This window comes from Vanessa atalanta, chromosome 6, assembly GCF_905147765.1.
Source record: "Vanessa atalanta chromosome 6, ilVanAtal1.2, whole genome shotgun sequence".
Lineage (NCBI taxonomy): Eukaryota > Metazoa > Arthropoda > Insecta > Lepidoptera > Nymphalidae > Vanessa > Vanessa atalanta.
This window is the reverse complement of record NC_061876.1, coordinates 7815374-7883468: the sequence shown is the minus strand read 5'-3', so window position 1 is coordinate 7883468 and position 68095 is coordinate 7815374. Positions and strand designations below refer to the sequence as shown.

Sequence of the window (68095 nt, the reverse complement as noted above, 5' to 3'; positions counted from 1 at the left end):
AGAATTTAACTTTGAGCTTGATTTTATTACTACGATTTTAAGTAGCGGAGTAAAACTTGAAATCCACCCATGAAATGGCTGGCAAACTTTTTAATACTTTATCTTTGCAATTTCGTACAAGAGATAGCGGATATTTTCAAATGTTTTAACAATATTATCTAAAGCAGTTTCCTAAATAATTAGGTTTCGTCTATATGACGATCCGCAAACTTGACATTATTATGAATGCCTAAGCCGCATCGGCGCCTCACCACCTTCGCCATATGTGAGCCTGAAACTCCCTCATAGAGTAACATAAAATGAAATAAAATTAATTATATGTACAATGTACACACGTAACGTAGAAAATGATATTGGGGCAAATGGAACAAATTATGAAATTAATGAAATTGATACAGTAGCAATGTCGACGCGACTCGTATAAGACATTTATATGTGGCGATTATTCATAATTATGATTATATAATATTTAGCCCGGCGCCGATGCCTCTGCGGCTCCCTCTAAATTGCACACGAACGCTACATACGCACTTAAACTGTACGTGGTTTTTATTAATATGAAAACTTGCGGTTCGGAGCTGGTATTCCATGTACACGAAGCCTAAATGCTGAACTTTTGACGTAGCTCACTTGAGAACACCAGAGTGAACAGTCGTCATTCAACCGCCAAAAAGGGAATATTTTGTAAAATTACAATCGTCTATAAATTCAATTTGACTCTGCGTAATTACAGAAAAGGATTTCGTTATTGCATTGGCGACGCTTTAATAAAATTGGAAGTATATCTCGTAAAATGACAATATATTCATAATAGACGGAGAAAAAATATCATGAGATACAATCATACAAGTAAACTTCCTCGCCTAATAATTATTTATTATTAACGAAATATTATATAAAATTATCTGTTTTACGTACATATATCATATATTATAAACAATCGTTGATGGCTTGGAATTGAATACTCTAACATGTTGTTCGAAAACTGCTTTAAAATATAATGCTTAAAAAATATAAAGCAACAGCCGAACAAGAGCTGAATAATATATACAAACGCCCATGAAAATATTTTGGTGTTTGTCCTCTTTATACTTTGATTTAACTTTTGTTTGTACAATAATCTTGTATAGATAGCAACAGTAAATAGCGAGATAGAGCAACTGGTACAACGTCGACTGGCCGCATCTGACCCTCAAGAGGACAAGCTCGCGCCGTTTCGACAGCAAGCTGCAGTAATTAGACGCAATAAAGAGTTGAGCGCTACCCGTGTTCACGAGCTAACAACCTCGTTGAAAGAACAAGAAGCGACGCTCGCTGATCTACGGTCACAGGTTTGTTTAACAGCTGCTGAGCAAACGTCACAAGATACGTACAAAGTTTTTTTTTTGGTTTACTCTGCCAATGTGTAAAAGGGGCGTATCCCAAGCGTTAAATCAAGGTGTAAGCTATCTGTATTTCAAATTTTAATCAAATTAGTCTGGCCGTTTTTGCGGGAGGTTTAACAAATATATATATACTTATATATAAAAAAAAACATTAAGACCTTTTTTAATTCTAAATAATACACATAAATGGAAATTGATGGCGTATTTGGCTTTATTACAACCTGAAAGAATAAACTTTAACATTAAATTATTAAAAATAATTAAATTAAAATGATGGCTGTAGTTAGTCTATTTTGAAGGTCCAATTATAGATCACTGTTTTCAGCATTGCGACCGGTATCTGCCCAATTACGCAGAGAATGTTTGTTTCAAGTCCTGAATCGCAACTGACTTATCGACGAAGTCTTAACATACACGTAACCCCAAAGAGGAACGTCCAAAGGTTCAAAACACGTAATAATCTGCTTAGCAATATGGTTCTAAATTCTCGATAGAGCCTTGTTTTGAGCGCTGTGTGTTTCGGTGCTCCGTCATGCTGAAACCAAATATCTCCGAATTAACGGGCTTCAATCAGGTAGCAAAAAGGTGGTTGTAATGGTGTTACCAAGTACCGCTATTGACAGTTTCGTTCTGTCTGGCTTTATTTTTAAAGATATATGGACCAATAATCACACTAAATAGTGCATTTTGTACAACTTCGATTATTGATATATATTGAGCCAGAAATATACCTTATCACTAATAAAAAAATAAATGTGAAAACATCTTCATTGAGCTGTTCTACAGCCAGATTAGATTAATCTAAAGCTTAAAATTTAAGCGTAAATTGAAGTCTTTCGGCTTGAATTACTGAACGAGTTGGATTTCATAATTCTTCAAATCTTTAGGTAAGGATGTCAAATTGATAGATTACGGTGTTCCGTCACACACTCCCCTAATATAATAAGAATTGTACGACAATTGTACCTACCATGAGTAGTCTGTAAAAAAAAAACGCATGAAAAAAGGTGTAAATGAATAATACGTTAATATTAGTAAGATTTCTCGTATATCAAGTAGATTTAATGTAATAATTTAGGTATATTATTAATTAATTTTCCGCCATATTTTATTTTAATAAAGTTAAAAAATATAGTTAATACTAATAATATTTAATAATAATATTTACTATACTTTTTATCCTCTAAATCTAAAGTTCATTAAACTTATTTTTAATGTATTATAAATACCGTAAGTAAAAAGCTTTTACAGTTTCAAAATAAAGATGACTATTTTGTCACAACTAAATAATAAGCAATAAAATAGTATAATACATTTTAGTTTTAATGAATTAACTTTTCGAAAATTTAATAAACTTTATGTGAAAAACAACTTATTTTCAAATAAACCTAAATACACACATGTAATACTTATATTACCTTCATATTACTTTCATTACATAGTATAATACAAAGTCATTTTCCGCCGTCTGTACGTTTAAATCTTTTAAATTACATAAACATATTGATTCATGAGAAAGGTTTATATGTGTAATGCACATATAATATAGTAGACAAGAACCAAGTAGGTAATTTATTTATCCTAGACGAAAAAAAAATAGAATGTTTCTTTTTATGTTTGATCTTCAATCTAAAACTTGTGTATAAGAACTTATTGTAACCGAGCGAAGCCGGGACGGGTAGCTAGTAATAGTAATAATACTGCGTTCTATGAAATGATTTCCATTAAAACAGCAATCTTGAACATAAAGTCTTTTAAGAAATACTGTTTATATAGCGTTGTATAATTTATAGACATGCTTTTATTTTAGTCACAGCTTTGACTTTGAAACTTGACCCAGTTTTAGTCAAGTCGGTGGAACCATTTATGTGGTATTGTTATTTTCCCATTGATAGTTCGCTTGGTTTAGGTCGATAAATGAAGTCTGTATTAATATCAATTTAAGAATGAATTGAGGTAGACCTTTCAATTCGCATAAATTTCTCTTACGTTCACGTTTGTAATATTGCTCAATTTGAAAGTTCATGTAATAATTGATACATGAAATACAATAGATTTGTTCAGCAAACCTTAGAAATATTTATAATAGTAAAAAGAGTCGCTAAAATATATTGTAATAAGTTCAACAACATATATTTACTATTGTTTAGACATTTAATATAAATCAATGTAGTATAATTTAAACATTAACCATATTACTGTTCAATAAAAAACATTACATTAAAAATAAATACATAATACATGGAAGTGAAGAAATAGGTAAAAATTATTTTGATAAAAGAAATATACTTCTATTTTATTGCTTTATATATAATATCGTTAAAGTAATATTTATGTTCGTTTATTAGAGAAATAATCGGCTAAGCCACGTCGATCTGATACTGGGGTATTTTTCTCATTTCAAGTAATCGGTCATTATGTCGAAGCGTCGAAAGATTCGTCTCAGATAATTTCTGTGCTATTTCTTTTCTAAATGATGTTGGAAGAAGTCTTTGATCATGATTAGGTATTAAGATAACTCTGTATAAGTAATCCATCTTTTCCTATTTTTGGTTTTCTTATCGTTTGAAATGAACTTGATTGAATCGAATATTTTATAATGATAAAAGCAGTCTCAGGATGATAAACAGAAATTAAATTGTTTCGAATAATTAACTTCTTAGATGACAAAACACTTTGCGAATGAAACGATTTCCACCAGGCCGTTTCAAAAGTTTTTATTGATCAATTATTTATATTTATTGGTTAATGAAAAAAGTCATTTCGAAGCGATGGCAGATTATTTTTTTTACAAGCTATTAGTTAGAGTAATGCTTTTTTAGTGGATAAAGATTTTTTTTCTCTGGCTTTAAATATTTGTATTTACTTCTTAGGTGAAACAGCTTCTTGGGGATATGGTTCTTAGAGGCGAGGAGTTGAAGAAGTATGTCAATTCACTTCGTGTTAAAAGCAATCTCTATAAAAGACAGAGAGCTAATCTTTCAACTTTTAAGGTAAACTTCTAGTCGTTTATCTAATTATCATGTATTTTGTCTATAAAATGAAAGCTTTTATTTTAGGTAGAAGCAGGTATCCTCACAAGGACATTGCACATTTTGAGTACTAACGATCCTACTGTTGAAATGGCCCTTGTGAACCATAAGAAAATGAAAATTGATGACGATGATATTGTTGAAAAAGGCAACGAAAAATTGTCAGATTTGACGAAGAAGTCATTGCATGATTTATCTCAGGTAGGTTAAATTATTGGAAATAGTTTATATTGATTGGTTTTTTAAATATTTTTAAAATGTATATTATATTTTAGCTTGTAGCACAGACGGCTCAAAAATTATCGCAGGTGCGTCAAGAAATACAGCCGTTGGGTGATAAAGTGAAACCTATTAAACAAGAATTCCAAGAAGTTCAACAGCAGTACGAACAGAAAAAGAGAATTTACGAAGCAACGTCTATCAACATTTCTTCACAAATGGATCCTCTAAAGAATCAAGTCAAAGAGTTAACCGACCAACTGAATAATAAGGAGAATGAATGGAAAAATTTACGGCAGAAAATTACGAAGGCAGAAGGTTTGCAAGAAGTTGTTATGTTTGAAATGAAAAATTCCATGCAGTCTCCAAGGAAACCCTCAAAAATGGAAGCTTTGAAAAAAAATGTTGCTGATATGGAAGAGGCTGTCAAGATTTTAGAAGAGGTGATGTTGATTTTATAACACAAGACTTATTGCTATCTCCACATAGTATTAAGCTAAATATTCAACTATAGCATTAATCTACAAGACAAAAAGCAATTTATTTAGTGACGCTTAGAGCATGCAAATTTCGCAATCGTCGGGTTTAGTGACTCTCTTTACATAATTCCCGAGTGTGCTCTAGTTTCGAGCGACACGTGTGACGAGTGCATAGTAGATAATCTGAATTGTCCCACGCACTGCTCTTACTCACAAAATTCTTGTTATTATAAATGCGTCAGGACAGAGATAGATGACCTCTTTTCTAGCAAGTTTGTAAATTCGTAATGAAATAAATATTTAAACACGAAAGTTAAATTCTAAACTTACTAATTTTACCGATTGACAGTGTCATTATATAACTAAATTTAGTTTTGAATGGTTTAGGAACAAAGGGCAATAAGTTCTCGTCAAGGAACTGTGCAGGAGCAGACTCGACTGTGGCAGAATACATTACAGCTGCTACGTTGCAAGATTAAGGCACGGAACGAACCCGCTGCGCGACAAGGGCGCATGCACATCACACAACACTCACAAATGTTGACTCTTACATAAATGACGCGGTTTTTTTTTATTAAACACTTTGCATTCGTTGTTTAGATTACTTAAATATTCACTGTTATTATATTATTGCTAACAAAACAAGATTAATTTACTAGTAGGAAATAAATTTAATATTAAATTGTATTTAAAAAAATATGTATGTGTAGTTGTTTTTTCTGTTATGTTAACATTTACCTCACTCTTTGTTTTAATAATGCTAATAAGTACTTAAAGCTATTCAGTATCAATATCAATGCAAATTATATATATTTGATAGGTATCATGTCCATTTTAGAATAAATGATCACCATTGCCGATAGATAGACGACCATAGAAAGCCCATAGGCTAAGAAATACTAACCATTCTTTATATCGCCAATGGGCTAACAAACAACTAAGAGGTTATGTCCCTTGGGCCTGTTGTTACATTGGCTAACTCTCCTCTTCATTAAATTAATTATTATTGCTTTTGAATATCTGATCAGTGGATGATACCTACCCAGATCTTTACTTATTACTTAGTTTAGAGTCAGTCGATACAGAATAGTCAAAATTATATTGAATGTTTAGTCTTTTAATAAATGCTCTACTGCTAAAGTTAAATGTAAATGTTATCACCGACAGGTTTTTCACAGAATAAATAAAGTAAAACCCCACACAACAAGTACCACGGAACCCAATAGCTAACAGCCAAAAATGTCCCACTGTTAGTCTAAGGCCGTCTCTTCTTTTGAGGAGAAAAGAGCTTATTATTCCAATGTGGGTTGCTGAATATTTACGCAATTGATGCAGGTTTCCTCAGGATGTATTTTTCTTCACGGTCGAGCACTTTTTCTCAAACATGAAAATTCAATGGTGCTTACCCGCAATCTTCGATTAAGATTCACTATTTCTAACCACTGGACCATCTTGACTGAATAAACATGAACAAGTTATTTTTATTATTTCGATTTTGACTTAATTTTAGAATATCGTCTCTGATTATTTTATTAAAATCTTTACAAACCTTTTTATAGTGTATAAATAGATATTCTTCCATATAGAAGGCACAAGCAGGGTAGGTGACAAACTTACGTTAATTTGCAATGCAAATTAATTTTCCCAGCGACGCGTGAGTCACGTATCATTCCCGACTGTGCTCTATTTCGATCAAAGCAAAATTGGATTTCTCTATGGAAAAGAATGTATGAAAAATTTAACTTAACGTCGTCATGGATGGCAATAAAATACTCACGTTTTTTTTAAAATAAGTATCTATTGAATATATTTAACACTTTTTGACAAAGTGTTAATTCCTCACAATATAAAAATCACCTTACCTTATTTATAATTAAATAATATGTGTACATAAAAATGTCAACTTATCCTTAGTATTTGATATCCTTAAAATGTATAATAAAGTTTCATAGACAAGAAAATATTTAAAATATAACACATTTTTAAAAACATTTTTTAAGTTGGTTTAGTGTGGTCTAGTTTTTGTGAACATTATTTTATTACGTCATGTTAATGTTATAGCTCTCTCGGAGATTAAAATCGAACGTGAATGTTGCCGTATTTTTGTCGGCTAGTCATTATTCAGATTAAGTGGTTTCGTTTCCATGGGGTTCTCCAAGGTCATGCATGTATTTTAAAAGTATGTAATTTCCTTTTTTATATACCTAAGTATAAGTTGTTCAAATTGCCTTGTCGGTCTGGTTAGAAGCGTCATCTACGTGAGCTTATCATGTGGTAAATTATGTAATAAATAATTTCTTCCCCACTGAGCACATGGTGTGTTATAAACTAATCAATAGTATTAAGTTCAGTGATGCTGTTCCTCATTGCATAAAAATCTTCCATGCTTTCGTTAATATCAAAATATTCTTTATTTAAATAGACCTTTGAAGTTTTAATTTACAGGATTCAATCAAATGTTTTGCTACCAACGGTTCGGAATTTAGGTTATAATGTGAAGAACCAGCTAGAAATAAAAAAGTGATTAACCAATTACATTACGTACTTGCAAATACTAGCATTCTCTATTCCCACACTCTCATACCGTCGACTAACAAAACCCATTAATACAAGTATGCAATCATATGATAAGATATATTTTAATACAATACAAAAAGTAAATAAAATTTCTACGTGATACAATAAGTGTCAAGCCAAGCGATCTCTGAGCGCGTATTTAATGCTAATAAACCCTTACCGTAAGCCATTCGTATTTTTTCGTAAGTTTTCTTACATAATATGTGTACATAAAAATGGCAACTTATTGTTAGTATTTCAAATCCTTAATTTAGAACGTGGAATATAGTTTCATAGAAAAGAAAATATTTTTAAAAGATAATACGTGAAAATAGAGTAGGTCGTTAGGCGATGTATTGGGTCTTTAGCAAGCGTTTGTCAGCTACGTACAACGTGTTCTTAACGAACAGGAACCGATATTGCTTAGGTAGATTATTTGGTATTTGTGGTGGTTAAGTATGAATTTTTTGAGAAATGCTTTGGAAGACAGTTTAGATAATTGTATATCTAAAAGCACATCTCTTGGCAGTTGATTAATCTTTTACAAAAGGTTTTTTCTAATAATGGTTTAAAACGAATAATTAAATTGTTTGAATATTTTTTTACAGCGGTAGGTAGCGGTAGTAATGCTGTAGTAAATTATATTCTCTTTAAAAATATAACCTAATCTAAAGCAAGAAACAAATAATTAAAAGAAGTAAATAATAATATTGATTATTAACATAGAAGGAAAATTGGCATAGTAATTACGAGTTTTAGAAGTGGAGGTCAGAAGAAAAATGGGAATCCAACCGAGCAATGGGAGGGTCAATGTACGGTTAGGTTGGTCACGATTACTCTTAGTATGTCAATAATTTTTTGCCTTTTAAACAGTACATTTTCCTTTTATATTGTGAATAAAAAAATTCAAACAATTATTATTAAATCACTTTAAATGCCATTGTAAGAGTTACTTTTGAAATAGGAAGACTACCGATTGGGTAATTTGACAGTAATCGGTCACCACTGCCCATAAAAATTGGCACTAAATTGGCAAGAAATACGTACCGAGATATTACGTCCCTTATGCCAATGGCTCACTTCCCTTCAAGCCGGACCACAACAATATTGAATAGTATTGCTCTTTAGCGGTAGAGTATATGATGATGGGCTTGCACAAAGCCCTACGACAAAATACAAACTGAATATTATCAAAACCAGTATGTTAAGAAATCAAATTTGTGTTTTACGAAGTTTTTAATATACTTTTATTTATTTTAATGAAGAGTAAACATTCTGTGTAAAAATATAACGGTCAATACCGTTTATATTTGTTATTCTAAATCAATGCTCAACGTTTCTAAAGCTATTTTGGTAAAAGTACGTTCATCATGTTTGTAAATAGGTTTGTGAGGATTTATGTATCTTACCAGATTTATTTGAATAGTTTATTCATTGAATTATGTGAATAATTCTTAATTTATTCATACGTTATGTCTTTTCAACAATTTAATTTAATTAAAAAATATGATTTTCAAACTGAATTCATAATTTAGTTGCTAATTAATACTATATTATTTGGCAACTATATCATTCTTATAAGTCACTAAACTCTTCCATAACGGCTAAAAATTTTATGAAAAAAATATTATGTTTAAGTCTATCTTGGGTTTTATTAGATTCGGTAGGTGAAGCTACGATTGATTCCCAAGATTATATTTCAAAAGAATTTTCAGTATGGGATTGTAGTTCAATATACTTACACTTAAAATATAATACCTAAATTCGCTATAAATTAAAGTGTACTTGATAATAGAGTTATCGTATTTAAGTATTTCCATGAAATTTTATTTTAATATCTCACTCCTAAAAATATATATAAAAGTAAAATTCTTTTGTCACTTTGGAGTGCTTTTTTATTAACTTCTAAGTAGCAATGTATTATCCTTTATCACGATGAAGATTAAATATTACCATAGACCGTCATTCATGCAAGGCTTTTAAAGGTAACGTAGCTCGAAGCTACGAGAATCATAGCATAGTCGACCCATTCTTTATGTATTATGACAACAAACTACGGTGCAAATGCATGTACCTATTATACACGGCAATGTATTATTCATGAGTTATTGTTTTGTTAGTAGTATAATATCTGCATTCAGTTTAATTACTATACGTCCGCTAAGCCTACGATGCATATATTATATTATAATATAATTTGCACGGTGCTTGATTCTATTATAATAATTATTGAAAATTTCAGAAAACATTTGCATGTTTTGAACCTCTTTTTTTAAGTAGAAAAACAGAAGACGTTTTTTTAAGCTATCAAACAAAAATAATATATATTTGGTCGACAAACTGTGGAGCAAAAGGTACAAAACTGTTTCATCTTTGTATATTTATATATTCTTCTAGTTAGAGCTTTAGATGTGAAAAAAGATAAAAAAGCAAAGTTATGATGTCTGACGTGATAAAAGCACTGGAATAATAAACGAAAATTTCGGTTTCAATTCCGAAAAGTGATCACTGCACAAGCACAGTTTACTGTGCTTAAATAAAGCAATTTTGCTTATATTTATTATATCGGTTTCGACGATGAGATAAACTTGCGAAACTTAAACGTGAGGGATGAAATTCTGCAACATGTACATTCATCAACTCGCATTGTAGCAAAGTGGTGAAATCATCTCTAAAACTACTTCTCAACAGGAAAGAAGCCCATGATCCTAAAAGCGGGATATTTATAAACTGTTACTATTCTTTACGAAAGTGGATTGGTTTTACTATATTTCGATGATATATTCACTACTATGATAGGGATTGTAGTTTGTTTTCTACTCACTTTTTTTTCTAACCAAATGTAATATTGTAAATATAAGTAATTTTATAAGCAGTGTTTATTGATATCAACATTTTCTTTATATTCAAAACGAAGCCCTAAAAATACGTTCTCTAGTCAACTTGTAAAAACACATTTATATTTGTCGTAATCGTTCACATTCTTACCTTAGTCGTTGAGGTGATCTTTAACTAGTGTTCGGGTAGCGCCTATTTGTACTAATTAATTTAAGACGTGACTGCGGTTTCACTTTGTGAACTCATTAATGAACTTTTAGTAGTTCAGCGTCGCAGTTCGAATTAGTTATACCTAATGACTGACAGGCGGCGAAAGTTCCTGATTGCGTCGGTCGTTCACCACGTTGCAACATCGACTTGCGGTTAACCGCTGAATTTCATACTGTTCCATCAGTAAACATTACTCCTAGTAAGCTACATGTATGTATTGATGTACGTGTAAACTGTTGTTATACTTCACCAAAATGTTATATGACTTTATATTGATCATATGAATATGTTAATAATAAATTACGATATTAAGAAATAGCAACAACTTTGATATGATTATGTTTTATAGATATTCATTTGATTCAATTTCATTAGAAACATGTAGTTTTTTATTAAAAAGGTATAAATTTATTATAACAAATTTAAAAATATTTCTTTAAAAAAACCACAGTGTGTCATATTATTTAGTACGTATTTACTGTCTTATAGTTTGCTATCTAAATCTATCCGATGTCCCATTAGTACGGTAATAGCTTTTGGCAAAATTAGTCAGGACATCTGCCGTTTCTAATTACTTCAGTTGTCGGAGTAATAACCCAAGAAGCAACAGTTTGTATTGATTGATCCACAACCAACTGAAAAGGTCATCAATCACAGCGACGGACCTCTGACGCCATAAAAAGCCACTTGACATTTCTAAGACTATTTACATGATAAATGGAATATTCTCTTGGCTTCGTTCAACTTTTCTCCTATTTGGTTGTGCATTAGAAATTATTTTAAAAAATGGGGTTGAAATAATCACAATAAATGCAAATTATACAATTTTTACAGTTCTTGCAATATAACAACCAATATTACGAAGACTATAATATATTTAACCTGAAAATGTTTTAATTTTTTTTTCCTTGATACCTTTTCTATCCATCGTAGAAGTTTTTTATGTAAAATGTGAATAATATTGCAAATGCAGAATCTTTAGATTTAACTTTATAGAATTGATGTTCAGAAGTTTCTTTTCAGTCTTCAATTTCTCAGAGCATAGGAAAAGTTTCTCGAGTAGACTGTAAGAAGACACTCTGAGGTAGAAATTGAGACTACTTGCGAACAATTCAGAGCGCAATGAGAGAGACGACTAATTGCGATACGACTGAACATCCCTTTTCGAGTTTCCATTATTAGCGTTTATAAATATTACATGACAAGGTAACAACCGTTTTTATTATTCATGCAGTATTCCTTGTAACGTCAGAACCGCTTATCTTGCGTGAGATATTAATTCGAGAAAATGCTCTTACAATATTATTGTACAAAAAACAATCCTCTTTATATTTCAACGTTTTTAAAAATATTATAATGTTTAGAATTAGTTTTACTTGTACTTCTTTAAGATCTCTTTATTTAAAAACTATTGAGTTTTAACCCGTTAGTTTCAATAAAACTGTGTTTTAACCCGTGTTACCATTTTCTATATACATATAATATAATATATATGTCTACGCAGTAGTACACTTTTTGTCTGTTTGTCTGCCTGTTCCGGCTAATTTCGGAATGCCTGGACCAATTTTGACGGGAGTTTCACTGGCAGATAGCTGATCTAATAAGGATTGATTTAGGCTACAACAATAAATATTTTTTTGTTAAATTCAAACGCGCTCGAAGTCGTGGGCACAACTAGTATAATATAAGCAATATATAAAATATTATTTCGTGTAATAAAATGAATTAATTTTATTTTTAGTCAAGATAGTCAGATCACGTGTGAGCGACAACGCTTAATTTTCGCGAACTTGTTTACGATGGAATACGTCGCGAAAAGCCACAGCAACCAAGAGATAAAAAGGGTCAGTTTTACGTACCTACCCAGTATAGTGGAATAAGCTAAAAGAATATTCACCTTAAAAAAAACCCTAAGTCACTGCCCAGGGATAAGAACATTTGGAAGCTTTTGCTGTTAATTTTATTACTAGCATCATAATCATTTTTTTGTCCAGATAAAATTGAATTAAATATTTTTCATTGTAAAATGAAAGACGGAGAATTTTTAAAATTGCAGAAATATAACCGTTGTCAAAGTTAGCATGCAGACGGAGGGCTTTTTTGTATAATATGTAAGTTGAACTAAACAATAAGAAATGTAAATGCGCGTTATGTTAAGCCGAGCTGGAAAGGCAGCGTTTGCATAGCGCTATTACGGTCAGCCATTAGTTAATGGATACCTCGACGCGCTAATGGTGACTAAGGTAGCACTTAATTCGAATACCTGACTTAGCATTGACCCATTCCTTAAGATTGTTCCCAACTTGACATAGAAGTCAAATTCTGATTTACGTAACACATTTTTATATGGCATTTAACGGTAATATCGGTTTACAATTATAGTAAGAAGTAGTAAAATATCAAACGTACCCAGTAAATATATCAAAAAGATTTAATACTTTTCAGTGTTAAAATATTTTCATATTAAGCCAATATGTCTATTTAGAATCGATATATTCTTGAGAAATAAAAGATTTATCGAGTTTTCGAGTCGAGTCGAGTCTAATTCCTTCGTGGTTATTCAAAGATTTTAATAACATCTGACAAAACCACCTTCGTATTTTGTCAGTTAACCTTGACTTTAAGGTATAAGGGGCAATCATTCATTCCTGAACAAAGAATAAGTATTCAAATGAGGTCTGCTAAATTAACCCGCATCCGGGTGCGGACTGCATAATAACACCATTTCCATAGTATTTTTATGATGTTCAATTTGAAAAACTGTGATGAAATGGAAAGGAGAGGTGCCATAAGATTTTTTTACACTTTACACTTAAATACCGATTCGTTATAACAATACTTCTTATGTAATTTTTAAAATCAGTTAGATTTTTCGTTTCGACTTTTTTTATTTTTTGCCGTATCGTAGAAAACTAATTATAGTTTCCATTTGCATATTATTAGATGTGATGTTTTCATGGCCGATTAAGGGAATGATGGTCGTTTTCAGTGTAGAAGTTGTATTAAACTAAATATGTGTGAGCAAATACACGTTAACTCTTTATTCCTTCCCTCACTCATACACTGAGTTACGCGAGTATTAACAGTACTAACTCTCAGACTCGCCTAAGATAATTTATTGTCAGATAAACCTAACAATATTTTAATACGTCGATCCGGTTCGTGAACCCAGAACCATGGGAATTACGACCTTTCAAGCTTGCCACTAGAAAGAGGCAGTCATATGTATTATAAATAATTGATAACGTTAATAAATTAATAATGTTCTAACGAGCGAGAGTAAATAAAGTTGGCAGTCTCCCTTTTCTCGCCACCCAAAAAATATGTCAACGGTCCAATTCCTTTGGTCTAAGACTTGACCATCGTCAGCAAAACTCCCAACAGGCGCTGCCGGGTTTTTTGTTCCCCCTGCACTTTGGCTTAGGTCGAGCCTGATTTAATGGCTAATGGTAAATTTATGAATACACAAAAATTTACTTATTCTAATTTAGGATCTGCTGTATATGTAATATAAACAAATAAGAATTAGTGATTGAATATTTTTACGTTATATTTATCCTTATATCCGTAAAAGTCAACTTGCCACCAAAAATATGTGAAACATATTTTATAACGCTTTTGTACCGTTGTTACCGGTACATAATTGAATTTATTTTTCGGCGAAATTTATTTATGATCAGCTGGAAAATGTTATAATTTATAGCGTTACATCTGATGTGTCAAAAGCAATCATTGCTAGCATCGTGCGTCATGTAGTCATGGGTCATGCTTAAATAATAAATTTTATTTTATGTTTATTTATTCTCTTCATCTGTAATAATTAATAAAAAAGATCTTTTCAAGTTTTAATTAAAAAATATATATATTTTTCACTTGTAATGTGCAAAAAACATTAATAAATAAATTAAATTCGGGGTTTAATTAAAAATATATACTATTACTACGATCCTGCAACTATTGAAAAGAGCACCAATTTAAAAAAATACGTATGACCGCGGTTAATTCTTGTATAATACATAAAAAATATATAATTTATACAAAAGCTCTATGAAAACATTATAATTATAATATTAAGCATTACATTTTCTGCTAAAATTTCATTTACTTTAATTGCTGGAAGCTTTGGAGTTTTATCATATTGTCGCCTTTGTTAAACCAGTTCTAGACTTTTTTGCTTATATTTTATACGCGCTCTTCATTCCATTTTATAATATAATAACGCGATAATTTAAAATATTTAAATTACTAGAAAATTGTAATAAATATTAATTTTTCAACTATTTTTCTTTACAACTACCAATTTTCGAACAGATAACCTTCCAAGGTCTTATAAGTCTGTTGATATTTTAATATTTTAAAAAGATCGAGTGCTAACTTTTTGTCTTTTTACAATCCTGTCTATTCAGGCTATCCAGATACTTAAGAGACTCGAGGCCAACTAGACACACATATTTGTATAACCAATAGACGTTCCTTCCGAGGAATAATCGAACCAGCGATTACCGTTGGCATTTGTGTTTGGCATTGCCCTATTTCGTACTTAATATTTTGTACTCTAACTGTAATTAATAAAATTTATCAATCTTAAATTGTTATAGAGTAAAGAACATATTTCTTACATTGTAGAACTATGTGAGTATATATTTGATTAACTGTATAAAACTGTATAAAGTGAGGCGTACAGTATTTCCGAAGCTATACAAACTTCGAAAAGAAAGAAATAAGGTCGACAAACACAAAGACCAATTGCTTATGAACGTGACAAGTAAGTTAAGTTGTTTACCACAAATAAATCGGATCTTAGTAGTTAGAATATGTGAAAATAATAAAGGAGTAGTAAAAAATAAAACAAAAAAAAATCCGCAATAACATATTGTTGGTATAACGTTGGATTCAGTGAGGTATGGTGCTATTTACAATTTTGTATATCTGGTTCTTTTTTCATGTGCTGGTTTCAGACAAACTAGTTCGAGTTTATCCATTAATATTTTGATCCAGGCTATTGGGTTATTAAATCAATTTAATCGTTTTTATATGTATACACTTCATTATTAATAACGTTAATCGACCACTGACGCCATACTGGAAATAAGATCACTTGGAACTTTTGGTCAATATCACATCTTCAGTCTAGATTTGTGAACATTAACTATTTATATGTCTGTATTAATTTTATTCGACGATATTTAATTGTATCTATCATTAGATATTGGGACTGCTATAATATACGTACGGTGCCGTATTACTTATCCTAAATATATTATTATATACGCTTTTTTTTAATTTGTGTAAATATAGACGTGTATTTATGATCGAATAAGTTAAGTATTACACGTAACATATTCATGATCCTTAAATGTTACTCATAGTTCATACATACGCTTAGATAGCAAGTTTCAGCTGCGAGTTACAATTTAATATTCACCTCGCGAATATTCAAGTTAAAAGCGAGTTTGTATCCTGCATCCGGCATATAGAATTGGATGGACGTATGTGATTTAATACCATTAGTATACTTTTCATAAATTTTAAGAACATTTCTTAGTGAAAAAAAGGAGTAATTTGTAAATAATTATACGTTCAATAAGCTATGCACAGGGAAAATACGTGTAAGCCTCGGGACGCCCGACATAAGTAATAATTTAAATTAATCTAAGTTGTATATGCTTAAGAAAAAGGGAAGCCAGACAGTCTGGCGCCGTAACGCGTTACGTAACGAAGCAGTTGACTCTTCCATAAGAAGTTGTAATTTCAAAAATCCTTTGGTCAGATAGATGAATCTATTTTGAGAGCGATTATCTCAATTGTCGCTTCTCAGTTTCTGTCAGAAGTTTGTGTGCGTGTAACTGCGTATGCCTATATAAGCATAACTATTAAAGTCAAGCCAATCGATATGATCTTGATGTTGATGCATCATTTATTCCGTTTTTTTTTTCTATGGGTTTTATTTTCAAATAAAAAAATAAATAAAATAACAAACGAATCATAATAAATTATTGAAATAATTATAATGTATTGTATATACACAGTTAATAAATTTAAAATAAAAACTTTGTGTAAAATATTGAAATCGATTGTCAATCATAGTATGTTTTACGGCTTACGATATCTCGAGTAATTTTATTTTCAAATTTTGCCGTCAAAATGAATACTCTAACCTTTAAGGACACTGGTAGTCTCATTCTAATATAATATTAAATTTTTTTTTTTTTTTTTTTCAGTAATTAGAGACTTAAACTTTATAATATAATAACATGAAGTTTGAAGCGTAATATTGTGCATTTAGCCTGATTTATATTCCTTTTTTTCTCAAAAATTATATAGGAATACATTTTTTTATCAATACATTCTAGAGAAAGGAAACTGTTCGTTTATGTTATATTTACAGAAAAAAAAACATGTTCAATTTACACTTAAATGTAGAAATTTTTATAATAAAAATAAAAATATTATATTAAAAGAAACGAAACTTTAGTGCAGTATTTTTTTATAACTGAAATATATTTTGCTCACAATCCCTTTAAAATGTCTAGTGAAAACGGCTAATCCGGCATAAGCGCTCTTAATATTCATTAAAAGATTACACTAAGTTATTATTTTATCAATTAGGGAATAATTGTGCTGCATATAATCTAATTAATCAATAATGTTAACGCAATATATTCAAATATAATATTATTATTGTAAGAATACTCTATCAAATGAATCACGATAAACTTTATTACTATTGACATAGTGTGTAGATATACTCGTATATCGTTGTTTATTATATTAACTAGTACGCCGTCACATTTTCAACATTAAAGTAACGTATAAAAAGTTATTTGTAAAAATTTGTCAAACTCCTTTATTCATTATTTATTCCACAGATGAACAATACTTCTACTTAGTTCAGTATAAGTCAATTAACGAAATAAATATTAAATTCCAAAAGATATAAATAATTATTGTTAAGACTAATAAATATATTTTTTATACCACAGATAGGCGGACTGGACAATGATCCCCCAAAAGGTAAGTATTCACCACGACCAATAGACATCGGTACTTTAAGAAATATTTTTAATTCCTCCTCTTATCAATGGGCCAAACTTGGGAATTAAGATGTTATGTCCGTTTTATCTGTTACACTGACTTAATTACTTTAAACCGGAACACAACAATAGTAAGTATTGGTGTTTGGCGAAACAATATCTCATGATTGGGTGGTGATCCAGGTAGGCCTGCATAAAGCTCTACCACGAAGAAGTACGTAATAAATAATGAACACATTTAATTGTTAATATTATTATCATTTACGAACACTACCAAAAAAACCATATTATATTGTATTAATTAACAGCAACGAAATCGGTCATTTGTAATCAATATTGCATGATATTTGGCTAACTCGATTTTCCATTTTACCGAAAATCATTTAACCAATTAACTTCCCTTTTGTTATTGCTTTTTTGTTTGACATTTAGCATTTCAATATTTGTCAGTGAATGGATACGATATTTCAGAACAATAGCTGTAGTTGTTACAATACAATAGATGTATTTTGTTAATGTCATTGCGTGTGTACAATTCATATCTTTCTTTTATTCGTTAAATTATAAATAGATTATTTCTATAATCGGTGATTGTCATTAACGTAAAACCGAACGCAAATAATGATAAGACATAGAGTTATTGTAAATGAAAGGAATAGGATTCATATTTTACATGTAATTCACAATTATAATATTAACGTTTTCGGGAATTAGAAATAGAATTTGTTTTAAGAAAAATTTTTAACAAACAAAAGTTTACTTACAAAGGAACTTTTTTCCGAAACAAATAAAAATAGCTAAAAACTAGATATCAAAGACAACGGAACCGAATGTCGACCAAATGTAATTGTGATTCGACCGACGGGCTGTTTTCTCGTAACCCAGCTATAACTCCGCTATCTAAACGTCATCAAAATTCTGACGCGACAATTATTTGATTTTCAGGCATTTCTGAATTTCTTATTATTACTATCAACAAAATATAATACATTTAAAAAAAAAACAATAATTACAATGGAATTAAAAATATATTTATTAAAATTACAAAAGCTCTTTTCTGCTCCTTGTAGGTACATACAATTTGGCAGCTATTTTGACGTAGGTATTAACAAAAAGACGCGTCGTTTCGTATTACTGGAGGTTTATATTCGCTTTTGCTATTGTATTCCATCGATATTCCTATTCCACGTACTCCATACGCTCCTTCTGCCATTTTGAACAATGGCGTTTTGAACGTTGACACAAGTTATTGGAACTCAGGCATTAAAATTAGTTAAGATATAAGTAGTTAAGTGAAATAGTGTTGTATTCTAAATAAAGGTATATTAATCATGAACTGTTAGTAGTGCACCAGATCTTAATCCTGTGCCAAATATAAATTACAAGCAGAATAAAAAACTCTATCGCATTATAAGGTAGTATTGAAGTTAAAAGTGAGCTGTTTGATTTTAAAATGTATCCAGTATCTTGTCACAAATAGAAGATTTCCGTCGAGTGGGATTGTGAGAAAAAGGTGAACAATGGAGTTCTCTGTAACGTCAATATTTGCAATATCTTCCTACGTTTGAACAAACTTTAGACCAATGATGCGATTTGAATACAAAAGAGTATACAATCTGCCATAAAATAAAATTTAAGAAACAAAACTGACTTAAGAATATGCTAGTACATTTTCACATTGTAACTAAAAACGTTTATTACATGTGTATTACCTTGATTATAATATTTTATTTTATTTGCATTAATGTATGCCACCTTTGTGTTAAGTGGTCAATTCAGCACACACACATTAGAACGGTGTGCACCGGAACACAGCAAAACAAATATTGTTATTTGATTGCAGAATTGTAGATTGGACCCATCTAGAATGGCTTTTAAAAAATGGCCCTTAAATAATTAAATATTCTATAAAGACAAATCCTTTATTATTCGTGAGACAAAAATATTTTTTCTATACAACAACAATATTTTTACATTTTCTTTGTATTTTATCAAATATATCTATTAAAATATATTTTAAATAAGGTTAAGGTAAAGAAAGAAAGCGCACGCCCGTATCGCAGAGAGCGACAGAGAATGCTTAGGCATGATATTGATTGTAGTATAATATTTATTTATATCTCTATAAAATACGAATCTAGGTATTGAACCTTGATTGTACCTATGATAAGCTAACATACAAATAAGTAATTACACCTTAGATCTTGTACCTTATTGATTAATTATTTATTATGAAAACGTACTGTGACGTGCGTAATTTCAGTATTCGAATCTCTGATGATAGATGATTTTATTAATTTGATTAGCTTATTAAAACTTTATTATAATTATTATTAACGTTCAAATAACATCTATCATCGTTTCATGTTTCGAAGGTTTTGTGCCTTCCTAAGTGTTTTCGATTTAAGCTTGTGTACCAAATTATAATATATTACGCAACACCGCAGCGCTCGTTAATTCCTTTTCTTGAAATTAAATTATTATCTTATAAATTTAGGTATAAACAAAATTTAAGGTGTTAAAATATATCATATTAAATATGTCAAAGTAAACAATTAGAGTAAAGCGTATAATTTTTTAACTAAATTATTAAATTTGAATTACCTCTAATTACTTAGTTTAACCTTCTGAATTTAAATTCTAAAGAAGTAATATTAAATTTTAAAGGAAAAAACGGTAAACCTACGGAAAAAAATTGTTTTGTAGAATCTCTTTAAAGGTTATTTCTTATAGGTCATCATTATAAGACTTATACTTTTTTAAGAAAATATTTGTAGTGTAAATTTAATTATCTATGTTACCGTTATTTTTATATACGGTATATTATTTACCAAGCAAACAACAAACATTTATAAGGGAATATTACCCCGTCGCTTAAACCGGTCATTTATTTTATTAGTAACATTGATAGATCGCAATAATTTTATCATATAATAAACGTGTTAAATTTGGTATGATGTAAGATAGTACAGATGCTTTTTATAAGATAGGTATTTGAAATATTGAAGAATATTCTATTCACGTAAGCAATCTCTTTTACGAGCGAAAGTATCGAAGGTTACGTCCTAATTCTTCTTTTTCTAATCCACTAAGAATGATATAGTGATTTTAGGATCGAATACTAAATTTGTTGCGCCAAAAGAACAAAATTTAACCGCAATAGTCTTTATTTTATAAGCACATTTTATGCTTTTTTTACATTTTTATAAGAAAAGTAGGTACATGTTTAAATAGAACAGGTACTAAATCAATTAGAAGTAGCTTTTACAATTATCAAGTAAGAATATATTTAAGGCTTATATAAACCATTTATATTCTTGATTCTTATTATTTTATTTATTTATTTTATCGATGATAAAATAAATAAATGAAATAAACATTCGTTGGTATTCAATCAAGATAGACATATTTAATTGTATTATAAAGTTGCTATTTGTAATTCGACTGGTGAGAGAGTCACTCTTAAGCAGAGCCGTCTCAAGGTATGCTGGGGCCCTTGGGTACCCATGAATTTGGGGCTCTTTTGGTAGATATTTACTACCATGTACAAATAAATTGCTATGGGCCAGGCCTTAAGTATAGTTTCAAATAAACGGTGCGGTAATTTTCGTATATTCGTAGGAATCTGATTGGTTGTAAAATCTTATGGTTATTTTATAGCCTTTTTTGATAAATATGTTAGTTATTTCTTACAAATATATCACTTTCGAAAATATACATAGCAGTCAACGTGAGAACAAACGTGTAAAAGAAATTGTTAGTTCTTCGAGGCCCTCTCAGGATGGGGTCCCTATGGTAAAGACGGTAATGCTCTTAAGCTTCTTCCCGGTTCCAAACCGGAGATAATTTTACACTTGATATAATTTTATTAATAATTGTGAATCTTATTTTTCGTGTTAATCTCAATAAAGCTCAATAATTAAAGTTAATTTGAATCTCAACGATAGAGTTTAAAAATGTAGAATATAGTTAAATAAATTATACAAAGATACTAATAAAATGGTGAAACTTCTTACAAAATCACTTGGAGATAATTTCACAAAGCCCCGCCGTAAATGCAATGCCTAAAAAGCTAAAAGCTTGTTGAAATTATTCTCGGCGATTTAAGTACACAATATAACGTTGGAGAGCAATTTCATCTTAAACATCCTTTTTGTTCAAATTACAAAACGCCCTGGGCTATACCACTAACAAGGTTCGATATGAAATGATAAGGGTAAGAAAATGTCAAACGTCTTATATTGATACAGAATACAAGAAAGCCTTAGAAATGCGTGTCATGTAGCAGACCCTCGTTAACAGCGTGATAGATGATGCACACGAGACGCACATACGTCACCGTGTTCTCTGTCACGCGACCGAAATTGGTCAATAAGACGACCATTTTACCTGTATTCAATAAAGAATAAGTAGTGATAGCCCGCTCTGGAAATCTTAGACGAGTTCTACACCTGGCTCTTAGTAAATGTCACAAAAGGATCGAAGCACTCTGTCAATATTCCGTAAGTGTTCTATAGTTGAAGATAGGACTCACCAAAGAGAAATGGAATGGTTATCTTTGAATTTATTTATGTGAAATATTATTATACTAAATGAGGATATTTAATAATATTGAAAATCTGATTTTAAGATGATCTGTTTTTCGAAATTGAGAATTTAATTAAAGGAATTTGATTTACTTAGTAAGAAAACTTTTGTCGAAATGTGTATTTCTTAACATAAAGTTAAAAAAAATATTTGAATTACTTATGGTACGCTTTCTTGGCTAGAGTAGATTATCAAGTAAATATCCAAAAACACAGGCGGAGTTACAATCGCATTACTTTATATCCAAACACATTAGGGCAGCTCCGTTTCTCTTTTATCCTTAGTGTTGTCTAATACGGGATTAAATAGTTCTATCGACTTTCTCCTGACCGTATCTTGAGTAATTTTATTTTTTTCTGCTACATATTTTGTCGTTTGGTAAATAAGCAGCATGCCTGTAGCATGAAACTTTATTATTAATCGCAACCTATTCGATTTTTAAAATCCAACACCATTCATATCATAATTATACTGACAAATATAATTATACTGTATTGTCGTGTTTCACTTTGAAGTTTGAGTGATCCAGTATAATTACGGGATATAACTCAAGCAACGTAGCAACTAGATCCCAAGGTTGGCGGCACAATGACAATGTAAAATATAGTTTTCTTCCAGTGCTGAACTGCACATGTACCATGAGTTGGCCCATTTGTCCGTTTTCCATCTTACAATTATAAATGTTTAAAAATTAGTTTAGTAACCTCAGCGGCTATAAAATGTTTATTGACAGTTAAACTTATGGGTCAAAATTAAATGATATACAATTTCATATTCAAAGGTTGATACTGAATATTAGAGGCACCGATATAATTATCACTTTATGAACTTGACATTGACTAATAAATAATGTGTAAGAGTCGATAGTGATAGCGAAGGTCAGCCCCTGAAATTTACTCATAATAAACTTTATCGGCCTTCCCGTATCACACAAGGCGAGGTTCATTGCGGAATAATAGTCACACACGCAAACCTCGCATTAGGTTCATATATTTTATCTTAAATATTTTTTTCTCTTTTTACGTTATTTCACTCAACTAAACATACATTAACATCTAAATGTAAATCTTATTAAATGACGATGCTCGCTATTATGTTTGTGTTAATCACTATTAAGGGATTAACTACTTTTTTAATCTATTTCGTATTTCTTTGTTTTTACAGCATCTTGGCCTATCTGAGTGACACAGGTAAAGATCAATCAGCGGTACTCGTGTGACACGTGCCACGATTGACAGACATATGAAGGCTATAGATATTAAAGGTAATTAAGAAACACACGAAAGGAAATTCGATACTTGTTCCTACAGTTATAATACTAGGTAAAAGTAGGATGTTTGGAATTGTACATAATATGTCGTACATATTTTTTTATTATGTTTTTTTTACGTCAGGTTGAAGTGAAATTCTCAAGTGTTAGCAATAACAAGCAAGCAATAACACTAATAGCAGCAAGTTCAAGTAAATTCCACAATGAAGCGTTTTTGAATCGTCAATATTTAAACAGTACCACCGTTTTGGAAAGCAGCCTTCAGCGAGAAGAAATGGCAAGAAACTCGCATAGTTGTTATTTTCAAATAAACAGATTTACAAAGCTGTTTTTCACAATTAGTGTCTTATGATGGAATCTGAGCCTACATCCAGGCTTTTTTAATAAGTATTCTTTTAAGAAATAATAAGATTTATTTATTAATTTAGTCTTAATAAACTTTTTAAATGGTAAATTGATTATATTTTCCGGTATCTTATTTATAGACATATGAGTATACCATATTTATAAAAATCAGTGCAATAAATAAAGTAAATCACGGTGGTCACAGGTCAGTGGTAATTTAGTTCTTATAACCACTTACCATCAAATGCCAGACGTATTATTTTACTTTCTTCTTTTTAAAAATAAATAAATAATAAACAATATTTTTGATGTAGAAAATGTTTTCGTTTCAATCGATCACGGTCGTCGCAATTTGGAGCAATTCAGTTCTATGATAAGACTATTGATTTTTCTTAAGGTATCGTGAGCTTGCATGACGATTGTGGGTTTGTTTTTCGAGTGTTATCTTAATTCGAAATAGATTTATTCATTTGTTTAGAATTTAAATGTAAAATTGATACGAAACTTGTTTATACTACAATACCCTCAGTTTTACTGACTTTGATATTGATACTGAATTTGTTATGCACTCCCCATATTATCTTTTCATATAGAAAATGCTGCTAGCATTCTTGCCACCATTCCACGCGGTCAAAATTTATACAGTAACTATTTTTAATTCATATTTGTATATATATATTTAAGCACTTAATGTTATCTATTCCTAATTGATATAGATATTTTAACATGTATTGTTCCATTTATCACAATTTATAAGGGCTCATGTTGTTGTTTCTAATAAGAATATATCTTTTGATTGCGGCGAGTTTCTCTCGTAAGCTGTATCATGATAGGTTACACATATGTTTATTCCTAAATTAACTTTAATTTCTTTCGGTCAAGTATTATTATAAATAATATTGAAATATATTGAAATAAAGACTGTACTTACATGGAATAAAAATAATTTTAAACATCACTCGATAGGAACGTTTGTTGGATGACACAGCATGTTTAAGGTAGTCAGTAAATATTAGCTAAAAAAAAAAATAGAATATAGAAACTACATCCTTTGGATATTTATATAAGAAAAGTAATGTGTTGTGAAGCAAAAACGCGTGAATAGATCTGGTTAAAAGAGTGGCTGTTAAAAAGGGATTACAAACGGTCATATAAACTTTATAGTGGTTCTCCGTGACTCCGTTCTTTTCCAATTTATTTTTCCTTAAATCTTGGACAAAGACGAGACAATGTTGTTGAATTTCATTACGTACGGCCCAATGGTTTAGTGGCGCTAAGATAATAATTGACAGACTGAGATACTTTCGCAATGATTCTCATTATAACTTCAAGAATCAGAGCGACAAATATTAAAAAAGATATATAAAAGATTTTTGAACTGCTTAATTTGAAAAAAAATGACCTCACATAACACATACAATTTATACCAGCAGAAAAGGATTTAGTAAATGATACCGTAAATGATGTATGTAAACAGTGTCTCCCGACGGTTTGGGTTATTATACTAACAAATAAAGTATGAGGAGATTTTAAAATGATTATATATTCAAACTTAAAATTACGGTACTTGGAAATGACCCCACACGTAATAGTGAATACGGTGCTTCCAGTGAGTAAATCTTTATATTCATTGATGTTTGTCCATCTATATACAGTCCTATCGATCGCAATAATACAAGTTATGTTCTTGAGGTAAATGTTAGTAACGCGATTTACATAAATTATTAGTCGTAACTGCCGTAACAAGAAATGATTTCATAATACTAACAAAAATATAAAGAAACGGCTTCTTTTCAATCACATAATATTAAATAAAACTTTACTTCTATCATTTTCTTTTCTCAACTGTCACCTCCGCTAACAAGATTACAATTAGATTACAATTCCGATATATTTTGCCAACTGTCAAAACTTTCCTTCTCCCCTCTCCTCTTCTTAAGAACTCCTCCTCCTCTTCTTAAGAACCTCAGCTCAATACTCCATTTCGCTCCGTTTACAACTTCTTTTCAGCTTACAATTCATATATTTAGTTAGATGGATATAAACAGTACACAAATTAATGAAAGGAATAATAACTTAGTATATATTCTAGAAAATGAAGACGATGAGACTGTAGGAGAGAGGAAGAAACTTGTAAAATATGACGCTTCTCCGGCATCGGCCTCTTTTCGTTTCAGCATTCATCGTGGTGGCATTGATCAGCTGTTACTCTGTCGGTTTATTTTTCGAATTACATACATATAAATCTTTCTTTTAAATCACTCTGTTTATTAGTAAAAACTTCTCTAAAATCGGTTGCCTATTTTAAAAGATTTAAGCATACAGACGGCTGGAAGCAAATTTGCTTTATACTATGTAGAGCTGTTTTAAAAATACTATATACTTAACGATAGTTTACCTCGCAAACTACTCAGGACATCGACTGTTCTGATCAATAATATCGATAGACTATCGATACTATCGCTAGCACCTTAACTATCGATAGGATTTCGATATGCAATGCTAAATAACATTAAGTGGTCATATTGTCAATGTCAAAAACTGTCTAATAATTGCTTGTATTTAAAAAATAAACCTAATATGCGGTTTTATACTAATTGGCTTTTTTATTGCTATTCTTACTAGGTTTCGTCAAGATCAACTACCACCACTACCACCACCATCACTAGTAATATATCAATATCCTCAGTTAATACTAACGATAGATAAATAAAAAAAAAACATGTTATAAAGTATTGATTTTGTTATTTAACGCGTATAAAAATTCGGTACACTATGTATTTAAATCGATTTGGAACTGTTAAACTCACAAGTTACTAATTAATGATGGGTCGTAACCTTAGTAAGGGATTTATTTTGTTATCTATTTAGAAGGCAGAATATAATAATAAACAGTAGTTATTAATTTTTCGAATGTTTGTATGTTTTGCTTGTAAATAATAATATTCATAAATAGGCTCTATAACAGAAATAAAATATAACACGAAATATCTTCCGTAAGCTTTTATAATAAAATACTTTAGTATCATATAAGTTAGAGTAGAAAAAAAGTTATCATCTAAATGGAATTTTGTTGTAAACAAGTTCGTAATGGTGTTCATGAAAGTATCTTAAATGTTTCGTATTATACTTATATCGTATTGCAATAGAAATAAATGTCGCAACGTGTAAAAGTATACAGAGTACAACATTACAATACGTTATTCATTTTAAAAACATTACATATTGATTGTCGAATAAAAAACTATTACCCGTAGAGAAGAACCCGTGAAAGTAACTCAGCAGGTTTTCGTTAAATAAATATATGTATGACGTAATATATGTAATTGAAAACTTATGTAAGATACGGAAATTTGTCTTATTAATATTATTATTTATATGCAAAAGTCTTTGCAATAACCTTTAAAATGTACCTAGCTTTATATATGAATAATTTTTAGTGAAATTTTATAAAACAGAAACAAAACAGTCATGGATTATATCGAATATATTAATAATATAAATTCAAATCAATGTAATAAAGTAAAACGTACATAACGTTAATACATTCTTAACGGCCATATAAACAAAGGCAGGGCTATACAAATATTGACATCGGAAAAACTTGATTGTTTACTGTTCTTTCCTAATTTCATTCCACGAAAATCTTCGCATACTTCGAACTTCAGTGAATATTGTTTTTGCCCGAAACCGTTAGGTATTGTTTTCGATTATATTTTTGTCTCGCGAAAATATATCAAATCAATATTATAAGCAAAGAACAATTTGTAATGTAACAAACAAATATGTCATTATGTTTATCTTTTATATGTACTTACTTATAGGTGAGAATATGTAATAAGTTTTACATGGTCGTAATGGCAAATGGGTTAATTCTGTAATAAAGTTTTTAATAATAATTGAATGATAGAATACTTGGTAATTCATGTTTGTTGTTGCTAATTTTCTCAGACTTTCATAATTTTTATCATTTTTACCTAGGTAACGATCTATTTTCATTTTTAACTTTTTTCTTAGTACCAGTACAACATAATTGTCTCAAAGTTATTTTAGTCATTAATGTCGTAGGAGCAGAGACTAATTTTCTTTAGTAACATTGGTACTTGAAATGATTTTTTTATGCGATGAACAATATTCAAGCAAGCTTATATAATAAATTTCTTGTATTATCTTATGTGATTCTAGGACCCTGTGCTAGACCGTCTAGGGTTGGGATACATGTCAGTCAACTCCTCGTGGTGTACCCTGGGCAACGGGGCCGGCTTGAGATTGCTCGTCGGCCACGGCTAAGACTGGCGGAAGGGATGCCGCGGGGCTGCTTCTGGTACGTCCCTGATCGGCGTCAGGGCGGACCATGTGAGTGGCCTAGTTGGCTAGGAGGGAGGGGGAGGGCTCGCTACTCGAGCCTCCCAGGTGTTTTACACCGACGGTCAGCGGTGGGGTCGCGGTTGCATGCCATTGGCGATCCCGTGGCCTCACCACTTAGCGGCACGGTGGAAACCCGAGGATGGTTTTAGTGGGTAGGACAGGGCATTAGCATCAGCGTGCCCTGGCACGGGGCATTAGATCCCGGTTGAGTTCCACATACCCGTCCCGGTACCCAGACCGGGCGGCATGCGTAAATGCATTTCCTCCTCGTAAAACAAAAAAGAAAAGACCGTCTAGGGTTGGTATTCCTTCATCAGTTATTCACTACCAAATAGCAATAGTTTATATTATTGTATTTTTGCACAACGAGTAAACTAGCCTGTGTTATTACAGACACAAAAGACATAACAGCTGGTCCCATGGTTAACGCCATATTCACTGTTTAAGAAAAACGTTTTTTTTTACAGTATCTGTTGGTGCTGATATACGGTTGGTGATTCATTTACCCGTCGTCCAAATACAAATAAATTAAAAAGTTATTGCAACTTTTTCACCTAGAGTATCCTCGTATCTGAAATATGCTTCGCTTTCATTTCATTTCCGTTACGTTACGTTCGAAAAAGCTGTTTGCGTTTAATAGCATCCTCTACGATGAGCTTGTGTGTTTTAAAGTGGGGCGTTATTTTACGGTCGTAAATTACATTTTAAAATTTATTTTTCAGATTTTTAATTTTAGCATTTGTTTTCGTAAATATTATCTTCGTATAATAATACAATTTTATCCTGAAGTACCAAGGTGCCTATTGCAAAATATTAATCTAGTAGGTATTCTCTTGTATTGAATATTTAACATAGAACAGTATTATAAAAAATATATGTGTATCTTATACCGCAACATTATTATTATTATAGTTCAATATAAAGGGTTATTGGTAATTCGACGTAGTCCCGTTAGGTGGTGATAGGGGTGACTGTTTGCGATAATTTTAACCCATTTTTGAGTTATCACGTTTTTTAGGTTTTTTTTTCAAAATAAGTCAAAAATGCGACTTCAAACATTTATATAAACAAAAAGTATTTATTTAAATCTCCTTTTTCTTCTGATTTATAAAAACGATTAAACACTGGTTATTTATCAATATTAAAACAATAATAATATATAAATAAGACCAAATTTAAAACTCCGAGGCGGAAAACGATATTATTTTTCCACAAAACCTTAAAAACAGAATCGTTATGAAACTTGTCTTGCAGATTATTTTGAAAACATGACCATTTCCTTAGCTCTCCAAAAATGTATAAAAACTAGGAACTTATTTCAATGTAACTGAAAAAAAATTACCACGAAGGACACTGGTGGAAATTCGTATTCTAACATGAACGAAATCGGACTAATTAAAATTCCCACAAAATTAATTAAAAACAATACAATGTTAATAAAACTAAAATACAAATTGAAACAAAAATTTATAAAGAGAAACAGTTCTGTAGCTAAGTTACATTTAAGACATTCCAATAAAAGTTCTTGCTCGAAGTGACTTCCTTATTGAATACGCAAAGTCGCATTATTTTCCTAAGTTGTGACTTATCGATCTAGTCAAATTATTCCGTATCATATTTTATTAGTTTGTAATCACCCCTATCACTCCTAACGTGAATACGTTGAATTACCAATAACCCTGTATATACAAATATCGTAATATAAAGTATTAATCTTAATAAATAAAGCCTTTCTTTGAATTAGTTAGTCACAGAATCCCGCAACATTATACCAGAACATAAAATATATTTAATGACAATATATAGCTTATATTTATATATCAATAGTATAGAATAAATGTAAATTTATATTTAATTAATCTATTTCAGTGTTATAATTTGGCCACTTTTTAATAACGAACATAATAATATTTCATAATATAATATCATATCTTAGTAGTTACACTTTAATAAGCCAAAATTATGAAGGTAATTAATTATACAGTTTAACTACTTAAGCAATAAGTATTCTTAAAGAGCCGAGTAGCAGCTTGAAATAAAGTATCGTGAGTGCTACCCTTTGGTACCATTAGCCCGTTGAGGCGTACATTAATTGAACGCGATTTTTATAGCGCTTTGAAAAACTACTTCTTTTTTTCATTCAAACATTAAATGAATAAAAATTATTTTTTATAATCGTTTAGGTTAAATATATATATATATGTTTAATATTGATTATAAATGATAGTGCTTAACACTTATCACACTTGATGTAAAATGAAAAATAGTATAAGGTGGAGCGTGCTTATCTAGAAGATGTCTATTCACTCTTGATTTGAAGGTACCAACAAAGATAGGGTCGAGAGGTTATCTCAGCGATCCGTATCAAGAACGAATGAAAGTGATTTACGAATCACCCTGTAAACGTACGTGCTTACAGTGTACAACTACTAGGGATGGGCGACATACTCTTAAGTTGTGATTCTATAAAAAAATGATTAAGTTTAAAAAATGTTGTATTCAAATAAATTCAGAATATTTAAAATGTGAACGGTACTTCCAAATATTTTTGAGGTCAAATATGACTAATATTATCAGTTTTGGTATAGTTTAATTAAGAATGATAGCGTTCATACTTTATCATGAATAATCAAGCTAATAAACAGGAATAGATCGCTTAAGTTTGCGTATCAAATAAATCAAATATGTAGGTATAAACTATTTAATATTTTTAAAGTAAAACGATTCAATATATTTTTGAAGTACCGTTCAAAATAGGACTTCGCATCCAATGTAGTCGTAATATTATTTTTATTTTTCATGTATTTGCAAAGTGGGATATCCTCAATGTTAATCAAAACACGAGTTTAATAAACAAATCAATATCAAATGCATGAATCGAACACCCGATTATCTACTCGTAAATCTAAGCATCCGCAAAGTTTCAATTTAATTATTACAATCCATGTGTTTTAGACAGATGTTAATTGATCTCCCTTGTATTTAAATTTTATATACCGTTTTGTAAGATCTTTTTCACTGTCTATGCTCGAATGCCATGTATTTATTAATAAGCATTTTTTTTTATGGCATAGGTGGCAAACGAGCAGGAGGCTCACCTGATGGAAAGTGACTACCACCGCCTATGGACATCTGCAACACCGGGGGGCTTGCAGGTGCGTTGCCGGCCTTTCAGGAAAGAGTACGCTCTTTTCTTAAAGGTTCCCAAGTCGTATCGGTTCGGAAAAACCGCCGGCGAAAGCTGGTTCCACAGAATGGTTGTGCGAGGCAGAAAATGTCTTAAAAATCGCGCTGTTGTGGATTTTCGGACATCTAGGAATTTATTTTATTGAACATTAACTTAAACATTAATTGATAATTGTATTGTAATAATTTGAATATTAATAAGTATGCTTTCTTTTCATAAGGTTTAGCTATTCTGTTCAGATATTTTATGAACAAAATTCCTCAATTTCAAGATTTCAAACCAATTCAGCGTACTGTTGTTAAGTTGACACGGAAATACTGATGTTGTAAGTTATTGAGAATTCTCTGCGTTTTATGAAATTTTCTTAGAATATTTTTATTATTACGGAAACACTTAGACTCATTTTGTCGAAACATCGAAGGTTGACTATTATATAATTCCTAATATTCATAGAAATTTACATTTAAAGAGTAGGACAAATAATAAAGACATTCAAAATGTCTTAAAATGAAATTACAATTTTATTACAATTTAGCGTAAGTATCGTAACTTGGTACTTCGAAATTTAATTTATCTACATAATTCTGCATCTATTCACACAAGAATTGCTTAGTAAGATAATATTATAGTGGTACAAATCGTACGATAGCAATAATTCACCTTAACATTTTCACTTGATTGTCTAATGCCAATGGTTTGATTAACGACCTTGTGAAGGGTGCGGCCGAGGTTTAACACGTCAACTTGTTGCTTCACTATTAAAACACCGATATAGATCACGCCGAGCAGTTATCGCTAATCATAATAATTAATCGTTTGTTTTATCAATTTGTAAGTAAAGACGTCTATTAATAGTTATCTTTAATTTTAGCAAATAGCTTAAGTATAGTAACAGCCTGTTAAGTCTACTGCTGGTCTAAGGGATTCGGACATTTCGGCAAGTAAATTTACTTTTATTACAACTGTTACTTTGAAAATAACAATCATACCAATCGCTAATGACTAAACCCTGACTAATTGCCGGAACACCCTGACCTTTTGCAAAGTTATCGCAACGAAGCCTTTTCTCATTGAAAGCAGTTCATCTGATGAAATTGAGGTGCTATGATTATACGGAAATCCTTGAAATATTTAACTCTTTCGGTATTTTCATGCTGCTGACTAATTACTGTAAATTTCTGTCCAATCGTTTGCTTTTCGTAACTTTTCGGAACTTAACAAAATTCTGATCATTACTTGGTATTGCAAAATTATTATTTTGAGGAACAAATCAAAAAACAAAAGACAATTTTGATTTTTAAATGAATACGTGATTAACGTTGTCTAATTATTATCAAAATCTATTGACCAGTTGTGACCTTTTCGTGACCAATTAAAACAATTTTAGATCTAGGATTCATTTGATCCGCCAAATTTTTTCCGAAGACTTTGGAATTATGACAATTTTTTTGGGAGGCCAAATCTCATAATTTATGCCGCTTATTTTACTTCTATCCTTTTAAGTTGAAGATTTTGAGATACTTCCACAATACTGCTCGATTCGTCTCTCTAGTCTTTTGGCATCGTTTAATTAAACGGACCTTAATAAGAACAGAAACATCGATGGCGACAAAAGTCCATTCTTCAAGCTTTTGTTAAGTTTTACCTGTTCCGGTGTGTGTTCCCAATTCTCGTTATTCTACTGATTTGAAATTTGACACGTTGGTTCAGTTTCAATGACAGTGTATTTTAATGGTACCATGATCTAAACATACACATAGGATTGGCTTCAGATGGAAGAACTCAACGGTCACCAATAAAACACACAACCAAAAGAGCACAAATATTTTTTTCAATACTGATTTAAAGACATTTAATAATGATTGCCCTTTCTAAACTCTGGCATAACTAAAATGGCTTTCGATATACATACAGAAACTATTCGTTGAATGTTGCAATTCTTAATGTGCTGGGTTTGCACGCTTCACAAAATGGAGGGTAGTACTGCCGACACTACCGTTGTATATATAGGCACAGAGCTTTTCAGTGCTGGTCAAGCTTATATTGCTTTAAGTACGGTCAAGATATTAGAAGGTCTCTTTATTGAAGTACTAAATTGTAAAACATTAAGGCAAGCGACCGTACAGAAATTATGCATCAAGGCGTGAATCTCAAATCAAAATTCCTTTATTCAATATAGGAGCATTACACATACTTATTGATTAATTAAATACAACCACCGGTTCGGAAAATAAAGAAACTAGAAGAACCGGCGAACGAAAATCAGCGGGTCTTTTTTTGACAAAAAGTGATTATGTGTAAACAACACATAATCAGTTTTACAAGTAAATAGCCAGGAGCCGACCGTTGCATTCCCAAGGTATGCTATCAACCATGAACTCACTAATTGTATTACCTTTTACACAAAAGTCTACTTTTAATTTTTTTTTAAATTTGTCAACACAGGCGTTTTAAACGCTTTCTCGTATTCTGTTGTAAAACCGTTAACATTTCCCCACTATTTCCCTGAAATGAGACGAGTTACTGACTGTATGCACAAGAGCAATAAGAATGTTTTTTATATATGTAAAATAGCTAAAGTTGATTTAAATGAATCTTGTTTTCCTAACTCCTCTTCGTTTAAAAATTTTAAAAGAACCAGATGTTATAAAAAAAACATATGCAAAGTACCCTCTGATTTCGTTGTTTTTATTCCTAAGCTATCTATCAAAAGTTTTTTTGAATTTACATCAGAATATTGAATATTACCATACCAAGGGAGATGTTTAGTTTATTTTTGCATAATATATTTTTAAATATGTCTTAGAGAATTTAATTTTAATTGGAAGGTGCAAATCTTGATGTCACCATTCTGTCGCCTATTAAATCAGTGTCCCGCACAGACGTTGTGCTATTCGAACCTGTGACATTTTTCTCCACAAGGCCCTGTAATCTGTGCCAGGTGTGAGGTTTCCGCCACATATTCATCGGTAATGCCCAATCAAGCTAAATCAACAGCGTATGACCTCTTTAATGAAATGAATACGGACAAAAACCAAGAAAAATGTACAGCGAAAATTAAAAAAGTAAATATATACATTAATAAACAAAACATTTTTAAAAACAAATTAAAAAAATGTATTTACTATTATTTATAAAATTAAATTCGATAAGAAAATCTCGCGACAAGCTTTTATATCATATAAATTTTTGTAATATAACAAAATAATGGTAAAAAATTTCCTAGTTTTTAGAACATTTAAGTAAAGACTTATTTAGAAAATGTTTTTATTCCTTTATTTTATATTGTACCATCGTAGCGGAAAAGCTTTCCTAAAGTTCTCGGACAAGATCATGTAAGACCGTGTAAGCCGAAAGATTTCCACCTTCTTACCCTTTGCCCGTATAGCACCTGTGCTCCAAACAGCTGTGCTACCAGTCAAAGACCTACTGCGGAAACATTAGAATTATATTCTATTTTTATACAATTAGTAATTGTTCAAATTCTTATTTGTATACCATTTTTATATATCTTTTTTACACTCAATATTTTTAATTAACTAAAGTCAACTATAACGAAAATCAATCAAAATGTTTCGTTCATTGTGTCAAATAATATAATATATAGCTGTTTTAAAAAATCACTTTAGCTAACAATTGCCATCAAAATAATTTTGACAGGACTCCACTGACATTCTGTCCTCACCGCAACACTCCACCGTCTCCACCCCGCCTCCCTTACGACCGCTTAATATCCCGTTGCTATCCTTCTCACAATATCATAATTATAATATATAAGAACATCTTATTAGTTCCTTTTAATATTAATCATAAGCGTATAATGTTAATTGATATGATTCGGATGTATAGTTTTTATGTGTTTATGTTATGTTGTTTCTTATTATTAATTATATATCTCCAGACATTTATGCTGCAAATACTATAAAATGTTGCTATTATAATTTTGTGTGTATTTTTATAGACAGCCGTTATTCCCGAGTCTCGGATTTTCATTAAATTGCAATCTTCGATTCCAGACAGCTTCTTGAAAAACGATAAGATCTCATGTTCATAAGTATAAAAGGTAGTGATATAAATATCATAATGAAACCACATTATTAATAATTAATTGTTTGTATGTGTACTATACACATTATATATCAAATTTGTAGAATTGTAGTTGTTACAAGACAATTGCAAAAAAGTCTTCTTCCTGGAGCAATGCGTTATGTAGAAATTAATTAAATATGTTATATACGCGATTCTTGAGAGTTCAGGTTAAGATAAAAAAAAATGAATAATAATCCAATGCAAAACTAAGACTTATGCTAAGTTAAAACAAAAAAATATTATAACTGATTAATATTTTCCATTTAACTACAACAATTTTATATGAAATTGCTTAAAGCATTTATTGATTCAACGTTTAAGGTAAAGGTAAAAAATAGTTAAGCAGCTTACAGAATGAAAGCTGTAATTGAAAAAAAGAAATAAAAGCTTATTCTGTAGGTTGAAAGAGATGAAGTATAAACTATTAATCAGACGAAAAGCGTCTGTTTAAGTCGGCACAGATAAAACTTTGTATTTCTTTATTTGAGATTTTTATTTGTTGTACAATTCAATTGTATTAAATAAAATAAAGTAAAATGTATTTATAAAAAGTAAGAGCTGAACCTATTCGGTTATTTTTTTATATATATATGGTAATATTTTGTAAAAAACCAAAAATATATTTGATTAAGAAAACGTAAGTAAATGTATTCAATAAACTTAACAGTCTATGTAAATTAACACTCAGAACATAATAATTTAGAACAGAAGTAACTCTATTATGACAAAGAGAATATGAAAGTTTTTTTATATATTTAATTGTGATTCGCTAAATTTTAAAATGGAAATACCCGAACCAGAACAGCCATTAAAACTTTTCGAAGTTATTGTTTATACAATTTTTCTTATATCCAGTTTAAAAAAGTCAGCCCGGAGAACAATTCTAAAGTTTAGTCAATTGAAGTAATGCCGATAGGACCCAGGGGACAGGACAAAACCTTTTCTTGAACTGTCGAAAGTTGATACGCTTGGTCGCTTCTGGGTCGCAGCGGCCTGAAAGCCTTTCGAGTTAAGTATCGAGCCGTCATTTGTATTATGTAGCTCCGCTATATAAAACTTTATGTGGAGCTTATATATTTCTTAAATAAAATATTGTGTATATTTTTTGTAAATTCTGTACAAAAAATGATTGTTCGTTAAACGAGTATAACATTATTTGACTATGACACGCTTTTCGTAAAAGGTGGCAAATTTATTCGTAGACTTAAGCCCTTTAGTATTTCACTATTAAAAATTCTTCTTTTAAGCGTCAATAGTGCATAGGTATACGGTTTATTTACCATCTAGCGACGTAAAGAATTTATTTGTAGATTCGATCCAGACCCCGTGAGCTATTGTCGTCCCCACTCCTAGCACAAGCTTTACGCTTAATTGGAGTTGTAAATTCCTTAAAAATGGGCATTGCTATTTTTTTTTTTAAATATAGTCATGTGTACTTTAGTACATTATTGTAAAATTTAATGTAATACATTTTACATTATTTATATTATTACTTTTTGAATTGCAAATTGAATTTAAAACATTACTTGACTCCTTTCGTTATCTCTTAAACAATAAATAGATAATGGTTCAAATCCATACCTAATTGTTTGAGAAGATCTTATTAGAGTTTTAGCTTATACAAAAAAAATCGTATTTATGATCCAAGCTTTGATTTAAACTACCAACCTGACCCTAACATTTTATGATTCTGCAACATACAATATACATACACCGCCTTAATGGTGTCTTCGTTAACTCTATTTGATGGAATATAATAGTAGGAGGTATTCTAGTCACCTGCTCGGCTGCGCAGTAAAACAAAAGTATTCAAATAACTCAGCTGATTAAACAGACTAAAAATTTAAACCGGCACTTTTGTTTGATGCGGATGATTTGGGCTTAAAGATTTAACAAAATTTCTTTGTATAAGGTGTTGTGTATCCTAGCATATTAAGGGTATATACATATTTTATTATTCTGCCGGTTAAAATAGCGACTTATTTCAATACAACACATACATAATATTTTTAATGCATTAAAAAAAACTAATTCAGAACTTATTTGAACATTTAAATACCCCGAAATAAACGTCCAAAATACTAAATTTTTTTTCATTGCATGTCCATAATTGAATTATTGACTGTATATGAATGTCATATTTTCAGTAACACACACGAGAACTGACCGGGAGTTGTATGCATAAATAGTATAATTTAATCAGTTTTTCATTTAATTGTTAGTAATATATATATATATTAATCATACGTATAAAAAATATATATATGGAGAATAGAGATACTAGTGCAGAATATAATAAATTAATAGCAATTCTTGATGACTGCTCGGAAATTACAGAGCAGAAAGCGAAATAAAAGTACACTAATAAATACGAGCGTTCATTTAGCTATATACAGTAAGTTACGGTCTTACTTATCATTTTGTGTAATAATAATAAAATATATACTGTTCTGACGTAAACAGGACAAGAAGATCTAATGGCACATTAAAAACATAAATGTTGTCGTTAAATACCATCGTTTACAGGTTATTATGATTAAAATAGTCCTTTTTCTATTATGCAAAACCTTCAGAAAAATCTTCAAAAGATACCCAGACAGCTTGGGGGGAATTTTGATGAGATTTTTATCCACGAAAAACCGAGGGGCTACGGTAAATTTATAGTAACTGTCTTTCTATCCACTGAACAGAAATCTATCTTAGGCTCTTCAATTGCTTTTTGTCAATTTATTGTATCCATTAAAGCCGGCCCCGTGCAAAAAGTCTTGCACATTTGTGATTGCAAAAAGTCTTGCACATTTGTGATTATACAGTACAGATATTTTTCGCCATATATTTTTTTCAGCTAGCCCACGTATGAAATTTGTCCCTATTTTGTTATATCGGAGCATGTCGAAGCTAATTAAGTTTGTCACGTCCGGGACTATTGTACTACCTACTCAAAATGGCACCCATGGCTATGACTCAAAAGAATAAGCTTCAATACCGTGACATTTTTTTGATTGAAAAATAAATATTAAAGAAAACTGAGCAAAAATATCGTAGAATAAATAATATCAGAGTTACTAAGAGTCCCGCAGATGTTATTTAGAGATTATTTCGCTAGGATAATTTCCTGTAGACTGGTAGTTACAATATTCAAGTGTAAAAATATATATTTATGAATTCAAGTTCATCGCAATACTTCCATTAAAAGTGATCGTACACGAAGGTTAGTTCTAAAAATACAATAGCACTTGCTCGGATATGACAGACCTTTCAATTAAAATCGCCGCTTTCTGTATACTGTGCCATCTTCGTTCTTTGAGGCAATTTATTGTTACGGTATAAAAACAGTAAAGATTGCGGTTTATGGAGGACAATGTTGACATACTTTTTTATGTTAGAAATAAGAAAATATTCTCTAATTTTTTTATAAAGTACACATGAAATAGAAGACATTTATGCACATCGACATCGTAATTGAATGAGAGTAAATAAGGTACCAAACTTTTATTATTCAGAGTTGAAGAGGTTGTTTTGTGTATTTTCGGTGTTTATCTGAATAAATATCATATATGCCTGAATAGATTTTGAATAACGAAACAAATTATAATTTAGATTTTTTTATACTTTATCAAGATTTTTTTAAATTGAATATATTTATACGAAGTATCTATTAGTAAACGGTAGGATTTTTTAAATTCTATGTTGAATACATTAAAACACAGTTTTAATAATAGGTATTATATTTTAAACAAAAGACTGAGATACCACAGGTAATTAAAAAGAAACACGTCTTCATAAGTTCCTTAATGATATTTCACTCCTAAAAATATTTAGTACCTCTCTTATCTTCTACAATCATGGATCACAGTAAGTTCTATTGTATCTAAGTTTTGATCATATTATAAGTAATATACACATCACTAACTTATGAAAACTTAGTTTTAGCGTAATTATTATAAAAGATTATTTGGTTTAATAGCTATATCATTATTAACTACGACATTCATCACGTACAAAAAATAATAGGTTGTAAATATATCTCTGAAAATGTAACAAGGTAACAAACACAATATGTATCGAGATAGAACGTTGAGGTCAGTCGGGTTGGGGTACAGGCTCATGAAAACGAAGAGCGGGGTAATGCGAGATAACTAGGGCGGAGCGCGGCGACGACGCGCACGACGTCCACAGAGCAATCGCTGAAACGCATGCCGAAATTCTGGACTGAACACGGTGTATATCACTGGGTTTAACGTTGAATTGAAATAACCCAACCATAACGATAGAGACGTCAGTACCGGGTTAACCTCACAGTTACATGTCGGCACTAAAATAGCTAATACGAAAAAAGGAAGCCAGCACGCTACAAACGCGCCGGTAATAATTGCTAATGTCTTAGCCGCTTTTCTTTCCCTCTTAGAGTCGGCAGCTTCTTTGGGCTTGCGTCGTACTAAAGTAGGATAATAAGCCGCGGCAACGGCTCCATATCCTGTAGTTGGTGGGTCTGCTTCAAGACCGTTGGCGCAAGATTGTTTTTCAGGACTTGTGTTGTTCGAGGAAACGTTCGTTATACCTGTCGTAGTAGTTTCCGATATGGTCGGCAATGGGCGACCGATAACTGCAACTACAGCAGCAGCTATGCCTCCGCTACCACCAGCAGCAACTAAAGCTCCACCTGCTGGAACAGGCGGTGGTCCCACTCCTCTTGTAGTAGTACCGTGTCGTCTTCTTATTCTTTTCCTAGCAGTTTGGTATATCCGCCAATACAATATTAATATAACGAGTACCGGAACGTAGAATGAAGATGCTGTTGCAAATATTTGATAACCTACGTCCTGGCTGACAACGCATCGCAAATCTTCGGAAACGCGACGATTCCAATCAGGATCTTTCCATCCGAGCAATGGGGCGATACATACAAAAAAACTCGCTATCCAGACACATGCGATCATGTAACCCACTCGACGCGCCGTTCGTGCGTGGATGTAATCTATATTCGTTACAGCCCAGTACCTTTAAATAAAAGAGACATAGTGTTCATAGACATATTACAAACATTTTTGGAAATTAATTTAAAGAAACCTACTATTCAAAAGTATTTGTCACATAAAAATGGAAAAGCTGTATTATAATTTTGGACAACGTTATAATTAAGCAATTTTGTTCAATCAAAAGAGTTATATATTTTTACCTGTCAAGAGCAATGGCTACTAGATGTAATATTGATGCAGTGCAACAGAGTACATCTCCTGAAGTCCACATGTCACACAGTTCTGGGCCCAGAGTCCACTTTTGTGCAACTTCATATACTGCGCCGAGTGGCATGACCAAACAAGCCACTAGCAGGTCTGCTACCGCCAGTGACAGAATAAGTTGATTGGCTGCACTCCGTAAATGCCTCTCAAGCAATATTGCTGCTATCACAAACACATTACCTGCGAAAAAATAAATCTCAATATTAATATTGTATTTCATTTGTACCACAAAATATATTTAAAGCGAAATAATTTGTCCCTGCATCTGTTTCTATTGAAGCCACATCGTTAGTATATTTATATCTGCGAAGATATCAACACATCGCAATGATCGAAAGCAAAAACATGTGTTCTAACACTAAACCGAAATTCCTTCTGACTTCCTGTTAATGTACATATAACGAGAATTCGAATAGAAATTAGTGAATAAAATATAAATATCGTACCAACTACAGTTGCCAAAATGAGTAATCCTAGGAGAACAGCTTTAGCTGCGGCCCGCAAAAGAGCTGTAGGTGAGTCAAAGGGCGCGGACTCCTCCCACCATGTAGTATTGGCCACTGTAACATTCCATCCGAGTGGTACCCAATCTGTAGTATTATATGAAGTGTTCTGCACCGGCAACCGGTATAGGGTCTCCCAATCCAACAGGTCATCGCTCCCGTCCGCGCCCTCCATACTCTTTCACCGCGACACTCCGCCACCAACTATTAGACATTCCGCAATTGTATTTATTGTGTATGTTATATATCATTAATATGAAAAGTATATTAAAAATGTTCTTTCACGAGCCTTACCGTCTGTGTTGTATTTTCGGAAGAAAAAACTTAAGGTAGCGCTTGCCATTTTTTCCAAATTATTGCTTCGATATGATATAAGATGTTATCTGCAAAATAAAATATTAATTGATTTTGTATATTCTTGTAAATTTTACGTAAAAAAAAAATCTAGGAAAATAAAAATAACCCGAAGGTACCTTTACTAAGACTCGAGTTTTATTTCATAAAATACTGGAAAGTATCAATACGTCATTGTGTTTGGAAATGATAATATTTTCTCAAATAATACGATCAAAATCTCAATTTTTGAGCAAACCTTTCTCTTGGAATAAGGCTTAGTACGTGACAAGGGTACGTGAGACGCCTTACCCTTTGAAAATACGAAATAAAGCAAATGCCTTTCGGTTATCTTATTTGTCCAGACAACACTGTTAATACAATTAACGTAGCTGATGACTTTGGAACAGGTACGTGAAGCATAATTTGATAAATATTAAGGTTTGAAAGTTGTTGTCGTGTGTAAATTTTACGGTCAAAATATAAAATGTTGATCGTTACTATATTTCGAAATTTCATAAAATTATGAGACTAATGGACTATAATTGTTGTTATTTATTATTATTATAATTCATTGAATGCAATTCGAAGATTCGATTATTCAATATTATTCTAACATAAGTTGCACACTGTATAAAGTAAGTGCTTGCCTGGGTTTGAGCCCACAATTTCTCGCCTCACTAAAGTATCAAAAATATAGCGAAAAAATATCTTGTTTAGGAAAAAATATTATAAGCTTATCGTAAATTAATATCAAGATGATCGAAATATCGTCTTAAACTACGAAACTTCAATATAACGCCTTTGATCGTCGAACAAAATTTGTTAAATTATTATTACGCAGGCAGGTAGGTAATTATAAAACCAACTTTATGTAATATCTTGTGGCTCAACTCGAGTTAAAACTACCATTCAACATACCTTGCAAAGGCCATATTTCAGTTCTAAGACTAAGTTGGTCTAAAATTCACCTGTCATAATTCAATGACTAGAGGGTATCATTCACACCCATACAACACCATTTTGAACCCGGAATCATCGATTAAAATCCTCGCAATCTAATTACTGGGCAATCTTGGTTTTTCCTTCGTACCCATTCATCGCCTATTCACCTATTCATATTGCTAGTGTGCATCAGAAATTTTATCGCCACATAGCAGTACTCTGTAGTGTTGTGTTCCGGTTTGAAGGGTGAGTGAGACTGTATAACTACAGGCACAGGCGATATAACTTAACCCCAATATTAGTGGCATATTGATGTAATGTAAGGAATGGTTAATATTTCTTACGGCGCCTATGTCTATGGGCGGCGGTGGGCACTTACCATCAGGTAGCCCATTTGCCCATCCGCCTATCTATTAAATAAATATATATATGCGTAAATAATCGTAATTTATTTTTCGGGTGTCTGGGAGTTAAGGGTTTGTTAGAGCGTAGATCATGTTTGTTTCGAGTACATTATATACTAGCACTATTCAAGCGCCTCCGACTGTGTTAAATAAGTGTAAAGGTGTCTGTGGAGCCTGTGATTACACTGGGTCCCTGAAAATCTGAATGTTTCTAAAAGTCTCATGAGTGGGTGATTATCGTTCTGCAATACTATGTTACCCAGATGAGTTGACCAAAAATACATTTATATATGTCTGGGTAGGTTTATGAATCGCACGTTATATAATTTGCCATATATTAAAGCTTAACTAAAGTAAGTTAAAAAAATATTTAGTACATATAATTATGAGATGTTTGTAAATATAATAATAATTGACAATATAAGAGATCGCTCGAGTTACAAGGACAAATACTGACTTTGTATCGTGTTACCATTGTACATACCTGACTTTATGTAATGTATCGCATTATCATATTGGTTTCATTTTTATAAATAAACAATACTTTATACCTACATCAAAATAAATCATTTATTTAATACTATTATTTCACCCACGACTTTGGTGGGGCTCGTAGGTTTTAGGTAAAAAAAGTCCTTCCTATTGGTTCAATCTTGCTTCATACAAAATTTCATCAAATCATATTCGTTAAATATCGACTGTAATAAAATAATAATAAATTAAATGAACATAACTGTTTCTATAGTAAAAAGAGTACTCATGAGTTTGCTGTGAATTTTTCAGTGTGAATCTAGGTATGTTTTAGAACGATGAAAACTTGAATGACATTTAACTAAATCATATAAAATTTGTGTGCAATGAGGTGTATATTGGGATAAAGTTATTTTTATAAAAAAAAAATACATAATTTTTGTACCTGCCAATCTAAAATCTTGGACTTAAAATATTGATTATACAATATTCATCAACATATCATCGTCAATAATAATAAAATATTATATTAGGTATAGCTTAGTATAAAATCGTTTCAACAAAAACCTTTTTCGCAGACGAACTATGTTTTCAAAAGAGAAATATTGGCTTTCGATTTAATAATATTAAAACACTTTATACAACAATATTTTGCAAAATTGATTGAGTTATCGCTTTCAATGCAAAATAGTTATTTTATTCAAGAAAGCAATTATCGTGACTTTCATATTTTCATACTTCGAATATGATATATTTAATATTTAATTAATTTTGACAGGAGGGCTGGTTTGTTTTTAGCCCAGAGGATCGGAATTGCGATTCAACGGGGAAATGCTGCTAATATTCTTGCCAGCATTCTACGCGGTCAAGATTTATACAGTAACTATTTTTAATTCATATTTATATATATTTAAGCACTTTATGTTATTAGGTCTTATTTTGTATGTCTTTCTCTTTGATATGATATACTAAAAATATCTATAAAAATGCTTAATATCGTTTCGATTGCAAAGCGTGAGGCTTGAGTTTGGATTGGCGGACAAAAGACAGCCATCAGATTCGAACCTGCCATTTTTACATGCCCGTATATCACTCAGCTATTGAGGCAACGATATAGACATTAATTACATTATTAACTTTGTGTTATACATATGTGTTATGTTATATTTTTGTCAGGCATTGCTAGTAAACTGCCTAGACTAACGATTTTCTCTCCGAATGCATAATTAGCTCACAGACAACAATATAAAATCTGTACTATTTCAATATAAGATTTGATATATAATCCACGTGTCAAATACACACACACTTGTAACGATACCTTATCAATACTCACATTTTATAGGAAAACCATAAAAAGGTAATAATGCAATATTTCAGAACTGCTTTTGATTTGCTATACACCCTTTAATATGGTTCTTTATAATATCAAACAAACAAAGCCTTCCAACAGATATTTATTACAGAGCGTTTAATGTTTTCTCAAAGCCGTACTTGCGGTATTGTTTTAACTTTAAATACGTCTCTAAAAAAGGTATTGGTTGCGGCTGTTCAACCCTGTAAATCAATTAAACTTCACTCCAAAGTAAGCTTTATAAACACAGGCAACATTTTGCCTTAACCATTTTCATGACTACCTCGCAAATCTGTTGTTAATGATAACACACTTTAAGAATGTCTCTCGCCTCCGGGCCGTTTCAAACACGAAATAAAAAACATAGCTTTAAAACAATTGTGGAAAAAATACCACAGAATTTCTCTCGCTGGTTCTTTGGTCTAATAACGATTTCGAAATTAAGTTCATAAGAAATTTTAACTTCGAAAGTAAAAATATTGAAGAACCTTTCCGATCTGCATATACTCAAATTTTCGATGAAATCTTATCTTAACCGTCGTATTATAACATAATATTACAATGCAACTCACACACTATTATTTTTCTGCAATTGTCCTTTTAGAGTTGTATCATCCATTCAAATTTTTGATCAATCAGCATTAATTAGAGTATCGATTAATCTGAGTTTTGGTTTATATATGAATTTAGACGGCAAAATACCCGCATTAACAAGGTTTAAAAAAAAAAAATGTTTTTGACGTTTATCGTTATAAATACTGACCTTGGACAAATGTATCCTACACAAGTTGTAAACCTTGAGTAGATAACCATTTGCTGCTTAACGCAATTTTCGGGTTTCATATTGTTATAGAACCGAGCATGCCATCCCCAATTTCATATAGTTTTGCCAATCTTACCCCTGGAGTGTCTTAGTAAAGTCGGAGAAGGGGAGCCTCTTGCATTCTACTCAGAAGCCCCTTTTTTTTGCCTTGATTTTGATTTGATTCTTTGTACGAAAAATTCAAAGAATAGAAATTGTCTATGTTGTTTTTTGGTTGTGTTAAATTTTATATGTAATATTCAATATCAGCGCGTCGAAATCTATATGTATACGAAATCTCCGATCAACCGGAGGTATGTGCTAAACGTGATAAGAGGCCATTTATTTTGCGCAAAAATACGATTAACTCAAAAGCTAATTAGTTGGAAAGGGACTCAAATAACATATTCAATTCTCTAATCCACACCCTCTAAATCCTCTTCGTAAATGTACTATACAAGTTTCAAGGTTGTAGGTCTTACTGTTCCGAAGAAAGTGATACTCAACATTCTTATCCGGCTTAGTTCATCCTCTTTATATTGAACGTATTTGTTATATTAAGTAATATTATTTATATTTAACAAATAATAGTTTTGTACCAGTCATTTCTCTTATAAGCAAAATACCGTAGCTTGCATTTTACATAACTTACTCGTAATTATTATGCAAGTAAAATGTTCAGGTAAGGAAAATTCTCTTTTACATATTCTCGTAAATCAACCAACACGCCATAAATTACAGTAGTGGATTATCGGATGCTTATTTCTTAACACTGTGACTAAAAGTTGTTACTTTATTTTTAAGCAATTTACAAATAAATACTTTATAATGGATATGTTGTCGTGTAGTTTAATTATTCGAAGCTCCAATTAAAATATGAATAAAATATCAGAGAGTTAATGGAATCAATTCACATATGTAATTGGTATTGACTTATACGCATGTTATTTGTACTAACTGCTGAACGTAAATTCTCTGAAAATGTATTTGCTTGCAAACTTCCGAATGCGTAAATATTGATTTTCGTTGTAACTATTCCTTTCAATAAACAAATCATTGCATCGTTTTAATTAAAACCAATTTTGATGGAAATAAATATTAAAATATTGAGAAAATTTAGTATGGTTATAAAGCACCGAACAGCAAGTTGGACTATATTTTACCTCTTCTTAAAAAAGTTAAACAATTCGGTGATTTTTTATCGAGAATATTGGCAACGTTGACAATTGATAAAGTCAATGCTGCGAGACAGCTTGTCAATACTGGCAATATGACGCAACCCCCTTTTCGTCGCACAAAGTAAGCTATTTGCGTAAATGACGTTATGAACGTAGATTATATCTTACATGAATGACATCAAGAGTCGAGGACAGTATACTTGTTTGATTGTTTACATATTCTTTCCAATCTCACAGTATTATAGCTGTCTTTCTATGTTAATATTATACTTTTATCTTATTTGTAAGGCTACTTTGTGTTATATATACTTGTAAAATTTCAGCTTCATTACTGCAAATATCCCAAACCGGTTTCAATAAAAGTCTACGCGTGGGAAACACTTTTGACAATGGTGAAATCAACATCAAAAGCCCTTGAGCGGTCGTCAAGGGTGAGGTGGATGAATGACGTAACATTTACAAATAGGGGATACGAGACACCTAAACCCTTATTTGGTAAATATTTATTTATTTATTTATATATATATATTTGGTGGTCGTATTTATGCCTGGTGAAAAACTGATTTGACTTTATTGTCGTTTCAAATATTATATTTTATTAGTTATCTGTTCTTTAGACAAGAGGACTTAAATAATGTACATTAATTGTTGCGACAAATGTTTTACAACGTTTCAACAATGTTTTATTTTTATCATTGTTGCTAGTTTGGATTTTCTAGTAGTATTACTCTAACTGAGAGGGATGGATCTTAATATTCATATATTCACATCCTCCATGACACGGAGAGTGGAATACGATGTCGCTCCGGGCTATCGTCACTAAGGTAACCAACATTAAAAATTAAAATAAAAAAAACTAAAAATACGATTCTCGTATGCACGTGTAGATGAAATTCTGCCATTTTCTAGCGTCGGTATAAGCCCAAAAGTGAGACATTTGCAGGTTGCTTGCATCAACGGTGTTTATTAAGCCCCCAATTATATATATGTATAGTCGTGACTATAGTAAGAACTTGTTATACTAATGCTGTTTTCTTCGAAGTGAAACAAAACTTATATGTCGGTAGTAAGCCAAGCCAGAAAATGCTGAGAATAGTATGTGGCGCAAAAATTCGTCTCTTAACTAATTTTTCTTTTTTATTATAACAACATTCAACGTTAGGATACAAGGAGTTCAGTTTGCAGTTGAATAACCTTGGGGCCATTTTGAAAAATCTTTCACCATTAAAATACATGATTCGGTTCTGGGTGGCTTATTTTACAATTCCAAAATTTAGCCTTAAATATATTCTTCATTGCATTTAAATATATGCAAACAGTTAAACTGAGCGAATTCGATTTGCATGTTTATTCAAGGTGAAAGCTTTAATGTAGAAGTGTTAGCTTCACGCAGGCAGTATTGAAAGTGAATTATAGGGAGCGCGGGCGTGTCCGGTAAGCGCGGAAGCCTGCCTGTTTCCGTAAATGACACCGGCTTCCTATTACACGGAGAGATTTTACGCGAAACTCTATAAAACGGGAATTTAGAACACTCACTTATACTGTATTACCGGCTCGGATGAAGGTGCAGCGTTATTTTAAATTTATAAAGCTATCTTGTTACGTCATATTAAAAATACAGTTTGTAAATCTCTTTTACATATTTACACTCTTTTTAAAATATCTCGTTTCATTTAAAATGTTTCAGTTCACTTAATATAAATGTCATCATTATTAACATATCAACCCAAGCAAATGTAATATTACAAATATACGTTTCAAGGATAACACAAACGAGACGCACAAAAAAGTACGACATTAAAAAAGTAAGCGGATTTATATTTTACCGCGAGGTAAATCGCGACGAGTAGTGCTAGTGTAGTATAAAGGTTGTATGAAAATATGAAGTTAACCTACATATTAAACATAAAAAATATACACAATATTATTTTTACCATTGTAGATTGTGGTCACGCAAATATACTTATTTTTAACTATTATATACTTATTTGTAACAATACATACGGCCTTCAAACTAAGCACTATGGAAAAATTTAATTAAAGTAATACCTGCTATAAATAAGCAATTTTGTTTTTATTTATAAAATTATATGTTTATAAAGTTAATCACGTAATAAGCAGTTTTAAAAATAGAAGTTTTTAGTAGTACCTTAATGAATAAAAGCGAATGCTCTTTAGTATAACACAATTTGGTCTTAATAATTAATTAATAAAATATATATTTTTACTAAAAAGTAGAAAATGAAGCAGTGAGTTCTTTTATTTTTTATTTATATTTAAATAAATCGATTAAATATGTCAGATAACTCTGGTGATGGAATATGCTCCAAAAACCTCTCCTCAAAGGGAGAGGAGGCCCTAGACCAGCAGTGGGAAATTTACAGGCTGTTAATGTAACGTAAAAATGTTAAAATTCGTGAATGTGGTGTACATTTTTAATTGTTGAAGTCTACGCTTTTATTATTTAGTCTAATATATATATAATGTCAATGTACCTCTTTAAATAAATAAATAAATAAACTATAATATGGAATCAATTTACATTATACTATTAATATGTTACATTTTCTTCATCGTTGAGTAAGAATGGTGATCATTAAGGCGATCAGAACGTCTGACATCTCAGCGGATTGAAACAAAGATCGGATGTTTTTGTTATACTAATCTAGCCTTTTCTTTTTCATGATGTTAATTATTTTCAGTTCCTTACTAAGGCGCTGTAAAGCTGCCTATTCACGAATTTTAATCTTTATTCTGGAAATTATTTTGACATTCCTTATTCTGAGTGATTTATTCATACATATACGTAATGAAAAGTTGCAATATGAATATCAAAAAAATCATATTTAACAAAATAATAATTATCACTTCCGATTAAAAGTTCAACATTTTGAGCCAAATATTGTTATTCTGATAGTATTTAATCTTTCTCGTACTTTGATTTGCTTTTAACTAAACGTACTTTTAAAAATTTTTCAAATAAAGAAAATCTTTTTACTAGAAATATATATTTTTGAAATTTAAATAAAAAAAAATCTACTGTAATCTAGAGAGATACAGCCAAAAATATCAATTTTACATAAAATTATAGAAATTTAGGAATTTAGTAGGCATATAATATAAATAGAACCAACCAAAGATTTATCTCTCGCGAAACATTGGTAAGATTTATGAGACGAAGAATTAAATAAGGAGAATATCTACATAGCACGGACTCTCATTAAAAGTTTGAAATAAATCAAAAGTTTAAGATGCTTTCTGCTATATCCATAATGATTGAATTGTAATCCATAAAGTGAAAGATTATTGTAAAATGTAAATGAAAAATAAAATAATTAAATAAAAAAAAGTTAATTAAAGCTATTTATCGACATTCAATTCTTTCAATGAGCGAGAACATTTCATTTTAATACCTCGGTGCTCTCTCATCTCCAACTAAAATCTCCGCTTCAGCCAGATGAAATCTGATCCGGGATTTGGTTTTATTGTAGGCTAATAGTAAGAAATTTATATCAGTTTTATTTTTTATCGTTAAATATTATATTATTAGTTTACCTTAAAATTTATATATGACAAAAAAGAAAAACATATTTTAAAATCATAATTTATGGATAGAGGCAAACCTCAAAATATAGCCTAGCCTAGCCTCCAGCCCTAGAAGTTTCTTGTATCCCGACTCCGTAAGGCCGTACGGCTTACGGTTACGACAGTGCGCTACCGTGCACTCGAGTAGGAAATTGCCTGATTGCGTATTGCCGTCTACACTTCGAATAGAGTTAAATCTTATACCACCTTCGATTAAATATTATATGCATTAAAATCAATCGTTTTCATTCCTATAATGGATTAATATTAAAATGTTCCCTATACTGTATATGGTCAATGCCAACCCGTATTCTGCTATCCGATTATGCGGAGCAATAAATTTTTTACACTTCATATACCCTGAATCGTGTGTCTAGCGAAATCCAAATGTTACAATTCAAACGTTCAAAGGTTATCTCACAAAGTTTGCTTTATTTTTTATCAATCTTAACGTTGCAAAAATATTGTCTTTTTAAAGAAATCCATAAATTAAAATGCTAAAAAAATAATATATATAAATTAAACTAAACCTATAGAAAAAATTAATACGTATATATCTTTTAAAAAACAGATTTACAATTATGTTATTCACATTTATTGTTCAATCAGTTCTGTGATGGAAATCGACCCGAGCCTAAATCCAATTTTTTTACCAAAAAGTATTGTTTTAATGAAGATTTATTGATTAATTTAGTCTTAACAAACTCTTTAAATTTGTTCAATGGTAAATTGATTATATTTTCCGGTATCTTATTATATATGCATATAATATTGACCAAAAACGTTCTCTGTGCCGTATGCAAGCGGAAAGCAAGTTTCAAGTTTATTTTTATTTCATGCATAAATAGTATAAATATCAGCTTTTATGGAACAGTTTTCTATGTTCTTCCATATAAACATTATATTATCATAAATATAATGTGCAGCCATTAATACACCTATTTCTTAATTTTGTTTGCGTAATTGTGTCGTAAAACTGATATCATATGAAAATTACTAAAATAAACTAGGTTAACAGCACTTATGTCTGTGAGTCATAATTGTTTATCTTTCTGTCAAGTTCAAAAATAAGAGATCTATCATATGCGAACAGCACAATGTCATAAGTCTTATTAACAAAATAAGGTAAATCTAACACATATATTAAAAACAGCAGAGGTCCAAAAATTTATCCCTGTGATAATAATCCTCAAAACTCTTTCATTATGGTAGGTAAAGTCATGCCTAATCAATTCTTATTATACTTTGACTCGAAGCTATTACATTCTCAAAAGTTTGGTTTCACTAAGATTCGTTCTACTACAAATGCCTATATTATAATGCATCCTTTGACTAATATTGGCAATAGATGGAAAGTCCGCCATCGTACTTAAGAATCCGTAGGGCGTGAGTGGTTAGAAGATGTATTCGCTACCCCACGTAGCTGATCGAACAATATGGAGGTGCCAAGTCAGTATTGAAGGCGTTGTCTATATCCTAAGATACGTTGCGACTCCTGTTGAAAAAGGTCAACTGAAAGACTAGTGAAAAGTGGAGATGCGGCATGATCGACTTTCACCCCTGAGATCACCGGAGCATAGCAGATGCGTTATATCGAAATGAACCTGTAGCTTTTCTGATGTGATCCAAAGATCAATCTTAGACAAGGGCATCGCTACGATTTTGGTATGAAATGAAGACAGGGAGGGTTTTTATTGGGTAAGTTGGCACTTGGCTACGTTTATGGTCAGCGGGTCAAAGTATTTTATGAGAAGCATATTCCCAACAGGTTCAGAAGCAAGATTCCTAATAGTAAGTTATTCATTCCAAGCTATCTCTATATTTTAATTAAGAAGTAATAAATTTACTGTACCTTTCTAAAATCTTAATAATTTTGTTTTCCATTTTTGGAAAGTTGATGAAATACTTTGATTTAGTTCTTCTTAGTTTTAGTTATTCTGTTAATCTGGTGTTAACGTTTTATTAAGTATATTTAGAGAAGCTGAAAATTTGAAGTTTTATAAAGATGCATTTTTATAAACTTTAAACTATTTGAAATTCCAATTTTATAATGAAGCTATAAGTAATGAAATATAATGCAAGTTATTTTCTTTGTTTGCTTAATGTTAAACGTACTAACGGCTAACTTAAAACTGAAACATTATCGCATATACATACATACCTGCTGATTTTGAGTTCGGTAGGTTTATATCTAAACTAACATAAATAAGCTAGAAAATAAAGCATTGTAAATAAAAACAATTAAGGATTTTGGCTGTAACAGCTATGCACGTGCTCCGACCATTCGGCTTGGCTATAAAACCCGTCGGTGTTATAGACTCAAGTTTTCCGTTAAGCACCCATTTCGTAAAAGCGTGTCGAGAAATGTTTCTGCCGTGTTTACCGAATGTATGAAACTGATATCATAACGTTTTGAAACCTGAAAACTTTATAGAGATATGAAAATGAATAAGGAATTGCCTAAAACTTTAAAAGCGAGATAGATATGTTGTTTAAGTTAAACTCACGACGCTTTATATTAGCGATATAGATTTTAACAAATTATTTTCCAAAATTCATTATATTATTCGCAGATACGGTTCAATGACCTGTTTTTCTTCTTCGTGATCGATTGAAAAATCAAATGTATAAGTTTGTATCAAAACTAAGACTAGCAATGAAATAAATGTAATTAAAAAGGAATACGTATGATGAATGATAATGAATTTTATAAAATTTAGAGTGCCTTGGTGTCAGAAAATTTTGTATTTAATATTTTTAGCGGTGTACTACGTTTGCTTGGACTAAAAATATATATCTTCATTTTATACCTACAGAAACGGCTTGAGATAGTCCTTTCATAGAAATGAATAAAGCAAGGGTATATTTATTGATTTGGAAAATTTAGTCCGAGATAAGTACCGGACGCTATTCCTACTATTTGTCGGTAAACCAGTTTTTCTTTCAATGGAATATAGAGTAAACTTAATAGTAATATATATATATATTATATTTTATCTGTGCACATTTTATGAAATGCCGTTTTACAAAAAGTTTGTCCGTAATTGTTAAGATTATTATTTACGATAGATTGTATGTTAATGTTTTCCTATATTTTATGGAAAATTCTATTTTGATTAAAATTTATTAAGCCTTTCGCGTTCAAAGACCAATTTGGACGATAAATTTTCAGAAGACATACTTGACTTCATTATGAGGTATAATAAATTTCACCGCTTTAGGTTAAAAGAAAAGATGACATATTTATATATGTATGTATATACATATATCTATGATTCACAGACACACATAAGTAACCCTTTTACTATAAATATTATCGACCGTTTAATTTTTATAATATTTTTCTTATATCTATTTTTTTATGTTATACGTGTTTTTTATGTTATATATGCAGACGAGCAAAAGGCTCACCTGATGGAAAGTGATTACCATCGCCCATGGACATCTGCAACACCAGGGGGGGTGCAGGTGCGTTGCCGGCCTTTAAGGAATGAAAATATTATTTAAAGAAAAGTAAAACTTTTTTATTGTTCTATGATCTGGGTAGGCGTAAAAGCAAATGAGCCACCTGATAGTAAGTGGTCACCACTGCCCATAGACATAGTTTTTAGACGATGCTTGTCTATGAATTCTCAGACCTATGAATATCTTAAGATTTTATGATAATTAATTGAAATTAAAGCGATTTCGTTTAATTTAAATTTAATATGTACTTCGAATAAGAGCGTTTGTTACCGTGGCTTGAAATCATCGTTAGGTCGATTTACTTCAAATGGCTATTTATAAATTTCCTTCAGTGTGTCAGATGATGAGAAATGGCAGTTGCGGTCACTTGAAGCTGCTCGCGCCATTTATTTTTAACGCTTTATTTTTTTTATTTACCTTCGAGTTACGTAGAATTAACGCAAAAAACAGCCTGTAAAATAATATACAAAACAATGTTTACTTAGTTTCATAATAATTATATGATATAAAAAATCAAATTGCAATATTGTTGCTACCCTATAGATAATGGATTTGTGTTGGTTTCATGTATAATATAAATGTGTGTAATATAATATGTTTCATACATTAAAGTGAATAGGCAATTAAACTACACAAATTTATTCAAATGATACGTACGTATATTTAATCACAAATTGACGCGGTTCACGTTTTATACAAAGCGTTGGCATTATTAATAATATGTGGTAAGGTATGCATTGTTTGTTGGCCCAGTTGAAATTAAAATTCATTGCATTATTTTGGTAAGGTACAATAATAATATTTTTTTGGACTCGATTGAATTGTATATCAACATTCATTGAACGAAGAAAAACGATAAAATTCAAAAACTAAATTACTTTTTAACTGACTAGCTTATAATACCAACTGAATAGTCATAAACTGTAGCTTACTCGTGTTTTTTCACGTATTTATAAACGTAACATCAATGTTAGTAACTATTAAATCTAAGACACGAGAGTAACCGATATCATTTCTCATTAATTGGTCGTGATTCAAATACCGTAAATAATTTGGAATAAACAAAAAAGGAAATTTCGTCCTGAATCGAATTATGTTAATACTTGTACTTTATTATAAATTATTTTTATAACCTTCAACTGGCAACATTTTATTTCTATAGCCTATTCCAACCACAGGAGTAAATAAAAATCATTTGACATCGCATTGACGCGATATCATTCGATATCATTCAGGTCGGGAGCTTGAATAATCTATCGTTATGGATTTGCGAACAAATGGTGTTTTTAATGTCGGAGAAGTTAATATTGGAACTTTTGAAGTTAAATTGAAGTGGACAGAGTTACTCAAGTGGAAAAGTGTTATAAATATATATATCGTTATTGATTAATATATATTCATTTATAACAATTTATAAAATAACGATAGTGCATATGAATGTACATAAGAGCTATTAGCTAATCTGATACATAGAGTATGCAAATATATATTTTTTTATCTTTACATCTTTTATTGGAATAGGTCATTGTCAAATGTTCAATAATATCCAGTACCTATCTTTTTATGAAAGATGATATGACTATTTAAATTTTATTTAGTTTACTGACAGATGAACTAACAACTCTACTACATACGAGTACATACGGGTTTGATGATTAGTGGTCATTACCTTGGCATAGCCACTGACACGAAATATACACTAAGCCTTAAAAGGTAATATGCACTTTGTGCCTCTAATTACACTGGCTCACTTAATGAAAAATGTAATAGTTTTTTTTTATTTATCTATATTTAGTGGTAGATTTATTGACGTGCTCATGATGCCTGAAATAATCTCCACCATCCTCAATCGTTCAAATTATACAGTTATTCATACGTTTTTAAAACTGTATAAATATCACTGCTTTAAAGTAAAGGATACACGTGTATGAAATATGATACAAATATAATCGAGGAATGTTTAACATACCATTAATAAACTTTAATTATATATCTATTGTATAAAATATCGAAATATACTCATAATATATTATCTCTCTTTTAACACAAGCCATTTATTTATTTTAATTATTTTCAAGCTCTTCCATAAAAAAGGTATGCAATTTATATTATATTAATATATATGCACGTATGTGACGGATTTTGAAGATTGTATATTATATCTAAGAATATAACGTGTCCGGAGGCGGAGTAACATTGCATTACATTTGGGAATGAAACTGTTCAACAGAGTCATAAATCAAAACTTATATACATTTACGTCCTAATATCATAATTGATGATTCTTTTCCTGTTTTCACAGTAAAAGTTTTTACAGATGACTTTGTTTCCAAACTGTGTATGTTGTACTTAAAAGTGATAAGTGCAGTCGTAATCTTTAGCAAAACCTGTTATAAAAACTAGAATTTTCAGGAGTCTCAACAAAAATTTATAATACGGAAACTAATTAAAATTTTTTTTGACAATCCATACTTTAAGCCAAATATTATTTAATTATTATAATTTTTGTGACATCTGTTAGAATAAAAAAGCTCGACTAACATTCGAACTAGTTTATTCGACTAACCTTGAAAAAAATTCATGAGTTAGATAAAGTTCAGCAATCAGAACTCCTTGAAAATATTTCGTTGTTAGTTGTCATTTTGTTGTGTTGTTTGATAGACACTAACATGGTCCCTTGAGAATAAATAGTCAACATGGTATGATAGAGTTGAAACAAAGAGTGGCTTGCACAAGAGGAATAAGTAAATTCACAGTTTTAAATAAACAGTTGAATTAACCACAATCATATTAATATCATGAAGAGCTAGGTTTTGTTTGTGTGTTTTATTTCGGTTTCAAGCGAAATCTGTTATTCGGATTGGTATGGAACTTAAATATTATTCTAGTTTATAATTTCAGTATAAAAAAAATGAAATGTTTAATGTTTTTGGGTTTAAAAAAGGAAAAAAGAAGGGCTGCCGTAGATTAGTTTAATTGCCAAATAAATATAACACTTATCTATATTGATAACATTTTAATCTTAAAAGTTTTATGCAAATAAGTGCTCTTTACACGTTGCAATTTAGATCAGTAGTTTCAGAATATTACGATATTTTCATAAACGCGATGAAAGAATATGCGAAGCGTGTTGTACGGTCCAATAGTTCGATTGGCGAATTTTTATTTTTCATTGGTTAAAAAATAAATCCAGATATAATCCTATTTTACCTGTACGAAGTACTCGTCCCGGGCATCTGTTATATATAGTATAATAAGCATTATGTTATACTATAGATAACTACGATTAACGTTTAATGAAATCACTTACTTTTAATGACATTAATCAATTTTCTGTGAAAGTGATTTCAATGGAATCTTAAGTGTTTCTTCTAGAATAATAAGCTGCAAATAAGTAGCTGTAGATACAAGAACAAGTCGCTACTGACGTGAAGCAATGAAATCCTCGAGAGGCGAAACAAACGGGCAACTGCGATCATAAATCATGCTCCCCTTCGCAGCCAACGTTATTAGAATTGGTATTCCGTTGGATTAATTAACATTGTTATGAGAGAGGAAAATAATACTAATATCATAATTTGGAAACTTCAAAATTTAAACTTCAAATTGTTGCTATACAACAAAGAAAGCAATGAAAGCTCATTTCTATAATTGCTGTATAGCGTGTTGTGCTTCGAAACACAAATCACTTTTATGTTATCGTTACAGATATTTATAATTCGTTTGACTAATAATTTGTTAGTAAAACGAAAATAGCCTGATGCCGTTTTTTATGAAAACATTGATTTGATAAAGTAGAACGTAGAACGGCATGAAACGATTTTATTAAGTGTCCGATGAGAGCTCAATGCCAGTTTAGAGACTTCAATCACGAATGTCCAAATCAAATCCTATTATTTTTAAGCAAATTAAAAAAGTAATAGTAATTTGATCTTCTTACCTGCTACACTTAGGAAATAAGATTTCCTATATAAGATAAAAATAATGAGTAAATTATAACATTTCAAAATGGCGGCATTTTGAAATATTATAAATAAGATGAGATTTTATAAACACCACATAATGTTTTTGGGATAGTATTAAGACGTGTCACATTTCTATTGAAATAAAATAAATAGTAAATTCACTAATGCGCTTGTTTCCGACTTCACAACGATATTTTTTTATCTTGATACGCATTTTTTAGTCACGTAATCCTTCTAAATAATTCTGACCTCGGCGCCCATTTTCAAGAGAAACTAATCAATCTGTGTGTGCAATCTTTATTTAGATTATATTTTACAATCTTACAAGAGTTCGTTTGAAAAGCGGTCTGATACACTAAGACCTACAAATTTCACTCTAAAATAATATCCAACAAAGCATAAAACGCATATATATAAACTACAAAGAATCTTATCAAGTTGCTATACAATTTATAATTATTTTTTTTTAAATTATTTTATAGGACGAGCAATATGATGGTAAGTGATCACCGTTAATAGTCATTGGGAAAATATGAAATAGTTATTCTATCTAATTCACTGCAATTTTAATTTAGCTTGAGTAAAAACTAACTATGGTATTCAATAATATCCAATACTGAAATATTGAATAGGCAAAGCATCGGGTGTGGTCTTATTTTTTTTAAATAAATAATTCTAATTAGTACAGAAAAATAATGGAAACTATGGAATGTAACACTTGTTTCCCTTAAACGATGCTGTTAAAAACGAAAAATAGTTTTTCCAGAAAAACCTAATTATCTTTTTTAGGTAAGGGCCGGTCAAGACAAGGAAAACAAGGCGCATCTACATTGACGTATTCACATCTAAATAGCTTTCTTGCTTTGCTTGCACCGTCTTCAAAAATATTATTGTAACAAGACATATTTATTTGTATAACTTAATTTAGTATATTTTTCGTACTAATATGGATATATTTGCGATTGCGATGACAGATATACGCCAATTATCTTTTTATTATATCATGACCAGAAGTGATCTGACAGTTTAAGAATGTTGACATCAAATTCCGTTTTGAAAAAGACGCTGAAATGTTAAGGCTTGGAAATAAAAACCTTTGAATAATGCTATAGTTTCAATTTTTATTTTATGAACTGTATCATTGATTTTTCTTCAGCGCCGAGTACGAGATGAATTATAAACATAAATTAAAAACTTGATTTGGGTTTAAACCTGAAATAATCGGTTAAGATGCGCGCTTTGTAACCATCTCGGCTCTTATACATTTATATTTATGTAATACAATCTATTATTATTAAAATTTTAATTGATGTGTTTATTTAGACAAATAAACACATCAATTAAAATAATAAAAATAAATATTACGAATAATATGTAAATAATTATATTATTATATTAATTATTATATTATGTCAGTAATATTTTTTTTATTATTCACCTCCTGTATTATTTCTATATAATGTTTATATTGTAATAATTGGTGTTCGTGTCAGTTTCATATCATTTATTTCTTTTAATCTTATTTATATTAATTAATTATCACTAACAGTTGCACTTGCACATATATTAACTCAGGCTCTCAATAAGAGCCGAGATCCACTGATTTATCATGACAAAACTACCACCGGTTCATTTTGTTGATTCTGTCGAAACGAACTATCAATAAACTCAGTGGTCATCTATACAATAAATATTTATTATTTCTGATATTATTAGGAAGATTTTTCGTGTTTTCAAACACACGAAATGCTCTAATTATTTTGAATATGGATGGAGATTGACATCTTGTTATTATTAATAATGACTATCTCTATCTATATATGTATATATATCAATACGTGAAGCAAAAACTTGTCGTGCGCCGGAATACCCACTAAAACATCTCTCTTCCGGGGGCATCATAGGATCGCTTGCATTAGCAGACGCCCCGAAGACCTCCAATACCTGGGAAGTTTTCGGAGCATACTAACATAACCTAATAAAAAAAAAAATTAATAATCCAAGGAGTTTCGAGAGATGGATGGATGTAAATAATATTTGCAATAATACGACCGCAATCTTATAATTGTGTTTCGTGGAGCGCGTCGTACTAAATGATAGATTGACTTTGTGTGTGTTCTAAAAGTATTGAACTCAAGGTATTTTTGTTCTCAGAATTGATGAAGGTACGTTCATTTCAATTTTAATAGACTTTATTATTAGATTGTTATGTTTTATAAAAAAACTTAATGAGCCGTATATTAAGTCTTAAAAATAAAAAAAATGGCATATGCATAAATATTCAACGGATTTTATCTGAGTGGATTAAAGGATAAACATTACATTTTTAAAACCAGTCACGTTGACGGATTATTGTTTATTTAAGACATCAAAAGATAGTTTATTTTAATGTTAAGTTCGGTTAAATACTACTCGGCAATGATCACTGATTAATAGACCGTACATTGCTGTTAAAAAACAATATACATATTCGTAATATTTGTTTTAAAATTAAATACAATAGTAAATTGTTCTGTAGAATATTTTTTGACAATTTGTCTATTCTAATGGTTTCCGATACTCAAAACTTCGTTAGATAGCGTTTAGAATATTACTGTAAGTGACGTAGCTATCATAGGGCAAGTTGGTCTGGTGCATCAGGGTTTTCTAAGTAAAGAGATCCCTCAGGGTCAACATTAAAATTAATCTGTACTAAAACTTATTAATCAACCTAATTAAAATAATCGATCATTTTTCGATACCGGAAAGCAATATTTTTGAGATTAATTAATCAAGAAGAAAAAGCGCTTATCCATTCCTGTTCTTTCGAGTACCAACTTTTAGCAACAAATGAAAGTATTAACTGTTCGTATAGATCCGTTCAGTCAAGAAGGCGCGCGCCTCCACGTTATATTATTGGCGTGCATTAGTATGAGTAAGGCTCATTCTTACAAGATGTCTAAGTGTGTGTGAGATGTCTAGTGTAAGAATAAAGTCAGCAAAAAAAAAATACAAATTTGATTATATTTGTTAATGCACACCGATAATAATTTGACGAGGAGGCGCGCGCCATCGTGAGGTAAGTTTCTATAATGTATTGATCGTTTTCGGGCTCAGCGAAACAGATTTTTTTAACAAATGTCATATATATTTATAAATGGTATGTTAAATTTAGGGCATTGACTAATTTTTTTTTTTTATATACAACCCCGCATTCGTGCCCTTATTCTCCTAAGCAATCCACTGATTACTGTAGAAGATAAGTGAGGATGGTTGCAATTACGATTGAACGGCATCGATTGCGTCGCTTCGATAGTTTTATTGGCAGGATTTGTATTAAACGTATCGCTCGCTTCACTGATGTAGCCTTCATTGTACCGACACTAAGTAATGTCACTGTATACCTACCACAAATCACAATGCTTGTTGGGTTATGTTCTTTATTTAAAATATATTTTTCTACATTTAAAAAGTCGTTAGGCATTTTTTTACACGTGGATCTCGGTACTGGCTTGTCTGGGTAACTTGTCTCCAATTAATCTATCACCAAATAGATTGCTCCAAACCTTTTCTTCAAAGGGAGAGAAGGCCTTAGCCCAGCAGTGGGAAATTTACAGGCTGTTAATGTAAAAAAAATGTACCAGTGGTATTACTAATTACTCTTGATTAGCCTATTGACAGTGTAAACATATTTTATACATCTTACAGAGCTGGTATATATGGTTAGAAAGTAAACCCATCATGAACGGCCCATTATCCAATCCTAAAAAAATAGAAGGTATATAAAAACAAAAACCTTGAAGCTTTGTTTCTGTGCTAAAAAGTCAAAGGCTAGTTAAAAATATTTCTAGTTTATGTCCTAGTATAGCTCGTACATTCAATTGCAGACTCGTAACGGACGCGATTTATTTCAAAACATAACTTTATCCCAATTTATTACCGTGTTGCAAGCGTTCTGACGATGTACGTGACACTTTGCGTATCACTCAAATTTTTTTTAGAAAAACTGTAATACCTACTTCTTACAAATTCGTCTCAAAACTATATGTTTGATTTTTCTTGTTTATTTCTAAGTGTTGTTGTATTTTCTACGCCGAAATAATAAAAAAAAAAATTGAGTTTTTGTTACTTTCGTCAAACAAATATGTTAAATATATGATTTTTATTGGGATGCTGTTTTATTTATTTTGTAAAACAAATTTTTACAACACATTGGTTATTATCATTATATTCTTGTTGTTGGTTACTTATTTGATTATAACCGTTCAACAGTCATTATGTCTTTTAGTTTAAAATGAGCGATTTACAAATGGGTGCTAAACCTTTTTACGAAACAATAGCAGTTCTTTGGAACTTAGATAATCATAGACCATAGATAATCAAATGATTAAACCCACCTTTGGGTGGGTTTAATCATTTGATTGTCTATGGTTAATTAATATATATGGTTTAATTTATATTCAATATTATTTTGTCAACATCATTTTGTATATTTTTTTTATATTATACAGGATTAAAAAAAAAATAAGATGTTATGAGTTTACGATACATGTTTGTTAATGTTAGATCACGATACATTACTGTTCTAAATAAGAATTAATATTAACAATAAAACTATTATTATTAATTATGTACTGAAAAAGACAATTTATTACACACTTTGTTATTTAAATTTCCTACATTATGTACTTAGTAAAATATATTGTATAATTCGAGCGTATGATTTATAATGCAACGATTTTTTAGTTTATGCTCTTTATACATAAACAAGTTTATCTTGTGAATTGAAACACGCACGAATACTTACATCAACTAATACAATAATAGTACAACAAAAATGCCTGTAAATTATATTGCATTGTAATGTGTCTTCAACGAGTGTCGACTTAAATCATATTAGCATATGTTTTTACCAATTCTCTTTGCTGAAGTAAAGATTTATATGTTTAAATATTACATTAATTGCGGTCTGTTTGTTTGATTATCGAACTTTGTTTGAATGATCAAATATGTATCTATAAATTAGAAGCACATATGTTACTCATGTCGTAATAAAAATAAAATGATTAATGCAATTATAAGCTGTAAATATTTAGGAAAACCTAATACCTTATGTAATATGCACATCAACCTTTTTACGGCACTATTTTGACAAGAAAAAAATGTTTATTATAAAATTAAAATTAAATTAAAATACATGGTGTGACAATATAAGCAATGGCATCAATTTATTAGATAATGAACAATGATAGATCTTAATAAATAATGGTTAATTTATAAATGGACTTGCGTACCTATTGGGCGCCAATATTCGGTGTGTACCCTGGTGGGCACGACTGTGATACGGTCACTATAACAATTACTACAGTCCGTGGGCGGCCGACGGGACGTTTACCCCAGTCTGGGTTGTACTACTACTGCACAATTTTATAGCTTAAAGCACATAAACTTCAACTTGAATTTCTGTAATATTCACTGTGACCGTGCTCGACATAAGTAGTAAGGTCGCGTAGTTTAGTTTTTAGTTTTGTTTACGAACGGTGTGAGTAAGGCGGGCGGCGTAGTGGTAGCGCGATCGTGAAGCGACCTTCGCGTTCGGCGCGCAACAGATCAACAGATAGGTACGCGGGTGTACGGCGCGGCCGGGGCGACCGGGGTACAGCCGTCGCCGGCGCGCGCCACACTCGCGCCGCGCCCCTCACCTCCCCTACTGACGTCACTGCTGGAAGCCTCCGAAATTTTCTCACGGGTGATCATTGTATCGTAAAAGCTACACTTTCTGATCTTAGGAACGGAATCCAATACTGTTCACATTCGAAGCTTTAGTGTAAGTAAAATTTTTATTTCGAAGGTGTAATGTAAGATTCAAGGTTAATATGTTTCTAGTCACTTATTATTATAGATATATTTTAGATAAGATATACTCATATAAAATTAGTTATTATGGCTAGAGCATTATTTTTGAATTGAACTACAGCTAATATCCAAAAATATGATGAGTCGATTTTTGAAAACTAAAGCTGCATCGTGATCCAAAAAGAATGAGATCAAATTCTAGGCATAGAGGTGAAAGACAAACTATAAAAAACTTATTATTTTTGTTAAAACTGTTTTCTTTTCATATTTTTATACATAACTCGTATCGTAAAAATTTAAATTAAACAACACGCGGTTAAATTTAGAATTAGAAATTTTTAACTAGTCACACAACTAGACTCGTTTATACCTACTAACATCATTTTCCATATTATTAACTTTTACCTTATTTTTAAAGTGTGTTTGCTGTTAGCCGTATTATCCTTGTCAGCGTCACCGGGAGGGCAAATATTGAGACTCAAGTCAGATGTTGAAATCAACTTCAGGGCTAGCTTGTTGTAAAGGACATGTCGTAATAAACGGTTATAAAAATATAAACTAGCAACCCGCCCCGGCTTCGCACGGGTACAATGCTGATACTAAATATACTACAGAATTTCTATATTTACAATGTTCACCGTTTATTTTGTCATTGGACAAAACAAACCGCTATGTTCCTGCATTTTAAATCTCGAATATCTTCCAAAATATTCATTTAAATTACGTGCTGTAAAGGGCTATATTGATTTATATTCAATGCAAAATATATTTAAATGGTTAACAAATGGTTACTTAATTGGATAAGGATTAATGCTGTGTTGCTTAAAAAAAATAACTTCGTATATAAGCCATTACTTCTCGTAACTTTTTACGAAAAGTAATGGCTTATATAATATACTATCGCAGACTTTTTTGTAGACCTTTTTAAGGTCTACTAATACTGTTGTACATTATTTTGATCTAACGCGTAGGGCTCAGCCATATAGGTACATACATACATATAAACCTTCCCCTTGAATCACTTTATATACTTAAAAAAACCGCATCAAAATATGTTGCGTAGTTTTAAAGATGCGTCAAAGATACATAGGGCCAGATAAAAAGCGGGAAGCGATAGTTTTATAGTATGACCACAATATATAATTTTAATTTGACATTTTGTTGAATACTACTGTTTGCATAGGTTTCGTAACTTCTTAAAAAATCCGAATATCAATAGATATTGGGTTCGGAATATTCGGAATTCATATCACAGAATCCCGAATATCTTCTGATATAGTCACGCGGTTTAGAACCATATAATAACGAGACTAGCACATAATAGGTCCATTTGTTAATATCCTTAGTCGCTGAAAGTATTAATAATTTAAAAAAATAGATGAGTTAGCATTTTCTACCTAGAAAATACAAAGTAATATATAACAATACCAAATATTACTGCTTGGTCGCAGAATATCTGATACACTTATCTACTTGGTCGTACCTACCCAGACTGGCACAAGCCCTAGCACCAAGTAATATTTTCATTAAGTACGTTATTTATTTATTAGGTACGTTACGTTATATTACAAAGTTTTCTTTCACCGCAGAATACGGAAAGAATTATAAACAAATGACACATGAAAAATGGATCCATTGGTGCTTTGGGCCTACAAACTTCCGTTAAGATGCATGTACAATGCAGGTAATCTGGTAACTGGGCCATCTCGGCTCGGTGGTTAGAACACCAGTGATATTTATTTTATTTTATTTAGTAGCTGAGCCCGGCCCCGCTTGTTATGAAATAAAAAGGGAAGTAACTAAAAGTATTCTACCTCACATAGATTCATGTAGCAAACAAATTAAATTTAAACCTTGCTTCGCGTTGCTTTGAACAGAAAGGGGAAACACCGTTTTTTTATTACACAGAAATAGGATTTGTTATTTTTGTTTGACCCTTTTCTGCATAATATAAGGGTCAGGCGATGTTCTGTCAGTGGAGCATCCGACGTGTTTGCGACATGTTTCTGGATTTATCATTACCGGCTTCGAGTATTTTCAATTTCAGTTGTGCTCTTGTAAACGAATGTCATTTCTGCTGTATGATTGCTCTCTGAGCAATTCTCTGTCGAAAATTGCATTAATCCGCACATTGCAAGACAAATATCATCAACGATAATGTTTACATGTGATGTATATATATTTGTTCGTTTATCGTAATTTACGATGACTTTGGAAGAAATACCAAAAACAGTATTGGTTGAAACGGAAAACGTGTAACTAAGATTGGTCCAGAATATAATAAAGTCTTTATCTCTGTTGCGTTTTTCAAAATTATTTCGTATTGTGTTCAAAGGGGAAAGTCTGCGTACATCGAAATTGTCACCTGTGGATTTGTTGCTCTAACTTGTATATTTTGTAACTCACTCTTTGTTCATTTTCAAGATGTTTCATGTGCCCCTCTTATAGGGATTTAAAATCCTAAAATTAAATTATTTTTTAATCATTTATCAAAACTTTACATATATCATTAGAGGGCATGGTTATAGTTACTTTATAAAATGTCAAATAAATTACTACGTTATATAGGATATAGTCCAGATAGCTATCTCTGAATCAATCCACCTCATAGCTTTATTACTGTTGATACATCTGTCGATATGATGTTCATTCTATTTCATTTACTTTTTACTGGAGCATACGACTGGCAAAGTCGCCACCTGATGGTAAATAGTCACCACTGCCAACAACAACAACGGTTAGAGATTTTCCCAGAGCATATAATGTCAATGTTATTTCTTACTATTACATATGCGCCTACTGTAAGGATCACGTTTTTTTTAAATGCTGATATTACTTTATCGATTTCATCGAGTGATTGTGAATGTGTAAGTGGAAAAATGTGATATATCCAAATTTCGCTTGGCAAGTGCACGAGATCTGACAGGTTTTATTGTGCTATAAAACTCGTAGATATTGATATGCGACACTGTGTCAACATTTTAAGGTAATCGATCCACTATTTGCGAGCAATAACATGCGGATTCTATATCTATATATATATATATATGGATTAATAGATAGAGAGTTATTTATTGATTAATAGATAGATAGGGACTATGCTAAATATATGACAAATAGAAAAAAAACAGCAACATTTGCAGCAAAAAAGCGGTCTTATTGCTTCAATTTCTTTGGGAAAACTTCGACAAATACCGTTAAGAGATTTGACAATAGAAATTTTATTGATGGATGGTGCATACACCTACATACATATATTGGCATACTATATAATTTGTTAGAAAGATAATACGTGCTTTTAAAGAGCTCTAGATTTTTATAAAATGTATTAGAGCAGATAACATTAAGACTAAAATCGACAGCAGTCTTCAAAATTCTCGGTGGCATTACCAACGTAATGAAAACAATATATAAAGTTACTGAAAAGCGAAAAGTGAGGAGGTCGGCACAATTTAATTTACTGTGAGAAAACATGCTTAAATCTCAACTCGTAGCAAACTAACCTAGTTATGTAAACAGTTGGGTGTCATATAATTGGGTATTGATAAAGTGTAAAAAAACTTAAAGAATTTACATGAGCTGTATATAAGTTATAATGGAAACCATAAGAAAACAATACAAAAATAAAAAGATAACAAAATTAGATTCCGGACTCATCATACAAGTTATATAAACCTATGAAGTCGCAATAAATTATTGCGAGTAATTTTTAACAAAAGACAAAATATGTCTGCGGCGTGTTCCAGCAACAAAAGTACGCAGTAACAGCTATTGTCTGCCATTTAATCCAATTAAGAGCCTGCAGTTGCTTTTGACGGTGAAGCTGAGTTTAATTTTGCGGTAAATCATTCTTAGTTAATGTTTTTCTTTATTCCTATGACAATTATCCAAGTTAAATTATGCAATTAAACATCTTCTTTTTTTGGTTATGGAATATAGTGAAGCGACAATAGCGCAATGGTTTACGGGCCACCTAGCGATGTAAAAAGTCGCAGGTTCTATCCCGACGCCTTAGACTATTGTCGTCGCCACTCAATTTTTTTATTGGTTTTATCTGCTTTTCTTAAAAGTAATGAGGTCACTGCAAATAAATAAGGTATTTTTTAAAAGGATCTACACGATAATCTCGCCGTAACCGCTTGTTTCGAAACGTTTTCAAGTGACATTAATATTTTAAGAGCAACTCGGGGACCATAAACATTTTGAAACTCACTAAAAATATATTGAAATAAATATATATACTGCCTCATGTTTAAATTATTCATTGTGTTTATTTTTATTGTAACCATTAAACGTTGATAATAAATATATGTAAATGTACATTTGCGAAAAGAACAACAATATACATGAAAAATTACATAGAATTTTAACTACAAACTGAAAGCTTTATTATTATAACAAAGTACTGTATTT

The 68095-nt window shown here is 31.0% G+C and overlaps 2 protein-coding genes across 2 annotated transcripts in view; one reads left to right on the top strand and one right to left on the bottom strand.

The window, feature by feature from the left end:
* LOC125064879 (intraflagellar transport protein 81 homolog) overlaps positions 1 to 5672 on the top strand; it is a 10519-nt gene extending 4847 nt beyond the window's left edge. Inside the window, exons 7-11 of the mRNA XM_047672175.1 lie at positions 1131 to 1331; positions 4259 to 4378; positions 4445 to 4618; positions 4693 to 5079; positions 5503 to 5672. Of these exons, the coding sequence (XP_047528131.1) occupies positions 1131 to 1331; positions 4259 to 4378; positions 4445 to 4618; positions 4693 to 5079; positions 5503 to 5670 (1050 nt within the window). The 3' untranslated portion in view covers positions 5671 to 5672. The remainder of the gene's footprint in view (positions 1 to 1130; positions 1332 to 4258; positions 4379 to 4444; positions 4619 to 4692; positions 5080 to 5502) is intronic.
* A 33678-nt stretch (positions 5673 to 39350) lies between these two features.
* LOC125064629 (5-hydroxytryptamine receptor) lies at positions 39351 to 63418 on the bottom strand. The gene is made up of 5 exons (XM_047671780.1): positions 63121 to 63418; positions 41640 to 41728; positions 41289 to 41549; positions 40779 to 41022; positions 39351 to 40600 (listed from the first exon to the last, which is right to left on the bottom strand). The coding sequence occupies exons 3-5, from the start codon at positions 41518 to 41520 to the stop codon at positions 39739 to 39741; spliced, it is 1338 nt and encodes a 445-aa protein (XP_047527736.1). The 5' UTR covers positions 41521 to 41549; positions 41640 to 41728; positions 63121 to 63418; the 3' UTR covers positions 39351 to 39738.
* Positions 63419 to 68095: the final 4677 nt, after the last annotated feature.

Excerpts from the sequence above, each read along its gene's own strand:
- LOC125064629 (XM_047671780.1), bottom strand. The coding sequence starts at position 41,520 with ATGGAGGGCGCGGACGGGAGCGATGACCTGTTGGATTGGGAGACCCTA. Across the intron at positions 41,023-41,288 it reads CATTTTGGCAACTGTAGTTG|GTAATGTGTTTGTGATAGCA; the intron begins GTACGATATTTA and ends ATTTTTTCGCAG. Across the intron at positions 40,601-40,778 it reads GTAGCCATTGCTCTTGACAG|GTACTGGGCTGTAACGAATA; the intron begins GTAAAAATATAT and ends TTTTATTTAAAG.